We start from the raw sequence: 72,089 nt of genomic DNA, 5'->3' as shown, positions 1-72,089 counted from the left end.
AGAAGAGAAGAGAAGAGAAGAGAAGAGAAGAGAAGAGAAGAGAAGAGAAGGCATGAAACATACTGATGTCCAGGTGGTTTTCAGGTTCCTGTTTAACAGAAACACTCCAACTCATCTTCACCTTCAGGCTGGACTCTGCACACTGGTCTGCAATGAAGGAATATAAGGACTTTATTAAGATATGGAATTTGATATGACATAAGTAAGGACTTGCATATTTATATGAAAAGGTGGGTTGGCCATCTCTCGCAGTTAGTAGAGAGCAACAATGTCTTTTATTTATTTATAAAGGCCTTGTGTGTTAAGCTTCTGTTGTATGGTAAATGTATATAGCGCCTTTATCCAAGGCGCTTTACATAGATTGTGCATTGTTTTGCTTTCACCCATTCACACACAGATGGGGGAGGAAACCATGCCACCAACTTGCTCATCGGGAGCAGATAGGGGTTCAGCATCGAGAGGCAGTTGTGCGTTACAGGTAGGGCTGACCTTCGATTGCATTTTTTAGTGATGACCGTTAAGGAAATGTGCTCCCTATTTTCATTACATCAAAACACAGTAGGATTGACATAATCAAATCACGTCTGTAATGTAACACATCGCGGCTGCAACAGCCAACAGCAGCAGCGCGATCACGATCCCTATATAACAGATTAACTCCCAAGTCCCAATGTGTACTGTACACGCAAATGTAATAGTAGATTTTATAGTAAATAATTGCACTGCAGTCTGATTTAACGTTCCACTCATACAACTCAGACAAGTATGCGGGTGCGTCTAGTTTTGAGCTCGCAGATCCAATATAAACTTGTCTTCATCAATATCACGACGACATAACCCTAGCAAGTTGGTTTTAAGCTCTATTTTCCTCTTTAAAACGGGATCAACGCTGACGGGGTCCGTTTTGTAAAATCCAATTTTCGCTGTTTGTTCCCTGTTGAAGAACAAGCTTGTGTGTCTGTCAGCGTGCGTGTGGAACTTGGAATACAGCAACCGCATGCATGTTACACCGACACTGGCCCGGCACAGGCGACTGCATCGCATAGTCAGTGATGGGCAAGCTACTTGGAAAATGTAGTAAGCTAAGCTACAAGCTACTCTTGATGAAATATAGCTTAAGCTACAACGAAGCTACCCACAGAAAATGTAGCAAAGCAAGCTACAAGCTACATGGCAAAAGTAGCTAACTACAACAAAGCTACTTTTTTTTAAAAATCAACTTCATGACCAAGTGCAACTTTCCACCAAACAAATAGTCAGGCAAAAAATGCTCAGTTCAATTGATTATTATAAAACTGGAAAAAAGCCCTCATGTCTGGCTTTTTGTTTCATCCTTTCATTTACTTTTTAAATTAAATGTGTACCCTTTCAGGCTGTGACCCCCCCAAAAAATCCTATTTGAACTTGGGACCCCACTCTGACAAGCAATTGGAATTAGGAGTTGAGGCATTACATTTAGGCCTCTATTAGACGAAAACAGGCTTCACTATAAACGGCTAAGAGCCGTTTAGTTTTCATTTTTTATGTGGTCTTTAGATGAAAACGCAATTTGTCCCTAAACGCGGTAATTTGCATGCCAGGTCGCTAGGTGGCGCATGTCGCCATGACCGCACTGCCCAAGTTCCGTTCTCTGGTCCTCCTCAGTAGAGATGGGATTTATGGCTCTTTGAAGTGAGCCGAATCTCTGGGATCCGTTCCTTTCAAAGAGCCGTTCAAAAGACTGGCTCATTCTAGTCACTAGTTGTAGTTACTTTGTAGATTTTGATTATAATTATCACTTATACATTAACCCTATATACATTTATTTCGGACATAATAGGTAGCCTACATAGGCCTACCTGCCATTTGAAAATAGCCGATCTACAAGCTGTGAGCTTGTAGATCTGCTATTTTCAAATGTTTTTTTCTCCCTACATTTTATTCATTGGAAAAATTGTGAAATGGAACATTTTGCATAATGAGTACTTTCTAGCTACTATTAGTAGCCTACTTTAACTACATTTTGATACCAATACTTTGATATTTTTACTCAAGTAGCCTACATTTTTTATTCTAAACTTCAACTTGTGGCAGAGTATTTCTACATTGTTGTACCTTTCCCACCACTGTTGTTCATTAGAAAGGAACGGCTCCCTATACAGCAAACCGGATCCCATCGTTCATATCAAAGAGCCGTTCAAAAGACTCGATTCGTTCGCGAACATCCCGCCTCTACTCCTCAGTCAGTCAACACAACTCACTGCCGTCACACAGCACAGGCAGACAGACTGGCTGGCTGGCTAACTAAAAATGCTTAAAAAGTTTGTTCCAGACGGTCGGAACAGACACATGTACCATACACACTCCGGGACTATATTTATTCCTTATGATACGATACAGAAAAAGGCGTTCACTTCACGTTTCGTTTCAACACAGAGGACTGGAGTCAATGCCTTTACTGCAGCTTATGGAGGGGGTACATACAGACGGCGACGAGCTATAGATGTTGGATCGAGTCATGATAAACATTATAGGCCACTGTCGCTATTTTCAGCGTCGGCTATTTTTGCAGTTGTCTGCTATTTTCACAACTTGTGAGCTTGTAGGTCGGCTATTTTCACAACGCACCGCGACGCGTTGTGAGCTTGTAGATCGGCTATTATCACAACGCACCGCGACGCGCTGTGAGCTTGTAGATCGGCTATTTTCACAAGCACCGCGACGCGTTGTTGTGAGCTTGTAGATCGGCTATTTTCAAATAGCTACGGTATAAATTAGGGCTAACGTTAGCAAAAATGTACTTAATAGTTACTTTAGTTTACACCACTGGGACAGCCCTAGGACGTCCCACATCTTATCATTTTCAGTGGTTTGCTGCGTTTACGGTATTTAGATGAAAGCGGGAGATACAAAGCGTTTTTACCTATTCCACTTTCAGAGGGGGGTTCACTTTGTTACGGTTTCACCCCCCGAAGACGCCATTTTCGTCTAAATGACCCCCCACAAACGAATATAAACCATTACGTTTACAGTGAACCGCGTTTTCGTCTAATAGGGGCCTTAGTTTCACTCTGTTCCACCGATAAATATTGTGAAAATAGCAGATCTACAGACAGACAGGCAGGCAGGCAGGCAGGCAGGCAGGCAGGCAGGCAGGCAGACAGACAGACAGACAGACAGACAGACAGACAGACAGACAGACAGACAGACAGACAGACAGACAGTCAGTCAGTCAGTCAGTCAGTCAGTCAGTATTGTAACATTCTCATTTGAATTGATTCATGTTATACAATCATTTTGTACTGTAGTGCAGATAGATGGTGAGTTGAGTGTAACGTTCTACTTTGACTACTTCGGACCAGTGGTGTAAAGTAAAGTAGATTTACTGTAGGCCTACTTACACTAAGTACAATTTTGAGGTTTCTGTACATTACTTGAGTATTTCCAGAGTATTTCCAGTTTTCAGTACTTTTACTTCTACTCAAGTCACTACATCTCAAATCCAAATATTGTACTTTTACTCTACTACAATTATTTGAAAACTTAGTTACTAGTTACTTTACAGCTATGAAAGATTATATTATAAAATATAGACTACATTATTCCACTTTAGCCCTATTTTATACCTTCCTTGGTTATTTTCAAACATTTAGTAGCCTACTTTTACTTTTGGTACTTTAAGTAGACCTACATTTTGATGCCAATACTTTCATACTTTTACTCGAGTACATTTTGAATTCTGGACATTCGCTTGTAATGGGGTACATCTACAGCGACGTATTGATACTTTTACTAAGTACAAATTGTGAGTACTTTTTCCATCTCTGCTTTAGACAGAACAGAACCTTTAGCACTAATTTAGCAGGTCACACAATGGATCAGATATGCAATATGCATCCAGCTGATGGCTCATTCTTATGTTAATTCACGTCGTTGAGGCACGCTTTTTAAACGAGGTGCGAATGGTTGTTTTTGATCGATATGCGAGGTATGTCCAGTCCGAGTCCGACGTTCCGTGCACTCTACATGCGGTGCGGTGTCCACTGTTTCACCTGCATTTGGTTAAAGCTATACTGTGTAAGTTGCTCAACTAGTGGTCAGTAGCGGTATTGCTTTTTTCGGCCATTTTTCGGCCGGAGTCGTCGCGGACCACCGCCGCGGACCACCGGAGCGGCGCCAGCAAACCACCGCGACCGATAGTAATCCGTGGAGGGGTAGAACGCATGGTAGAACGTAATTTTCTGGCCAGGATTTGTGGATTAAGAGGTTAAAATCCTTCACCATGGTAAACACTGTAGCCAAGCGGAGGCGCTTCCTGGAGACCAGAGCAGATAAGCTGTGATTGGCCGGTAGTGTACCATGTGTGCATGATCGGCGATGTGATTGGGCAACGTATACACAACGTATACAGATGATGCAGATTACGTCATTTTGGCGCGAAATCCCGCCCCTGTCACTGCTAAGAAGAAAACATATAAAGAGAAGGCTTCAGAAGCTGAAAATAACGGAGTGGGTGTTCTAAAACTTTAGCGATTTAACAGTTAGGACAATTTTAAGATTTGTTTTATAAAAAAAGTTACATGGTACAACTTTAAAGTTATAACGAGTGAAGTTCTAACATTGCAAACGTTGCAAATAACTTTAGTTTCACTGTGTAGGTTTAGTTCCATATCCCCTCCGTCTCTCCGTGTCTCTCTCTGTGTGCAGTGAGTGCACGGGTGCAGACAGAGAGCAGTGACTTCTTGCTATTGGGGAGGAGCCATGGAAGCAAGGGTAGATCTTCAAGCGAACACCCTGCCGAGCCGAGACACGTTGATAGCTTGACCATGGCTTTTCTCCGGGGATTTTTTTGCGCACAACCTTTATTAGTAACGTGTAGCGTTTGGTGGACGCTACGTCACTACTGGGGTCTAAAAATAGCTCCGCTACGCTAAAAGCTATTTGGTTCAAAACGAGCGGCGCTACCGTGACGCTACTGAAGAATTTAGTTAAGCTATGTAGCGTCGCTACTTGTACTGCCCATCACTGCGCATAGTTACATTGGGTGATGTTGCTCAGACATTGGTGTCACACATTTCTCCGCCAAACAAAAGTCGGTGCAACACCCATGCACGCGGTTATATGTGACAGCGCGCTGTCTTTTCTTTTCTTCATCGGCGACCATTCTGATGGCTTCATGCTTGCTCTTGTTGTTGTTGGCTTGTTATTAATGTTAACACGTGTATGAGAAGGGGGTGCCGCTATCACGCTAGAGTGGAGCGAGGCGCAAGCTAAGGCACGCGCCCCCCCCCCCAAAGGACAAACGGACGATTTTTCGAATTTCTTTTTTAAATTCGAATACCGTGCCTTCGAACGAAGCTTCGAATATTCGATTCGAATACAAGTCTCTCTTCCAAATGGTCCCTTCCGGGTGTTTAACTCTGGGAGTGTACAAATGGAACCAGATCAACCCGTAAGGGTCCATTTGGTTACATTTGTACACTCTCATAATAATAATAATAATTGTCATAAGAATTAAGGGTAACCGGAAAGCTCAACCCAAAACATACTCCCATTTTTTCCACAGAAGGAATAGTTTTCAGAGGTTTAGGAAGAAGGTTAGGTTTAAGCATAGTTTTACTGAAGTTAGGTTTAAGAATAAGGTTTGGTTTAGACCTAGTTTTACTAAGGTTAAGTTTAGGAATAAGTTAAGACATAGAGGTTGCTTTTAGGAATACCTGGTGCAATATCGCCAGCATTTGACACGGGGCAAGCGTGTTTTGGGCTTGAATTCTTGTATTCATTAACACACTACAAACCTATCCTGTACAACATTACTACAGGATTAAACCACATTAAATAAAACAGTACATACCTATCCTGTATAACTTTACTACAGGTTGTAAAGTAAATAAAACACTACATACCTATCCTGTACAACTTCACTACAGGTTGCATCGTTGCATCCAACAGTCCACGTCCCTTGTCCATCTCTCGCTGTTCCTCTGACAACGTTGAATATGTTTGGGAGGCCGTCTCTCTAGACTCTGAAGACCTCTCCCTGTGGTGCTCTGTGGAAATCACCAGTAGAAAGAACTTTTGGTTACCATGCAGCAACCGTATATTATACCATGACATAATCAAATCTAACTAGAAGCAGTGCTCTTCCGAGCACAGGTCTCCACCAGGCCGTGCGTCCTGGTGGTGCTACTGTATAATAGGCCAATGTAAAAAGGGTGGCATATGTTCTTCACCTTAGATCTTTCATAGCAATTCTACCTGCTGGTGGCGCTATAACAGGCCAATGTGAAAAAGGTAGCATTTGCACCTTGACCTAGTGGGAATATGTGTGGCAAATTTTATGGTAATTGCAAGCTGCGTTGATGATTTGAGGCATTTTGTTCAAAAACGGAGCAATCCTGCAAACTTTGGAAGCTAATATTAGCCAATCAGGATGGAATATGAAATATCAGACGGATCGAACTTGATCACATGACTATAGAGTTACTGTGTACCGATTTGCGTGATTTTTGGATAAAATCTCAAGGAGTAATATCCAAAAATTTGGCAAAGGTTTATCCTTAGCCTCTAGGGAGTGCGCTTACAAAGTTTGAAACTGATCGGTGGAGTTATATGTAAAACCACAAATCGGCCTGTTATAGCGCCACGATGAGGCTGATTTAAAAATAAATAAGTGGCATTTCTTCCTCGGCCTAGTGGGAACATGTGTGTGCGATTTCATGATAATTGCACTTTGCATTTGTGATTTGAGGCATTTTGTTCAAAACGGCTCAATCCTACAAACTTTGTAAGCCAATCTTAGCCAATCAGGATGGAATATGCAAAATCGGACAGATCCGTGTCGATCACATGACTGTCGAGATACTGCCTACCGATTTGTAGGATTTTTGGACAAAATCTGTAAGAGTAGCGCACAGAAATGTTTTTTGTGAACATCGGCCACTAGGTGGCGCTAGAAAAGGCCCATTTGAAAAATGTGGGGCAGAGGTTCTAGATTGGCATCCAGGGAATGTGTGTGCTCACTTTGGCAGCGACCAGGCCAACGGACAAAGGGGAAAACATACTCTCCCCCATGCCTTCGGCTGGTGGAGACAACTATAGACGTTTAGTATGTTTTGTACTTTTGTTCAGTTAAAAGGATCAGTCACTACTTGTTCTAAGAGATACATTAATTGTCCCCATCCTGATGTAAGCTATTTTCGCTGCTATAGGTCAAGAGTTTGGGCCACAATGGAGCACTCACACCTCTGTCGCACCGCCAATCCAACTGATATGACCATACATATCTGTCAGTCCTTGTCCCTTTCATGCTCATATCTGGACAGCCCATATGGGCATGACTTCTTTTGTTGATGAATCAGTCTCGCCCGATATGTTTTGATTTTCATTTTGAGAAGTGTGCAGCTAAGCATGAACACAATGATGTATGTATGGGACTACTACAAACAAAACTCATGTCATGAGTTACAACTTACGACTGAGCGACTATCCTTCGATTAACTAACCATCGATTTCACTGTGCAAAGTGGTTTCGTTCGGTAGTTTCAGCTTTTTTATAGGTTGTTGGAAATATATGTCTGAAATTGATACTTTTAACCTGTCTGGTTGTAGTGGGACAAACGTGCCCACTATTGAGCCCTATGAACATTATGAGAGAGAGAGTAGGGATATAGGCTACCACAGCAAAAGCCTGATCTATAAATATAAATATATGAAATATAAAGTGCTTACTCGATGACCACTGATTCTACAATTCTCTTCAGGCCCGCAGAAGTACCCTTAAATGGTAAATGGTGCATTTATATAGCGACTTTATCCAAAGCGCTTTACATAGATTTACATTCACCCATTCAAGGCACCAACGTGCTCATCGGGAGCAACCTGGGGTTCTTGCTCAAGGACTCTTCAACACCAACTCTGAGGGAGTCCGGGATCAAACTGGGAATCCTTCGGGAACCCTCTGTGTTCTAATGACTCTGTGTTCTAATGACTGTTTCTCTACCCCTGAGCCCCTTGTTCTTAATATACGTAAACGACATGTCATCTGCTTGTGACTGCAATCTGTTTCTGTTCGCGGACGACTCGGCTCTCCTAGTCTCAGGCAGAGACATATCGCAGGTTGAAAAGGCCCTTAACTGTGAACTTAACAGGATCTGCACCTGGCTCAATGACAACAGACTCTCAATTCACCTAGGCAAAACTGAATGTATCCTCTTTGGATCTAGTCAGAAACTTAGCCTAGTTGAGAACTTCACAATTGAAGTAGGTGACACTGTGATAGAAAGAAAAAAAACTACATCTGCTACCTGGGTTGCATCCTGGAGGCTAACCTATCCAGTGAAAAAATGACCACCAAGGTAATCAATAAAGTCAACCAAAGAATTCGCTTCTTGCAAAGGGTTGCCCCGCTGATCAATATTAAATCCCGAAAGACACTAGGAGGTGCTCTTATTGGGCCCCTCATTGATTACGGAGTCCTTGTCTGGTATCGCGACGCCCCAGCTGCCTTAAAGTTAAAGCTCCAAACAGCCCAAAACAAACTAATTAGGGTTGTGCTTGGTCTCCCTCCTCAGACCCACCTTACCGATCATCACCACAAAAGCGTGGGATGGCTCAAAGTAGCTGACAGAGTACAGCATCTTGCAATGGGCCTGGTGTACAAGATACACTACACCTCCAAGATTCCCATGTACCTGACAAACTACTTCTTAAAGGTCAAGGATGTTCACGATCACAACACCAGAGGCAGCTCCACTAATCATCATCAACGTAGATTTAACACTAAACAAGGCTCTAACTCGTTCTCCTGCTACACCATCAACATGTGGAACGCCCTTCCACAAGCCCTAAAGGAGAGCAAATCCCTAGCCTCCTTCAAAATTGGTATGAAAAGTCACCTTCAGACAGCTGCTACCCGTGACTTGTAAAAATTTTTTTTTTTTTTTTTCTTCTCTTTTTCTGCCTTTGTATTTGATGTTATGCTTTTGAAACTGATATTATCCTAGATAAAGTACTATGTTCTATCCGTCTGTCTTTCAATGTTATATGAGATACTTAAAGTGTGATTCCTGTGGAAATAAGCCTCGGCTTTCTAGGATCTCCTTTTAGTTGACCTTGTACCAGTGATTTGTACTGTCATGAAACTGTACTTTTTTCTATTGCAAACTTCTAATAAATTCTTCAATCAATCAATCAAGCCACTGCCGCCCTTACCTTCCGTATCTTTCAATAAAGAGTGGCCATTTCAGAGTGCCGTACACCTGCCCAACCAAAGGCAGAATCTTGTTATTTCTATTGTTTCGAGGACCCAGTAGTCTGGTTAGGGTAAGGGTAGGGGTTAGGTTTAAGCTTAATGTTAGGGTTTAGGCTTTGGGTTAGCATTCACCTGCATGAGCAGGTTAGCATTCACTCGCGTCGGCAGGTTAGCCTCTGTCTACTGGGACCTCGAAACAACCCCCAACTGGGTTTTGTAGTTGAAACATATGGAGGAAATATGCCAAAAATGGCCACCATTCAGATTAAAATGCATTTTCATTGAACACTACTGAAGATACGGTTACTTGTACCCACCCGAAGAGAATTGCAACATCTATGGCCATGGAATAAGCACTTTATATTTGAAATTAAGCTTCCGAGACAGGTATGTTTAAGTGTAACAGACACTGCAGTGTGTAGTTGGGTGATGGGTGTGTAACAGACATACCTGCAGTGTGTAGTGTGGTGTTGTATGTGTAACAGACATACCTGCAGTGTGTAGTTGGGTGTTGTGTAGTGTCTCCATCTCTCTCTGGAAGAGGTTGCACATGACCTCTGCGGCCGCACGGAGGCGCTCCAACACAAACACTCTGACATCGAGCTTCACGCGACAAACATCAACACTTTGTTGCTTTTCCAAAACACACAATATCTCCTCTCCCACCGACGTCATGTGTTCATTTATCTTCAGCCGTACAGACTCCATTTGAAGCGTTTTAACTCCTTTTAATATGAGAAGCTTTTCACCACGCGCTGTGTCCCAACCACCATGAAACTAAACACCAACACTCAAGCGGACTTGATCCACGTGAGACACCGCAGCCGAGCTAAAGCTTGCGAGTCTCCGCGTCGAGCGTTGCAAAGTCCGTCCGAGTTATGTCCTGATAGGGATAGTGTGACCAGATGTCCCGTTTTACCCGGGACAGTCCCGTTTTCAAACTACGTGTCCCGGTGTCCCGACAAATATCTCTAAAACACTAATATGTCCCGGTTTTCAACATTCACTACAAAATTGTCCCGGTTTTCGCCAGAATTAAAATAATAGTAGCTGTTTTCAGTGGTTGCATAGACATTTATCATGTTCTTTTCATGAAAACATGCTCACCTAACCAATCAGAAAACATGAACAAATTCATTGCGTGTCTGAATTCAACACTGAGCCTGTTTGTCAATCACTCACTGCCGCGACCGAGTATTTCCCGGTGAATCTGTGCGCAAAGGTGGGGGCCGATGGGCAAGGAGGGTTGCCTCACTGCCTGTTTGCAACCCTGCGGTGCGTGTGTGCGCGTGCACGAACGTTAGAGAATGGGCATGCCGCATGCGCGTGCGCGGTAACGTGCGCATTGCTTTTAGGGTCCCAGTTTTAGGCAACAGTGTTTTGCGTCCCGGTTTGAGTGGCTGAAAATATGGTCACCCTAGATAGGGACAGAATAGTACATCTTCGACCCCCGACTTTCGGCACCTCCGCGCGGTCCAAGTGAACACAGCGGAGCTCCTTGCCCCCCGGCAACCACCTTTATGCTTAGGTTTGTTGGTCGCGTCCCAAAACCACCATGAAACACCAACAGTTCCTTTGTTGTGGAAACGCGTGTATGTGTCTCCCGTAGGAAGTGAGGCCGATCGCCCCCCGCTACCCCCGCCTCCCCGTTCTTTGCTCCCAGACCACGCCCCCGACCGTCGCGATTGGCCGGCTGTACTCTGCTGTACTTCCTGGCCATGTCCTGTTACTGTTGTTGTCGCGTCGCACAGTACAATTTATGTATTTAGCAGGGGTTGCAACGACGCGTTGTGAGCTTGTAGATCTGCTATTTTCGAACATTATGTACCTTTACCTTTTGAAGTATATTTGTCTGATCTAATGTAACGCCTCATCAAGCATCTCTACTAACAATGATGTCATGCAGACAATAGGCCTATAGAATAATGTAGGAGGAGGAGGAATGGATGGAATTCTGATGGCTCATATATCTACCTTTCAGGTGGTGTAGAATTAGCATCACTATAACACCTCATTATTATAATGATAATAATAACAAAATAACTCAAAATAGCCTGATTCCACGCTGGCTACTCCCCCCCCTCTCTTCCCAAACATAATAATAATAACAATAACAATAATAAAATGAACTCAAAATAGTCTGATTCCACGCTGGCTACTTTAGACTAAAGCATCAGTCTCCAGACGTTTTTCCCCCTCTCCCTCTCTTCCCAAACCTGCAGTCACACTGCTTTTCTGTGGGCAGTAATGCCACGCTATTCATGTGGTACAGTAATCGAACTTTACATCATTAGATGGTATTTAGCGACGGTCCAACAACAATATTGTCATCGGTCGGTCGGCAGCGTTGTAAATCACGCGCATTTTCATTTTTCCAAAAGTCCAAACGTCTCCGCGTATTCAAACGTCTCCACGTATGAGATGTGAAAATACTTTTCGCTGTACTGTACTGTACTTGTACTGTACACTGACAATAAATTGAATCTCATCTCTCTCAAACATCCTTCTACGCGTGACAGCACTAGTGCGACGCGACAACAACAGTAACAGGACATGGCCAGGAAGTACAGCAGAGTACAGCCGGCCAATCGCGACGGTCGGGGGCGTGGTCTGGGAGCAAAGAACGGGGAGGCGGGGGTAGCGGGGGGCGATCGGCCTCACTTCCTACGGGAGACACATACACGCTGTGGAAACGCCACGCCAGAAACATTCTACTTCCGGAAGATCCGGCTTCCGGATCAACGTGTTTAGCGCATGCGCAATAATGGATCCAGGCACTGTTGCCTTAATGCCTTTCGCCCCCTGGTGGAGGAGATGTGTAACTGTCACTGAATGACTAACAGACGGATAGAGACACACGGGCTCCTACAAATATACGCCCACAATTGAAACCGCGGCCCCACTTCGGGTAAGGGAGAATGGTGCACTGCAAACCAGCCCATATAAAGTCATTGCAATTCAGCTGTGGTTAGCCTAATATTAAAATAATCCTACACGAACTGCAGACTATCTTGATTTAAATAAAAATATGTTTCCAGATGTATGGCCTGACCCTGACAACATATCTTCTTGTTTGCTAAATACATGATGTGTGTCGTTTAATTTGCCACTTGAATGGGTTACCCATAATGTTAACAGAGAAGAGTGGAAACGGCAGACTCAGAACCTGTCGCTTTTCAGTGACATCACTGTCTTTACTGCTGTGCGTTTATGAGCGCCGACTTTGAAGATCCCGGACCTTTTCAACTTCAGAGTGGATTCTCCAGATTAGTATTAATCCAAAAATAACCTGCAAGACTCCGTTTGGAAGAAGCGAGATGCGATCATTTTCCAAAAATAAACAGCCTAATTATACATGAGAGACGAGCGTATCTGGGTATAGAAAACCTCAAGGGATGCGTCCATGACGTATGTAGTATGTACCATGCGACCACCTAAACTTAAGATTTCCAATGCTAGCACTTTTGACTCACAGATGAAGTATATTAAAGTATATTGTAGGTAGTGTGTCAAGATGACAGATATGCCACTTTAAAAAGGCAAAATTAAACTCATGTGACACTTTATTAGAACACAAAAAAACGCTATGGACTCAGTAGTCAACCACTGAAATTATGATATTTCACGATGCCTCTCATTGGGATTGCATTGGCAGCTGCAGTTCACCGTTCATCCTTACCCGAAGTGGGGTCGCTATCACAATAGGGCGGCCATATTTGTAGGCGCCCGTGTGTCTCTATTCACTAGTGCAAGGATTCCCAATTTTTTTTTGGCTCAGGGCACCCCTATAAATGTTCTTTTCATCCGAGGCACCCCTACATTATATTCATAATTTTCACTCCCAGCACCTTATGTTTATAGCATATTTTAGTGATTATGTTGTGAGATAGGCCTAATAGCCATTTTGGTTAAGACTTAGAACTCACTGAAAATTGCTCTGTACTTCAAGTTTAAAATTATACTAAATATATATTGTAATTAAGTAGCCGAATAATTGGAGTAAATTCCAAATATCATCAAATGATCTCGCGGCACCCCTGGACTGCTGTTGCGGCACCCCAGGGTGCCCCGTCACCCACTTTGAAAACCCCTGCACTAGTGAGTCAGTAGGATACAACAGCAGTGAAAAGAGAGAAATGAGTGTGGGGAAGAATCATTTGGCATAACTACTACATTGGGGAGAACAAGGGGTAAAAAGAAAAAGAAAGAACTGCATAACAACCGTCATGTTTTATTCTTTTGACACATTTTCTTTCACATCAGGATGTAATGATCATTAGACTCAGAGCAGAGTTTGATGTGGAATTATGTGCAGGATGTAATTTGCCCACAGATGTGAGGGGACTTCATTTAATTGACGACATTGTAAAAAAAAAGAAAAAAAAGCCAGGGCTCATTTCCATTGCATTCCTTTGTATTCAGTTCATCGACACATTCAATGACAAAAGACAATAGGGCTACAATAATATGCAAAACAACATATGAGTAGCAATAACATAACATAACAGTTATCACGCCCCAAACTTCCCAAAGTGAATCAAACAAGTTATATATGTATTTCGACGACGCGATCGTAATGCCAATAACATTTTTGTATGGAAATGTTTTTTTCCGGGAAGTTATTAAAATTTCAGCATAAATGCTATTCTTTCAATTTTTTTCGGTGGGGAATGTGCGATACCGGCCAAATGGTGCGTCTGGCGTCCGATTTATAGGCACCAAATTAATGCTTATTTACCTTTAGGCAACACAGATGTCTATGAAGTAATCAAGTCCCCTGACTAAGTGAATGGTAAAGTAGACCTACATCCTTTTTAAACAGACTTAAAATATAATTTCAAAGAAAAAACTGCTTAGTAATTTAATCCTCTGTAACAGATCAATAGAATTACAGCATCCATTCAAAATGTATATATGTGAGAGGGTAGAACGTTTTTTTCTGATAATTATATTTATTTTCTTTTATTTCCCTATGTTCCTGTATAAATGTATTTTGTTTTGTGTTTATTAACACTGTTTTTCCCTGAACTAACTCCTCCTTCTGTGTGCATGTGTGACTTGAAGAGAGAACTGATAGGGTAACTAGGCCCAGCAGCTCGGCCAATATGGGCGAACTGATGTCATCACTAACCAATGAGAGCTTGGTGGAACAGAGAGGCGGCCTTTATGAGTAGACTCTGGATCACTCTGATGGTAAACGGCGAGGGAGACAGACGTGTGAGCAGAGCGGACCAAATGATGTGAGCGCAGCCGAAGGGCGAGACAAGCAGCCGGCTAGAAGTGCGAGACAAGCAGCTGGCTAGAAGTGCGAGCGTGTGAACCGATTGAACTGAACTGAACTTGAAGTGTGCGAACGAGTACTTTGTACAGAGCGACACGATTGTATCCAGACAACGGAGTATCGGCGAGACCGGGCGGCGATCCGGGCCAACTCCAGTGAACCGAATCCAGTGAGCGGCGACGGGGTCCAGTCCAGGCCGTTCCAGTCAGACGAAAGAGAGGGGTCCGCCGTGACTTCAGTGGTGCGCGCGCGTAATCCACGCAGCGGCAGCCACTCGGCTGCCCGGGTGTGAGTAGAACTTCTGTGCACCACTGTCATCTAGTCACCGACCTATAGTTTGGCAATACTTAGGAGAAAACGAAGATACTGGCCATTTGTTCTGTGTCCGCAGATTGGGGCCAGACGACGTAGCTGTTACCGAAGATTGACCGGGTCCCTCTGCACGCACCGCACTGCTGTCTCTGTATATATACCTGCTTAGAATATAGAATCATTTTGCTCTGCTTATCTCATTATTAATTCCATACCGCTTTAGATAAATATTGTGCCTTGCTCTGCTATCGCTATATAGAACTGTGTAATTAATTAATCCCTATTACCGTATATATATCTTCTAAGCCGTTATTCTGTATTTTAAGAGGCTTATTATAACGGCTTAACCACCCAGTGCTGCTGCACTTAAAATTAGTGTTAACGTTAAGGGAGGAGAACTGCTATTTGGTTTTATTGTTGATTTTGTAGGTTTTTAGATTAGAGGCGCCGTAAGAGGGATAGGTTTCTTTTATTTTTATTTTGAATATTGTATTTTTATGGCGTATAGAAGCCCCCTGTAATTAGCTAATAAAACGTTGTTATACTTTTCTATTGATGTGTCCTGGTCCAGTCTCTCAAGGGTTATATTGCTCTGGTATTTGCCCGTATACGAACCTGTGGTCCTTGGTTACAAAAGGCACTGTTTCTCCAGTGAGCCTTTTCCTCTTTTACAGAGGTGGCGTTGTCGGAAAGTTCTATGATTATATGGGGTATGCTAATGATAATATCTAAATAATACACTTTGACAAAAAGGTATAACTTCATTATTTATTGGCAGAAACTCAGTAATTACATTTGAAGGTTTGACAAGGGTACCAGTTTTAATACTGGCTGTTAATGTGAGTCGGGCCAGCCTTACATATATCAACATGTTTTGTTGATATTTTTACATTAATTTTGAATTGATTAACGGAAACAATGAATTCTTTAATTCAGTCAAGTTTTAAATTGCCATTTATTTTGAGAAGCAAATTGTTTAAATCGGATCCAGAGAGAGGTGTCATTTCAGGGGGAAAAACTAGAAGTGGCAAAAATAATTGCCATTGGGATCTTAGTATAATCTTTCTTTTCAAATATGTGTATTACATTTTCAAATAGAAGTAGCACAGAGGCTCACATGTAGATTACAATGTACATTATTATGAGTAAAAAAAAAAAAACATCCCCTATCCCGTATCCCCCCTCCCCCCTCGCCTGGCGGGGCCTGACGTCATACTGCGTTCACTCACTCATTCCTTCCAGCTGAGAATGGCAATGGCAATGGCTATCTCCTGAAACCCCCACATGATCCTGTTTACACCTATAGGAGGGAGATTTTTTAAATAGTTCAAAAAGCTGAGCTAGCTGATCTACAGCTATATAAACCATTTGTCATTTTTATATAATCTTCACATGAACAAAATGATGTAATGTAAAATTGGAGAATAAAATGGTAACACTGATAAGTTGCATCAGGAGTCCACAATCAATTATATTTTGAGACTAAGGGCCCCATTTTCTTCCATGCTAAATCCTAAACCCCTAAACTTCTTTGCATTGTTACTATTTTGATTATATCGTTTTTAATACTCAAAATAGCCGATCTACATCGACATGTTGTGAGCGCTTGTAGATCATGCTCTGGTCCGCTTCTCCTGTGCATGCCGCTTGCTGCTCATGCACCGTCAAATCCTGATTGTTTGTTTCTATACGGTAGCTGTAGATCAGCTAGTTGTAGATCAGCTATTTGAACTATTTAAAAAAAATCTAAATGGTAAAGAAGTTTAGGGATTTAGGGTTTAGGATGGTCAAAAATAGGGCCCCAAGTGTTTGTTGAGAGAATTATAACTGACCAGAGATACTTGGGATGTTTTGAGATGAAAGCTGAACTTAATGAATATACAAACTGAATGAGCTACATGTGAATACATTTATTCACAGTCAACACTCAAGGAATCATACTACGTTTTATACTGCATGTTTAATGACACAGTATCCGGTTTAAAATATTAACTGTAACTCTGTTTCATTTCCTTTTCTACAGCTGTGTAGGAATACCCCACACCGCACATGTGGATCTATACCGACATAGAGTAACATACATGCAAATGGATCATCACCAATGAATGTGGGGTAACATTTATGTGTATAACCATACAAGGACCATGTAACATGCAAACACGCACACACACACACACAATAATAATTGTATTTGATTATATCATCTATATTTCAAAACATACCTCCAGTCTTTCATCTTAGAATGGCCCCTGGTGATATTAAGGATCCGTGGTTCTCAAACATAATTAACGTCAAGGACCCCCAAATTAATGTGTAGGCCTATATTATTTGGCCACGGAAATCACTGGTAACTGGGATGAAAAAACGCCTTCCTCAGCGTTTCAAAACTCGAAGGCCGCCGGGCCGAAACGCATCCGTTTATCTGGTGAGACTATACTGCTGTGCATAATATGAAATGAATCTTCATGACAATTTTGGTGTAATTTTTATGCTATTTTGATAAATATAATCGCCTATAACAGCTGTTCCAAACTTTGTAGCTCAAGACCCAAAAGACAAAGTAGACGTTTGCCCCTTAAATCGGCAATTCTTTTATTAATTTTTTATGTAGGAAAATAAAATGGGATTTTTACGTCGTGAAGTCGTGACCCGTATAAATTGGTCCATGACCCACAAATGGGTCCAGACCCACTGTTTGGGAAACAGCGGCCTATATCAGTGGTTCTCAACCTTTTCAGGCCGCGACCCCAAAATAATCATATTTTAACTGGGGACCCCCCACCCTGACGAGCACTAATAGATGAGGCATTACATTTTATATAATAAGGTTCTATTGTGAAAATAGCAGATCTACATGCTCACAACGCCTCGCAACATGAGGCGTTGTGAGCATGTAAATCGGCTATGTTCACAATTTCTGCCTTTAATGTTTGACAATTTGACCAATGTTTATCATTTGCATATACCTTTACACTTTATGTTGGTTTGTTTACTTTTGAGTGAGAAAAAGATGTTGCACATTAAGTTAATCATCCCCCCCCCCCAAAAAAAAAAAAATTCAAGTTCACTGGGCTTTTTTGTGTGATCCTTTGAGACTAAGTGTATGACTGTACTCCTGCTGATTGCTTTTGTGTTTAAAGGTCTCATGAAATGCTGGTCTTACAAACATAAAAGTCTTTATCGAGGTCCTTCAAACGTGTATTAAAAAGGCTTTAACTGAAAAATTCTCTCCATTGAGTCATGGCAGGTTTTTTTCTGTTTGTGTCCTAAGGCCTTTTCAGCTGCAATGATCAGTGATGGGCAAGCTACTTGGAAAATGTAGTTACCTAAGCTACAAGTTACACTCGATTAAACATAGCTAAACAACAAAGTTACACAACTACAGCAAAGTTATCCCCAAAGAAATGTAGTTACCTAAGCTACAAGCTACATGGCTAAAGTAGCCAGCCATATCGACACTACTTTTTTAATTATTTTCTGTATGAAAATGTCTTAAAGGGATATTCCACTTTCAACAGGGAACAGTGGTAGGGCTTCTCTCCACATACACACCCATTGTAACTTCAAACTCCATTTTAACCATGATAGATAGAAAACACCCATTATTTTTTCTGGAGACTCATTTTACCTTCCTAATATGTGAGCAGGCCGTGTTCTTTCGATAACTCTTTTCATTTATTTTTAATAATTATTTGGAAAAATGGAAAAAATGAAATACAAAAAAATAATTATTAAAAATAAATGAAAAATGTTATCGAAAAACACGGCCTGCTCACATATTAGGAGGGTAGTATGAGTCACCAGAAAAAATAATGTGTGTTTTTAATGAATAATGAACAAAGAACAAAGAAATAATTATTAAAAATAAATGAAAAATGTTATCGAAAAACACGGCCTGCTCACATATTAGGAGGGTAGTATGAGTCACCAGAAAAAATAATGTGTGTTTTTAATGAATCTATCATGGTTAAAATGGAGTTTGAAGTTACAATGGGTGTGTGTGGGGAGAGGCCCTGGGCCTTGAGGGCCTGGTAACATTTACATCAAATATCTAAATATTCAATCAAGCTAATTAAAAACTGTTCAGGGTGTTCATAAAAGCCTGATTAGATGATAAAATTACCAAAAGTTTTTTTGAAAGTGAAATACCCCTTTAAGTCCTTAAATTGTCACTTCGCTGTCATCTGAGGAGGGGGGTCTTGAATGTCCCCTCACTATTGCAATTGACTGGTTTATTTATTTATTAATTTTTCCCAACCGTGATGGGTAAGCTATTTGGAAATATATAAATATAAAATATAAACTATACTATTTTGGTCTCGCCGCTTAACGCATGTCTTGCACTGATCTTAAAGGGAATGGCAGCTGATACTCTCTCCGATTGGTTTGATTAAAGTAACACCCAACACCCATGACTAATTCAGGTCCGTTTTACCGTGAACTGCTTTGATGCAGTGTGCAGAATTCCGCACCCACAATAGCAAAATGGCATTGGTCACACCTCCACAAGACCTGGCGTTAATTAAGACATCCATAATACAGTTATTTGAATCCTCCTTATCTTGACCAAGCATTTGCCACAAACCGCAGCTAAAGGGTTTTCCTGCCTGTATGAAGCCAGGGTGCCAGCCTGCTACGTGCTACACTACGTTTCGTGGATCAGTTTTATCATTTCGCTTCTCAGTCTGGCCACGATTCAGTTGACTCGTATATCAGTTTTGACGGAGGCGACGTTGTTGCTGATTGGATGTTGTTCCAACAAATCAGAGTAGATTAGGGTAGCTACGTCATCAGCCAGCCAATACACACTGGTGTATTTGTCCCACCCCTACCACAGACCAATAAGAAGCCACTTTTCGATTCCACTCACATTCTATGTCTCACCTCCCCTTGGAGAAAGGAAGCTGTCCAGACTGAGAAGCCAAGTGACAAAATAAATCCATGGAGTGTACCACAAATTGCACAAGTAAAGGAGTTTTAACCTGTATGCTTTTCCCCTATGTGAGTCCTCATGTGTGCTTTTAAATTACCACTCTGACCACAGCCTTTACCACAAACTGTACAAGTAAATGGTTTTTCCCCTGTATGAGTCCTCATGTGTGCTTTTAAATTACCACTGGTACCACAGCCTTTACCACAAACTGTACAAGTAAAGGGTTTTTCCCCTGTATGAGTTCTCATGTGTACTTTTAACTTACCACTATGACCACAGCCTTTACCACAAACTGTACAAGTAAAGGGTTTTTCCCCTGTATGAGTTCTCATGTGTACTTTTAACTCACCACTTTGACCACAGCCTTTACCACATATTGTGCAAGTAAAAGGCTTTTCCCCTGTGTGAGTCCTCATGTGTGTTTTTAACTCACCACTTTGACCACAGCCTTTACCACATATTGTGCAAGTAAAAGGCTTTTCCCCTGTATGAGTCCTCATGTGTGTTTTTAAAAGACCACTTGTAACACATCCTTTACCACAAACTGTACAAGTAAAGGGTTTTTCCCCTGTATGAGTCATCATGTGTGTTTTTAAATGATTACTTTGACCAAAGCCTTTACCACAAACTGTACAAGCAAAGGGTTTTTCCCCTGTATGAGTCATCATGTGTTTTTTTAAATGAACACTTTGACCGTAGCCTTTACCACAAACTGTACAAGTAAAGGGCTTTTCCCCTGTATGAACAACAGTGTGCCTCTTCAGATGTTCATTGCGATTAAACATTTTGCCACACACCGTACAACTAAAACTTTTCTTCCCTGTGTGGCTGTTCTTGGAGTGAGTTTGTTTTGACAATGGCAGATCCTGGGACAGCTTGTGGCTTAAAGACAATGTTTGTCCTTCCACATTGTGTGTCTTGTGTGAATCCAGTGTGTTTACAACCGACTGACCTTCCCTGGTCTCCTCCCACTCATCACTGTCTTCAGTGGTGTCAGATTGAGAACAGTGTGGAGAGAGGAGCTGGTCACCACTAGTTGGTTGTGATGTTCCACAGTCCTCTACATCAGCTTGTGTTTTCATGTGTTCAGTTGAGGCGCTGGCTACAGCCTCTGTCTCTCTGTTTTCATCATCACCTTCACTTTTCACTGCTAGTAATGTCAACGTTGATCCATCAGCCTCCTCTTGTAGAAGCTCCTCCTGTTCCTCTTTAATCTGTGGAGGTTGTGGTTCCTCCAGACTGGGACTCCTCTCCTGATGTTCAGGGAAAAGCTCCTCTTTACACACAGGGAGGGAAACGAAGTCTAAGGGAGAATAAAAAGATAAAATGAGAGAAAAAACATTAAAGGTTTGTACTTTGTTATTTTATGCAGTGTTTCCTCTGTGTTATAGCTTTGGTAGTTCCAAATCATGAGTCTATTCTCATGCATTAAAAAAAGCCATTTCCTGCAAACATTCTCTCTAAGAGAGACAGCGAGAGAAGAGAAGAGAAGAGAAGAGAAGAGAAGAGAAGAGAAGAGAAGAGAAGAGAAGGCATGAAACGTACTGATGTCCAGGTGGTTTTCAGGTTCCTGTTTAACAGAAACACTCCAACTCATCTTCACCTTCAGGCTGGACTCTGCACACTGGTCTGCAATGAAGGAATATAATAAGGACTTTATTAAGATATGGAATTTGATATGACATGAGTAAGGACTTGCATATTTATATGAAAAAGTGGTGTAAAAGCCATTGAACTGCTTTTGTATGCTAGATTATTGTTATTATTATCGTTATTATAGTTGTGATTATTTTGTATTATTTGGCATTATAGTAGTTCATTATGGGTTAATTTGTTAGTTAATTGATTGATTAATCAGTCACATGATTTCATGGGCACCTAGGGCACGCCTCTCCCAGGCCTGGCTGATTGGCAGCAAGTGCATAAATAGGCCTGGTGATGAGGGGTTGGGTATGCACCTGGGTGGACAAAATGTTTTTTACCAGAGTCAGAGAGAACAATAGCAGGGAAAAAGTTGTCTGTATCAATGCACTGTCTACATGAAGCTAAGTAAAATATGCAAACCAAGTTCAACCTGTGGACATTGTTCTTCATGCCTGCGTATAACCAAGTCTGGTTGCATCAGTGAGTTTTGTTGTTTGAGGTTTGGTTGGAGCCAACATAACTGCACTTACAGGTGGATTGGCCATCTCTCGCAGTTAGTAGAGAGCAACATTGTCTTATATTTATTTATAAAGGCCTTGTGTGTTAAGCTTCTGTTGTATGGTAAATGTAAATAGCGCCTTTATCCAAGGCGCTTTACATAGATTGTGCATTGCTTTCACCCATTCACACACAAATGGGGGAGGAAACCATGCCACCAACTTGCTCATCGGGAGCAGATAGGGGTTCAGCATCGAGAGGCAGTTGTGTGTTACAGGTAGGGCTGACCTTCGATTGCATTTTTAAAAATCGAAGCTCGTTGGCCAAAATCGGTTACATAAGTGATGACCGTTAAGGAAATGTGTATAAAAATTACCCAATTTAAAAAGGGAAAACACACCAGTTTTTTCCTCATAATAAAGCTCCCTATTTTCATTACATCAAAAACAACAATACAGCGACGAAGAAGAAGAAGAATAGGCTATTATACAAATGTTTTCTATATTAAAGAAAATTGTTTTTTTTTTGCAGTACAGTAGGATTGACATAATCAAATCATGTCTGTAATGTAACACATCGCGACTGCAACAGCCAACAGCAGCAGTGCGATCACAAGCCCTATATAACAGATTAACTCCCAAGTCCCAATGTGTACTGTATGTACACGCAAATGTAATAGTAGATTTTATAGTAAATAATTGCACTGCAGTATGTCTGATTTAACGTTCCACTCATACAACTCAGACAACTATGCGGGTGCGACTAGTTTTGAGCTCGCAGATCAGATATAAACTTGTCTTCATCAACATCACGACAACATAACCCTAGCAAGTTGGTGTTAAGCTCTTTTTTCCTCTTTAAAACGGGATCGACGCTGACGGGGTCCGTTTTGTAAAATCCAATTTTCGCTTTTTGTTCCAGGTTGAAGAACAAGCTTGTGTGTCTGTGAGTGTGCGTGTGGAACTTGGAAGACAGCAACCGCATGCATGTTACAAAGACACTGGCCCGGCACAGAAACGCGCGACTAGGCCTGGGGCGGTATGGACATTTTGTTACCGCGATTACCGTCTTCCCATTTACCGCCGGTACTGCGGTAATTACCGCACCCCCATATCTATTAATTAAGCTTTGGCGATAAGCCAAAATATTGCAATCATCTTCCCAAAAGTCGCCTCTCCACAGTGGAGAGGAGACACAGCCTGACTGCCCGAGTTATACTTCTCTGTACAGCACAGCGGGTCTGGCTTTCAAAGGAGCAGATCTACAAGCTCACAACACATCGCATCCATCGCGACGCGTTCTGAGCTTTTAGTTCTGCACTGTCGGGTTACCATAGTAACGTAGGCTAGCTACTTGGGCTTTTCAGACACGAACAGCTGTGTGAACAAACCAGAAGAGGAAGGGTAGTCAGATCGTGTACAGTGATTCTGTAAACTCACGTCACGTCTCAACTCTCAAATCGCAGTGATTGAGTGCTGCTATATACAGGTTTTAGTTACAAGACTTGACAGAAAAGGTTATAAAATCGCCGACGCGCCGTACGGGGCACAACGTGCGACGCGGTGGAGAAAGTAAAATAGTTTCATTTTCGGTTTTACTCCACGCGGCCCGCGCTCCGCCAGTAATCCGTATGAATAAAAAAAGATATGCCACAACACAAGGTATGTATTAACATCCTTGTGTCGAGTGGATTACAGAGAAAGTGTATGCTATGCTGCTCTGTCATAGAGTTGTGCTCCGTACCCTGCTCTGTGCACTGTGTGCAGGGCGTGATTCCTAAACCCACGAGGATTGAGTTAAGACCCGCCTCACTCCTGGAAGTTTTCGCGTTTCCACGAGGCGGGTCTTAACTCAAGCCTGGTGGGTTTAGGAATCACGCGTGTGCAGGTCTGTGTCTGAGTGACGTATGTGGCTTCCAACGTGTGGTACACGGCCCAGAGCAGAACGGCATGGAGCGCATGCGGTCCTCGCTTCTCCCCCGTTTTAAAACTCGCTTGTTTTCCAATAAAAAATAGACCTTTTTTTTTGTCTTTTTACCGCGGTAAGCACAATGACACCGCGGTAGACCTCGGTATACCGCGGTACGGCGGTACGGCGGTTACCGCCTCCAACCCTACGCGCGACTGCATCGCATAGTTGCATTGGGTGATGTTACTCAGACATTGGTGTCACACATTTCTCCGCCAAACCAATGTCGGTGCAACACCCATGCATGCGGTTATATGTGACAACGTCACAGCGCGTTGTCTTTTCTTTTCTTCATCAGCGACCATTCTGATGGCTTCATGCTTGCTCTTGTTGTTGTTGGCTTGTCATTAATGTTAACACGTGTATGAGAAGGGGGTGACGTTATCACTCTGGAGTGGAGCGAGGCGCAAGCTAAGGCACGCTCCCCCCCAAAGGACAAACGGACGATTATTCGAATTTCTTTTTTAAATTTGAATACCGTGCCTTCGAACGAACCTTCGAATATTCGATTTTTTGGGGTCAGCCCTAGTTACAGGACAAGTATGCATTGACTATTTAGAATATAGCGGTACTAGCACCACTCGCCAGCCCATTAGGCTCCATGCAAGCCATAATAGAAAACCTAAGTAAAATATGCAAACCAAGTTCAACCTGTGGACATTGTTCTTCATGCCTGCGTATAACCAAGTCTGGTTGCATCAGTGAGTTTTGTTGTTTGAGGTTTGGTTGGAGCCAACATAACTGCACTTACAGGTGGATTGGCCATCTCTCGCAGTTAGTAGAGAGCAACATTGTCTTATATTTATTTATAAAGGCCTTGTGTGTTAAGCTTCTGTTGTATGGTAAATGTAAATAGCGCCTTTATCCAAGGCGCTTTACATAGATTGTGCATTGCTTTCACCCATTCACACACAAATGGGGGAGGAAACCATGCCACCAACTTGCTCATCGGGAGCAGATAGGGGTTCAGCATCGAGAGGCAGTTGTGTGTTACAGGTAGGGCTGACCTTCGATTGCATTTTTAAAAATCGAAGCTCGTTGGCCAAAATCGGTTACATAAGTGATGACCGTTAAGGAAATGTGTATAAAAATTACCCAATTTAAAAAGGGAAAACACACCAGTTTTTTCCTCATAATAAAGCTCCCTATTTTCATTACATCAAAAACAACAATACAGCGACGAAGAAGAAGAAGAATAGGCTATTATACAAATGTTTTCTATATTAAAGAAAATTGTTTTTTTTTTGCAGTACAGTAGGATTGACATAATCAAATCATGTCTGTAATGTAACACATCGCGACTGCAACAGCCAACAGCAGCAGTGCGATCACAAGCCCTATATAACAGATTAACTCCCAAGTCCCAATGTGTACTGTATGTACACGCAAATGTAATAGTAGATTTTATAGTAAATAATTGCACTGCAGTATGTCTGATTTAACGTTCCACTCATACAACTCAGACAACTATGCGGGTGCGACTAGTTTTGAGCTCGCAGATCAGATATAAACTTGTCTTCATCAACATCACGACAACATAACCCTAGCAAGTTGGTGTTAAGCTCTTTTTTCCTCTTTAAAACGGGATCGACGCTGACGGGGTCCGTTTTGTAAAATCCAATTTTCGCTTTTTGTTCCAGGTTGAAGAACAAGCTTGTGTGTCTGTGAGTGTGCGTGTGGAACTTGGAAGACAGCAACCGCATGCATGTTACAAAGACACTGGCCCGGCACAGAAACGCGCGACTAGGCCTGGGGCGGTATGGACATTTTGTTACCGCGATTACCGTCTTCCCATTTACCGCCGGTACTGCGGTAATTACCGCACCCCCATATCTATTAATTAAGCTTTGGCGATAAGCCAAAATATTGCAATCATCTTCCCAAAAGTCGCCTCTCCACAGTGGAGAGGAGACACAGCCTGACTGCCCGAGTTATACTTCTCTGTACAGCACAGCGGGTCTGGCTTTCAAAGGAGCAGATCTACAAGCTCACAACACATCGCATCCATCGCGACGCGTTCTGAGCTTTTAGTTCTGCACTGTCGGGTTACCATAGTAACGTAGGCTAGCTACTTGGGCTTTTCAGACACGAACAGCTGTGTGAACAAACCAGAAGAGGAAGGGTAGTCAGATCGTGTACAGTGATTCTGTAAACTCACGTCACGTCTCAACTCTCAAATCGCAGTGATTGAGTGCTGCTATATACAGGTTTTAGTTACAAGACTTGACAGAAAAGGTTATAAAATCGCCGACGCGCCGTACGGGGCACAACGTGCGACGCGGTGGAGAAAGTAAAATAGTTTCATTTTCGGTTTTACTCCACGCGGCCCGCGCTCCGCCAGTAATCCGTATGAATAAAAAAAGATATGCCACAACACAAGGTATGTATTAACATCCTTGTGTCGAGTGGATTACAGAGAAAGTGTATGCTATGCTGCTCTGTCATAGAGTTGTGCTCCGTACCCTGCTCTGTGCACTGTGTGCAGGGCGTGATTCCTAAACCCACGAGGATTGAGTTAAGACCCGCCTCACTCCTGGAAGTTTTCGCGTTTCCACGAGGCGGGTCTTAACTCAAGCCTGGTGGGTTTAGGAATCACGCGTGTGCAGGTCTGTGTCTGAGTGACGTATGTGGCTTCCAACGTGTGGTACACGGCCCAGAGCAGAGCGGCATGGAGCGCATGCGGTCCTCGCTTCTCCCCCGTTTTAAAACTCGCTTGTTTTCCAATAAAAAATAGACCTTTTTTTTTGTCTTTTTACCGCGGTAAGCACAATGACACCGCGGTAGACCTCGGTATACCGCGGTACGGCGGTTACCGCCTCCAACCCTACGCGCGACTGCATCGCATAGTTGCATTGGGTGATGTTACTCAGACATTGGTGTCACACATTTCTCCGCCAAACCAATGTCGGTGCAACACCCATGCATGCGGTTATATGTGACAACGTCACAGCGCGTTGTCTTTTCTTTTCTTCATCAGCGACCATTCTGATGGCTTCATGCTTGCTCTTGTTGTTGTTGGCTTGTCATTAATGTTAACACGTGTATGAGAAGGGGGTGACGTTATCACTCTGGAGTGGAGCGAGGCGCAAGCTAAGGCACGCTCCCCCCCAAAGGACAAACGGACGATTATTCGAATTTCTTTTTTAAATTTGAATACCGTGCCTTCGAACGAACCTTCGAATATTCGATTTTTTGGGGTCAGCCCTAGTTACAGGACAAGTATGCATTGACTATTTAGAATATAGCGGTACTAGCACCACTCGCCAGCCCATTAGGCTCCATGCAAGCCATAATAGAAAACCTTGGGCCTCTTCCTTACTTTCTTCACAGGTGTAGCTAATGATACTAATGAAGGCTCAGTTCCATTCTGATCAAACATTGTGCATCTTGTCTCGCTGGAAACACTCTGCTACACCAGAGGACCTCAAGGTGTGGTTAAGGGACCCTGGTTCCTTGGGGGGGTTCCAAATGGTCCCTTACGGGTGTTTAACTCTGGGAGTGTACAAATGGAACCAGATCAACCCGTAAGGGTCCATTTGGTTCCATTTGTACACTCTCATAATAATAATAATTGTCATAAGAATTAAGGGTAACCGGAAAGCTCAACCCAAAACACACTCCCATTTTTTCCACAGAAGGAATAGTTTTCAGAGGTTTATGAAGAAGGTTAGGTTTAAGCATAGTTTTACTGAAGTTACGTTTAAGAATAAGGTTTGGTTTAGACCTAGTTTTACTAAGGTTAAGTTTAGGAATAAGTTTAGACGTAGACATAGAGGTTGCTTTTAGGAATACCTGGTGCCGCACGTTGCAATATCGCCAGCATTTGACACGGGGCAAGCGTGTTTTGGGCTTGAATTCTTGTATTCATTAAGACACTACAAACCTATCCTGTACAACATTACTACAGGATTAAACCACATTAAATAAAACAGTACATACCTATCCTGTACAACTTTATTACAGGTTGTAAAGTAAATAAAACAGTACATACCTATCCTGTACAACTTCACTACAGGTTGTAAAGTAAAACAAGTTGTAAAGTAAATAAAACACTACATACCCATCCTGTACAACTTCACTACAGGTTGCATCGTTGCATCCAACAGTCCACGTCCCTTGTCCATCTCTCGCTGTTCCTCTGACAACGTTGAATATGTTTGGGAGGCCATCTCTCTAGACTCTGTAGACCTCTCCCTGTGGTGCTCTGTGGAAATCACCAGTAGAAAGAACTTTTGGTTACCATGCAGCAACCGTATATTATACCATGACGTAATCAAATCAAACTATAGACGTTTAGTATGTTTTGTTCAGTTGAAAGGATCAGTCACTACTTGTTCTAAGAGATAAATTAATTGTCCCCATCCTGATGTAAGCTATTTTCGCTGCTATAGGTCAAGAGTTTGGGCCACAATGGAGCACTCACACCTCTGTCGCACCGCCAATCCAACTGATATGACCATACATATCTGTCAGTCCTTGTCTCTTTCATGCCCATATCTGGACAGCCCATATGGGCATGACTTCTTTTGTTGATGAATCAGTCTCGCCCGATATGTTTTGATTTTCATTTTGAGAAGTGTACAGCTAAGCAGGAACACAATGATGTATGTATGGGACTACTACAAACAAAACTCATGTCATGAGTTACAACTTACGACTGAGCGACTATCCTTCGATTAACTAACCATCAATGACACTGTGCAAAGTGGTTTCGTTCGGTAGTTTCAGCTTTTTTTTATTTTTTATTCAAGAGCTTGTTGGAAATATACGTCTGAAATTTATACTTTTAACCTGTCTGGTTGTAGTGGGACAAACGTGCCCACTATTGAGCCCTATGAACATTATGAGAGAGAGTAGGGATATAGGTAGCTCTGGTCCATCGCGTCACCTCCCGGTGACGCTCTGACAGACCCGTCGGGAAATGGCTAGACCCCAGTATCTCAGCCCCTCCGAGCGCTCAACATCAGTCAAAATAAACAAAACTATTTCACTACTCACCAAAGCAAAGGTAGTTTTGCGTTGTTGAAACTCTATTCTCCGCGGTGGTGAACCCCTCAGCACCCCACCCGCTCTGCAAAATACACTATTTTTGGCATGAAATAAAGTGCATCCAACTCGACCGCCGCTTATTTCCGGGTTGAGGTGGGTGCGTTTTATTTCATGACAAAAATAATGTATTTTACAGAGTAGGTGGGGTGCTGAGGGGTTCACCACCGCAGAGAATAGAGTTTCAACAACGCAAAACTAGCTTTGGTTTGGTGAGTAGTGAAATAGTTTTGTTTATTTTGACTGATGTTGAGCGCTCGGAGGGGCTCAGATACTGGGGTCTAGCCATTTCCCGACGGGTCTGTCAGAGCGTCACCGGGAGGTGACGCGATGGACCAGAGCTAGCATATAGGCTACCACAGCAAAAGCCTGATCTATAAAAATAAATATATGAAATATAAAGTCGATGACCACTGATTCTACAATTCTCCTCAGGCCCGCAGAAGTACCCTTAACTCTTATTTGGACCGTCCTGGGTGCTCCCGAACTAGTTCGGCTTTAAAAAAAATAAAAATGTTTTTGTAAAAAAATATATATATATATATATATATATATATAGGAGCCGGGCCGCCGGCCGTCATCTGTTTACACGGCCCGCGAGAGCGTTGCGCCGCCGATATTTACCATCCACTCCAATGCAATCCAGGATCTTTAGAGCTCATTTTCTCTGTTCCATTCATATCCATGAGGTGTGCAAGGTTTAATCATGGCTAAATCGCCGAAAATAGGGCTTCTAAAATGCTTGTTAGCCAATAGCTAACTTCAAGCTAACTTCATCCTGTCCCTGTTCATGCAACAAAGGAAAGTGTTCAGGCGCGTCATGGCTGTGCACTAGATTTTTTTTATAATCGGATCAATCTAGGGTTGCAATACCTCCCATAGGCAGCCAATGCATCAAACAGTTTTTTGCTATCTGATTGTATTAAACGACTTCAAACTATGGAAAGCTTGGAATTTACTCTTTCTATCTGCAAAGTGTTTGTTTCAGAAAAATCCACAGTAGACATGTTATGAGTTACTTTCTATCCAAGAAATTTGGTTCAGGTGATAATTTTTTCTAAGTCCTGGAGTTTGGAAGCGCTCGTGGAAAATCCCTCAACGGTCCTGTGACCACATGGTTCTAAATGTCACATTATGCAGTAGGCAGTGGGAAGACAAGAAGACTAGAAGACAAGCGCTTCCGAAGTTCAACACTCAAAATAAACCATGTTTGCTCGGATTTCTTGACAGAAAATAAATCATAACAATTATACGGTGGATTTTTCAGAAACAAACACTTTGCAGATAGCAAGAGTAAATTCCAAGCTTTCCATAGAGCCACAATATTGGTGAGTTTGAAGTCGTTTAATACAATCAGAAGAAAGCAAAAAAAAAAAACTGTTTTGATGCATTGGCTGCCTATGGGAGGTATTGCAACCCTAGATTCATCCGATCAAAATAAAATCTAGTGTTGCAATTTGCGGCTAGGTGTGTAACTAGCTCCTTTCGGAACCTCTCACTTCACTGCTACGCAGCACCGGAGCTGCGTAGCAGTGGAGTGAGGGGTTCCGAAAGGAGCTAGTTGTGTGTAACAAACAGACATACCTGCAGTGTGTTAGCCATAAATTATAACTACCAGGAGATGTCGCTAATATTCGGACGTTATGTCTCTCCTGGAGTTATAAGGCAGAGTCATATGGCTCTCGCTGGTTGAGTCCTAACATCCACATTCGGCTCAAAACATGTACAATTCAATAAGTTGCTCACCGCATCGTCGAAACAGCTTTATATCTACCGGCCGGCACACTCGTTGGCATGTGATAGTCCATATGTTTCTAATAAATTAATGTTTACTCAAACTTCTCCGAGACTCGCGTTTCCTCGTCGGAAGGCTTCCGCCTTCAGAACGCTTCAGAACTACAGAACGTTGGAAAACTTCCGCATACAAAAACGTCATGTCCTAGTATGAGCAAATCGCAATGGCGATCAACGTCACGTGATATGTTCGGACATTTTTACCCAAGCAGTTCAAAAACAAGGAAAGCGATGAGACTCTGAGAAGTTTTAGTAAACATTAATTTATTAGAAACATATGGACTAACACATGCCAACGAGTGTGCTCACTGGTAGATATAAAGCTGTTTCGACGATGCGGTGAGCAACTTATTGATTTGTACATGTTTTGACTCGAATGTGGACGTTAGGACTCAACCAGCGAGAGCCATATGACTCTGCCTTATAACTCCAGGAGAGACATAACGTCCGAATATTAGCGACATCTCCTGGTAGTTATAATTTATGGCTAGCAGTGTGTAGTGTGGTGTTGTGTGTGTAAAAGACATACCTGCAGTGTGTAATGTGGTGATGGGTGTGTAACAGACATACCTGCAGTGTGTAGTGTGTGTGTGTAACAGACATACCTGCAGTGTGTAGCTGGGTGGTGTTGTGTAGTGTCTCCATCTCTCTCTGGAAGAGGTTGCACATGACCTCTGCGGCCGCACGGAGGCGCTCCAACACAAACACTCTGACATCGAGCTTCACTCGACAAACATCAACACTTTGTTGCTTTTCCAAAACACACAATATCTCCTCTCCCACCGACGTCATGTGTTCATTTATCTTCAGCCGTACAGACTCCATTTGAAGCGTTTTAACTCCTTTTAATATGAGAAGCTTTTCACCACGCGCTGTGTCCCAACCACCATGAAACTAAACACCAACACTCAAACTGACTTGATCCACGTGAGACACCGCCGCCGAGCTAGAGCGAGTATCCGTGTGGAGCGTTGCAAAGTCCGTCCGAGTTATGTCCTGATAGGGACAGAATAGTACATCTTCGACCCACGACTTTCGCACCTCCGCGCGGTCCAAGTGAACACAGCGGAGCTCCTTGCCCCCCGGCAACCACCTTTATGCTTAGGTTTGTTGGTCGCGTCCCAAAACCACCATGAAACACCAACAGTTCCTTTGTTGTGGAAACGCCACGCCAGAAACATTCTACTTCCGGAAGATCCGGCTTCCGGATCAACGTGTTTAGCGCATGCGCAATAATGGATCCAGGCACTGTTGCTTTAATGCCTTTCGCCCCCTGGTGGAGGAGATGTGTAACTGTCACTGAATGACTGACAGACTGATTCACTAGTGCAGGGATTCCCAAACTGTTTTGGCTCAGGGCACCCCTATAAATATTCTTTTCATCCGAGGCACCCCTACATTAAATTCATAATTTTCACTCCCAGCACCGTATGTTTATAGCATATTTTAGTGATTATGTTGTGAGATAGGCCTAATCATAGATATATATAAAGGCTAGATAGCTCACGCCCGCTGTTGGCCAATGGGGACTGACGACGCTACAGGTCGGCCATCTTGGGACAGGACCGATCGCCCAGTTTAACATTCATTTCTATAGTGCATGAACTATTTAAATGACCAGAGCTTGCTCAATTTTCAACCTATTTTGAAACGGATTGGTTTGTTATAAACCTAAGAAACGTAGCTACGTTACTGTATACTTAGAATAATTATAACCATGGATTTCCATATGAAATAACATTAAGTATATAGGTAAAGTAAAGCAATTAGCTATACACACTGTATTTATATTGTAAATATAACATGTAATAGTTCCATTATTAGTAATATTTATATTATTTAATACATTATGTATTAAATGTATCAATGTATTTATTTAATATAAAAAACTGTCTCATTTGGCTTATATTTATTTCATATAAAATAGTCTCATGTTGCCATTCTGTAAAATATGAGATTAGAGATGGGGCTTCAAGGTTATTTTATTAAGGACATAACAAAACCAAATAAACCTCTTTTTTAACTAAAATAATACATTTTATTTCAGCACTGCAACTGCAAGTCATTTCCCAATCAGTAACATGACCAATCCTCCCCTCCCTCTGAAATCAGACCACTAACAGCTAGACGAGTACATACATAATATATACCAACTATAGTCATAACAGCAATAATCATGATATATAATAATCTTTTTTTTTTTTTGTTAAACCCCATGCTGCACAGGTAGCTTTTGGTGGCCCTTGATATTGAAGTAGGCTACATGCAGTACACCTGTTTGAAGGTTCAATGGACCAATATTGTATTGAACAGCTCAACAATGATCAATGAGGTTGGGGGTTAGACTGGAACTGTTGGGGGCTGTTGAGAGGGCGGTGGTGTGGCAGTGTAGAGAGACAGACAGGATTTACCATCATCAAGTATACCTGTAGCATTAACTGAATAGCAAAATCACAGTGGGTTCCTTTTCTCAGATGGCATTCAGTGCACTACTCATGGGCTCATACGTTCTTGCTTGGAGTCAACTTTAAATGTAAAGCCTAAAAAGGAGGTAAACCAGACTCAAATACATTCATTGGGGGAAAAATGACCCATTATTTAACATCTGCATTACTTACAAGAAGACTACACAATTATAGAATGTAGAAGAATGTTTTATTTGATCATTGTTTGCCTGTTATCTCTCCTATGGTACCAGATCAATACAGCATGGAATTGTGGATGAAATGTTTCCATACATATATATACACATATATATATATATATATATATATATATATATATATACACATATATATATATATATATGTGTGCTGAGTTTAGCAACTGAAGCACTGTAGGGTTAGTACCCTAGATATACTCTGAGTGGGGGGCGGAATATAATACTCCGCCCACCTGGGGGCGCGCCGCCAACCTCTTAGATCTCCCCCCTGAACTGGCTACGTCATTCTTCCTGCGCCTAATTTCAGGGGGCAAATCATTAAGGTTGAATGGACTTTATTGACAAGAATGGAAGCATACAATATAGCAGGCAGCAGAGACATATGAGCAATATATATATAGCAATACGGTAGCATCCTATAGCCTAAGCAGCAGCATCCTATAGCCTAAGCAGCAGCATGAATATGTAGCGTAACCAGACTACATGCGGATGGATTGGCGATGGATTCGGCTAACGGATCATGTGCCGCGTCCACGATAAATGATTAAGCTATAATCATCTATACGTGACTGAAGCTCTCCGCGTCACATGATCCGAGACCCCCAAAGAAGGAAGGACGGCGTCCTGCCAGGACGGCGTCCTAACCCCCCAAAACACGCAATGCTTCCGAATCCATGATCAATCCTAAACAATTACAGCAGCATAGGACATGAGCCGCAGGCAGCATAATAAAATGAGCAGCACGCATGGATAAATGCAGCATAATCTATACTACAAGCGGAACCTAAGAGTGGCTTATGGATTCTAAAAGGAAGGACCCACGCGGGTCCCCCCCCAACACACGCAACGCTTAGAATCCATAGACTCCTAATCACCGGTGAGGATGATTTGTTTCCGCGGACCTAACAGCTTGGACACTGCTGTGACCAGAAGCGCGAAATAACTAAACTGACACTATAGCGTACATTTACTATGCCCCCATACTCAGAATACAGCACCTTTAATTACCTGAATTATGCAGCAACCTATACATTTTATTAAACTCTCCCCCTTCCCAACACACCTTGCTTTTGCAGAAGAGAACACCATTATACGAAGGGCTCCGTCCCTCCGCGTGACGTTCTTTCTTTTAGCGGTTACTGCTGAGCTGAAGCAATTAAAATATCTACTGCTAACTCCAGAACTCTAGAGCGCTATTGAATACTAGAATGAGCAGGCAAGGAATACTCGTTAGTACCAAAGTATTAGATATTAGCAGCTTGCCTAAAGCCAACCAATGATAAGAAAGGTAGCTCTAGTGTACTTTTGGCAATGCTGTAGTGGGCATGAGCAACTAGATATAACACTATATCGTAGGACGGAACTAAGAACCCTTCTCACCAGGCGGATCAGCCGTTCCCAGACACCACCATGATGTGACCCTGCTGGTGGATTAAAGCTCCAGTGAACTCCAACCTGTGACAGCACTCCGTGAATCTTGTCCTGATTCAAAGCTGCCAGAGCCTCCCTCAGTTCCCTTTCTGTCCCAACGAAATTGGTACCATTATCAGACCGCAAATGGGCCACTTGTCCTCTCCGGCTGATAAAACGCCTCAAAGCGTTGATGCATGCGTCTGTGTCCAATGACACTGCTACCTCCAGATGGATGGCTCTGCTTGCCATACAGGTAAATATAACTCCGTACCTCTTACAGGTTGATCTTCCTTTCTTCACTTCAACTGGTCCAAAGTAATCTACCCCTGTGTTGGTAAAAGGTGGTAGGTCCGGAAGGATTCTGTCAGCTGGAAGATCTGCCATCTTTTGCTCCACTGCTCTGCCATTGTAGCGTTTGCAAAAGCTGCATTCGGCGATGACCTTCCTGACTGCTGCATGAGCGTTGGTGATCCAAAATCTCTTCCTCACTTTGGACAGTGTGTGAGTCCTTCCACCATGTCCCAGATTCTGGTGTACATGCTTGAGAATGAGCATAGAAACGTGCTGGTCCTTGGAGAGAATGAGTGGATGCTTAGCCTCCTCTGGCATTGATCCTCTGCTCAACCTTCCTCCAACCCTTAAGAGTCCGTCTTCCAACACTGGATCCAGACGATATATGGGACTCTGTCGACTCACAGCTTCCTTCCCCGTTGTTAAAGTAGCAATCTCCTTGCTGAATCTCTGTCGCTGACAGTAGCGAACAATGGCGACCTCTGCTCCCTGCAGGTCGTCCAGCGTCAAGGTACAGCTCCTAGATGTTGCTGTGAGCCTTTGACTTTCAGCCTGCTTTCTTAGACGGCTCCGCTCCAACAACATTACCTTCAGCCGGAGGAACCAGGCAGCTGCCGTCTTGAGCCTCTTCCAGTCTGAGTAGTAAGCAATGAGCTGATGTGTCGGGCTAGACATGTCGCATACATTAATGGCATTTACCAATGCCTCCCTTTTGACCTCCTGGTCAGTAGCGTCCACTGAGACGTCCAACACAGTTTTGGGCCAATGCTCCTCTGGCTTCCAGAGAAATGCAGGACCTTCGAGCCACCTGCTGCCACTCAGGAAGTCTGAGACCCTCATTCCTCTTGACGCGTCATCAGCTGGATTGTCTTTCGAACAGACATGTCTCCACTGTGAGGGTTTAGATGTTTCTCTGATGGTCGAGATTCTATTGGCCACAAATGTGTGGAAACGCCTGTCCTCATTGTTCAGATACTTCAACACTGAAGTACTGTCAGTCCAAAATACTGACTCCTCCAACTGGAACTTCAGCTCCGCCTTCAACATCAAGTCCACTTTGACGGCAAGGACAGCAGCCGTTAGCTCCAACCGAGGAATAGTAACTGCTTTCAATGGCGTTACCCTGGCCTTGCCGAGTAGAAAGGTAACCTGGATGTGGTTTTCCTGATTAAACATCCTGATGTATGATGCGGTTCCATATCCAGCTTCACTGGCATCGGCAAAGTGATGTAGTTGGGCATGTTTGAACTTGCCAAAGGCCACTGGCTTGATGCACCTACTTGCACGGAACGTAGCCAGCTGCTCCAACTCCTCCAACCACCCTTTCCATTGGTGTACGATGTCCTGAGGCAAGTCATCGTCCCACCCACATCTTCTTCTGCAGAGTTCCTGCTGCATTATCTTTGCACACAATGTGACTGGTGCTAGGAAACCTATTGGATCGTACACAGAGCTGGTGATGGACAACATACCACGTCTGGTGAGAGACTGTTGTTTCAACTCCAACTTGAATCTGAAAGTGTCCGTCTCCACACACCATAGTAGGCCCAGAGCCCTTTCCATTGGGAGTTTGTCTCTATCCAGATCCAACTCCTTTAAATCCTTGGCCCATTGCTCTGCCATGATGGACTGTAGAACGCCACGACTGTTGCTGATCCACTTCTCCAGGATGAAGCCCCCCTTGCCACACAGAGTGATCAGATCAGATATCATCTGAATAGCTTCTCCTTCAGTGGCTGCACTTTTTAAACAGTCGTCCACGTAGAAGTTCTGCTTGACAGCTAGAACGACTTCAGATGAAAACTCAGATTGGTTATCATCAGCAGTTTTCCTCAGGGCGTAGCTTGCGCAACTAGGAGATGATGCAGCACCGAACAGGTGCACAGTCATCCTGTACTCCACAAGGTCCTTAGTGACATCTCCTTCAGGCCACCAGAGAAAGCGCAGAAAATCTCTATCTTCCTCAGCAACTTTCACCTGGTGGAACATGGCTTGAACATCACCCATGAATGCCACCGGTTCCTCTCTGAAGCGAGTGAGAACTCCAAGAAGTACGCTGGTAAGGTTAGGACCCTGCAGAAGCTCACTGTTCAGAGATGCTCCTTGAAATGTGGCCGCACAGTCAAACACCACGCGAAGGTTTCCTTTCCTCGGATGGTGAACACCGTGGTGCGGGATATACCACACTTTCCCCTTCTGACCCTGCAGCTGTTGCTGAGGTACTCGTTCTGCATAGTTGTTCCTTATGAGCTTGTTCATGTACGCTGCATACTCTTGGTGCAGGCTTTCGTTGTTGAGGAACCTTTTCCTCAAACCCTGGATCCTTTGCCTTGCAACTGAAACATTGTTGGGCAGACAGACCTCCTTCTTAAAGGGCAATTTCAAACAGTACCTCCCTTCCTTGAGCACTGCTGAACTTTCCGCAATATCCAGGAACCTCATGTCTTCTCTGGACATTTCCTCCGCCTTTACGGGTACTTCATTGAAATCATGATTGTACTGGTTAGCCAGCATTTCTTCCAGCCTACACACTGCAATCCTGTTCACTGAGGCAGAGGGAAACTCCGCCTCCACACCACCACTGTTTCCACTTAGTGGTCCATTGACGACCCAACCAAGCACTGTCCTTATGGCATACGGTCCATTACTGTGGCTGTTGCGGACCTCCCAAGGTTCCAATATCTTGGGCGCGTTGGTTCCTATTAGCAGGTCGACATTTGCCTTCAATTGTGGGATGTGTACACCGGACAAGTACGGCCACTCAGCCAGCTCCTCAGGTGTTACCATGTTTTCAGCAGTGACTGGCATTTTCTTCTGGGTAAGAACTTCTGGCAGAAGATAGAATTCATTGCTGTCCAGCTCAGCTACCTCCAACCCAGTCAAAGTGTACGCTGGAACAACAGCCTCCTGCCCCATGGTGCTAAGCAAGAAGTTAGTTTTTCTGCCTGTAAGGTTCAATCTCTGCATTAGCTGTTCTGAGCAGAACGTGGCTGAGCTACCGGGGTCCAGGAAGGCATACGTTTGAACGATGTTATCTCCTTTCGCTGCCTTCACGCTGACAGGGAGGATAGACAACACGCAGCGGTCCTTACCGGCCCCTGTATGTCCACATGTTTCCTGTGAGACTGGCTTATTGTCGACTGATTCCTTGTGTTCTGTAGGTAGTGGTTGCCTTTTAGTGTGAAGTGCAGTTGGATGAGTCCGACCACAGACCTTGCATATCAAACGCTCTTTGCAATCACGGCTTAGGTGACCAACACACAGGCAAGCGAAGCAAACTCCCATTTCCCTCAGAAGTTGTATTTTTTCCTTGTGCTCTCTCTCTTTGAACTGTTTACAGTCCTCCAACGCATGACTGCGATCACAGCACAAACATCCACTTTTCCTAGAAGTTGCTGAATCTGATGTTGGTGATGTCAGCTCTTGCCCTCCGTCAGGCAACTCCATTGACGTTACGGTGGTGGCAACAATATTTCCCTTCAGTCTGTTGGCTGGATATGATGGATATGATTTAAATCTGGTGAGGGTCTTTGCTCCAACCCCACCGGATGCTGGTTCTTGTATGTCACCAAACAGAGGATCGGAAAGGATACTGACACGTCGCTCCACAAACGTTACAATATCCCAAAAGTGGGCCCTTTCCTGTGTGTTTTCCATAATGCTATGAGCTGTGGACCTCCATTGCTCCCTCATTTTATATGGCAGTTTTGATATGATAGCCCGCATGTTGACCGGCATATCCAATTCCTGCATGTACTGCAGCTCCTCCATTGCATTACAGCAACCACGCAAGAACAGCGAGTAGGCTTGGAGAGAGTCCACGTCTTCAGATTTTATAGACTGCCATAGCAAGGCCCTTTGCATGTATGCGTTTGCAATTTTGTATTGGTTTCCAAAATGTTCTTGGATAAGGCCCTTTGCCATTGCGTAGCCACGCTCAGGGGCCATATGCTGGCAGCTACGAACCAACTCCTGTGGCTGTCCTCTTGTAAACTGTTCCAAATAGTACAAAGCATCCGCTTCTGTTGCCTTTTCCTCCACACCTTGTTCAAATGCCTTAATGAATGCCCTATATTGGAGAGGGTCACCTGTGAATATGGGAATCTCCCTTGGTGGTAGAGATCTCAACTGTTGCTGATGTACCAGAGCAGCAGTGATTTCGTTTTGTTTCTCCATGATGGAAAGTAGGGTTATGGATTCATTTTGATTGAGCTGGACCTTTGCGGATGGTTTCTCAAGTGGTGGTGCTTCCATTTTGTTTGTCTGTTGTTCCTTTTGGGTATGGTTAGATGGATGATTGAAGGACGGTTTATGGTCACATGCCTTTGGTTTCGCATGTATTGGTTTCATTGTTGGGATTGACGGTGGTGTTAATTTATTTTGGTGGCTTAAGTTTCCAGGTTTATATGGTTTTGCCATTGGATTTAATGCATCGATATTGATGCCCTTTTTCCTCTTTTCCCTTTCCAAATATGAGTTCATTGCATTTGAAGGTGCTTTGGGTGTACTTTTATTCTCAGAGTGTAACGCATTGATCTTTGCAGCAGTTGCAGCCAACTCCGCATCCAACTCCAGTTGCTCTCTTTTCCTCCTGAGAATTTGCTCCTGGTCCTCCAAAGCATGTTTCTCTTTTAGAACTGTTGCACGAGCAATGAGTGCTGCTCTCTCCGCTTCAGCAATTCTCCTTGCGGAGGCCGTACTTGACCTGCCACTTTTGCAACTTGCTTTTGAGTGTTTACTGGCAACATTGGAAATGCTGTCGTCCGGAGAAATACCGTCATCAATTAAATTGACCCCACCTGTACCATCATTGCCATTAATTGCATTTACAATACCACCAATATTATTGCCTTCATTTGAACCACCACACGGAATTCTACCATTGATTTCATTTTTCTTTGTATCATTGCAATCAGCAGCATCATCATCATCATCATCATCATCATCATCATCATCATCATCACCATCATCATCATTTTGGGAAACCCACAAATTTGCAGTTGACATGCAATCATTGATTGACAACATTTTTGCTTTAAACCATATGTCTTGTTTTTCCTTTTCGTCACATGGCATAAACCCCAACATTTTGTCATGCATGCTTTTTGCCTCATGGCACACCTGACCCAGCTCGGTAAGAGCGTTTAGTACCTTGTTTTTCTCATTCATTTTCATGAAACCTTGAATGGAATCTCTTATTTTGGCTGCCATATTCAGCCTAGCCTTTCTCCCTGCTTGCAACCTGTCATATTTATCAGCAAGCCCCTTAGCCGTCATTTTTCCCACCCGCTTTTCAGCTAGAATTGGAACCTTGTCCGTGACATCACCAATAGACGCAGAGCGCACGGAGCGCACACGGGTATCCATGGCTACCTCCGACGCCGCTCGGCGCGCGTCCATAATAAATAGTCAGTGAGCAAATGAGGACAGTTCGCGCGACGCAACAAAGTCAGTGGGAGAACACAAAAGTCACACGAAACGATAAAAGTCAGTTCTCCTCTTCAGCAACCATGGATTTACGCTCACCCCCAGTTTAATGTGCGCGCACAATATGAATGGCCATTTTTACCAGTAGCGCTACGTTTTGCATACCTCGGTGCAGCCGTTGGGCGCCGTGCGGTGATGATGTAGCCGTCCAGTGCGTTTCCCAGCCGTCCTCCGGATCTCCGCCGCTCCTCCGTTCACTGCGGATCTCCGCCGCTCCTCCGTTCACCGCGGATGGCTGGCGACGTTCCCGTTCTCCCGACGCAGCAACAAACACAGTGGAATCCTCTTCAATCCCTGGCAACAGCAGCTCCCTCCGTTCGTCCTGTTGCCGCCGCCTCCGCCACGTCCAAACGCAGCGCAGCTCCCGCAGCATACAAAGCCACAAAGGTCCAACTGGTGCTTCGGGTTTTGACTAATATTAAGGGAGTGCAGTCTACTACTGCGCTACCGAGGAGATGAACCCGTCGTTGGACTTGGTTGACGCGCCGTGGTGTAATACTATAATGTTCGCTGGTTGTAGTGCTCAAAAGATAGGATGCTGGCAAGTTCTTCATGCAAAAAGTGTATTTATTAATTCACCGTGCCAAAGCAAAAAGGTACTGGGCTCTTTAAACAGCTCAGGCGAATATAATCAAACATTTAATACAAACACTCGCGCCACATCATGTTTAAACAACCAGCGTAACCTGCGGTCAAAACCGTTCGCCTTTCCGGGTCAAAGCCTCCCAAAGGTGCCCGTGAACTTGACCCATTTATAAAGTACAGCGCCACCCCATGGTCACACCACTTCATTGCACATGTTTTCACTTCATCATTTCAGGCTCTTACAAGTAGAGATGGACTGATTGCAAAATTCTTGGCCGGTACCGATCCACCGGTTTTATGAAGGTCTGACCTGCCAAAACGATTTTCCGATACAGATTTCTTTAGCTATGACCTAGAAAATAGGGTTGCTCCAATACCCTTTTTTCAGGCCAAGTAGGCCTACAAGACATACTTCAATTTGAGTACCAATAAGCTAGAAGAACACTAATGCCAAATCAATCACAAAAGTACAATATCCATAATCACAGACAATATCCAGTCTAATATGATATGGATATAATATTGATGCCAGCTGATCATTCACTGTAAGGCCTAAAGTTAAAAATACATACTACTGTATATATTGTATAATTGCTGTGCCATTGCTTCTGTCTGTGTCACTGTTAGAGCTGCATGATTAAGGCAAAACCTTTATTTTAAAATTATTGGTATACATATTGAGATCATTTATTTCAAATATTATTAATAATATTATTATTGAATACATATTTTTTAACAAGCAAAACGATTGTCTTAAAAGCTAAAATAAATAAGGTTGCATTCATTGTCTTCAAGGTGAGAAATTTACCTTGTGTCACAGTAGTCTGACTCTAGTCTATTCCTTCCTTTCAAATATTTAAGGGCAAAATATTACCTCATGACCCTGGCTGTTCCTGTTGTTTTGGGTTGTAAAACCTCTGTAAGGGACTTAAAATGTTACATAATACATTTCTGTTGCTTAATGTACTTTGTGAAACTATCGGAGGATACTATAACGACCTTTAACAGGCTTCACCTGGACATGCATTAATTAATCCAGCGTGTGGACAGACACACATGACACCACGCAAAGTGAACTGACTTTTTTTTTTCCAACAACAGAGAAACGGGAGGTGGTTTTCCTTTGAAACTGGCTAAAGTAAAGGGACATTTATAGGATGGCTTTTTCTGTCGCTTGCAACAGCTTTTGCAATGCTGTTGCTTTCTGTTAAATGAAAGTGAAAGTAAACTCCTTCTGCATGGACCGTCTGGACTGGAGGCAGGAAAGCCTTGCGATGCTTTTTTTTTTCTTCTTCTTTGAGACTACATTGACACAGGATTATGGAATATATCCTTACATTGCAAAGGTAATCAGCATCATCTGTATTCTGTTGTAGGCTGCCACTAAGTAGACTGGCTGCTATTTGCTAATGTTTAAATTAGTCCAGAGCATCATGCTGTGCACCGGAATTTATGTCAGTGATTTTTGATTTTTGCATGCCATCATGTTTGGTGGGGCAGACAGGGCATTTAGGGGGGCATTGCCCCCCCTTGCCTATGCCTAGATCCGGCCCCGGTGCCTACACTTTAAAGGGAATGGCAGCTGATACTCTCTCCGATTGGTTTGATTAAAGTAACACCCAATTGTGACTAATTCAGGGCCGTTTTACCGTGAACCGATTTGATGCAGTGTGCAGAATTCCGCAACCACAATAGCAAAATGGCATTGGTCACACCTCCACAATGAGAAAGAAGTGGTAGCCAGCACTCACGGAATATCCCTTTTAGATGATTTTATTTACCTCAATGCATGGACAGTATACGGACGCGTTTCGGCCCTTCGGCCTTCCTCAGCGTTGCATCAACGCACCTCCACAAGACTAGGGATGGGTATCGTTAAGATTTTAGCGATTCCGATTCCGGTTCTGCTTATCGATTCTCTTATCGATTCTCAGCTGGTCAGAAATAGTGGCCAATAGTCTTTTCTACCTCCTCCTCTCTTTTTCTTGAGAGGTTTTGGGTTATTTGTATTACTGTTTTGGGTGCTTATTTCCCACACAACGGTGTAACAAGTAACTGTTTATTAGTTATTTTAGCACACAGTGCAACACACAGCACGCATGCACACACACACACACACACAGTCACTCACTCACACACACACACACACTACAACATTGGGTATTATTTTTGTAATGGTTTTCTACAGTTTTTTATTCCCCATACACAACAGTGTTAGTTTGCAACAATGAGCCTACTAGACAGCTTATAGTTCTCAAATAAATAGACTTTGTTGTGCCATCAAAGCGGGATTTATTTGAAAACTAAATTTTAATTCAACTTCCCTTCCAACCGGAGGTGGCAAGGTAAACATGTGATAATCAAACACCTCGTTTCAACATAGTGTATTCCCCAAAGTCAAATACATTATTGTTTTAATATAGCTCTGTGTGTATATATGTTACAGTATGTTTGGGTAACTCAGGACGGTAAGAGTAAGAGCGCTTGTTTTGTCGTTCACCACACACTAATCACCACCAGATGGCGACGACAGCACATAGACAGCCATTCACTAGTGCAGGCGCTGACGTCACTCGTTTGCGACTCTCTTTCTTTATTTACTAGCCTAGCTGGGCGGTGTTTAGCCATTAGCTTAGCCATTAGCTTAGCCATTAGCTTACTATGAGCGTTTATCGTGGGCTTAAATATAACGATTGCATTCACCACGGCTTCGTAACTCGCGCGGCCGGCCCTGGGCCACTCGCGCCTGCGGCGCTCGGGGGCGAAGAGCAGGACCAAGGTCCGCTGGCCTTCGCGCCGCTTGCAATGTCGTGGACAATCGAGCGGCTCCGCCTGGAGGACGTTGTTGTGGCGACCGCTTGCTCCGCCCCGTGCGGCACCACGAGTGCTCCGTTTCTCGACCGTCCTGTTTCTCTAACAAACCGTGACATATATATCTTAAAAAAAAAAAAAAAAAAAAAGTACCAGGAGGGCTGTAGCACCCTCAGCACCCCCCACCCCCAGAGCATACCCAGTTATTTGAATCCTCCTTATCTTGACCAAGCATTTGACACAAACCGCAGCTAAAGGGTTTGCCTGCTTGTATGAAGCCAGGGTGCCAGCCTGCTACACTACGTTTCGTGGATCAGTTTTATCATTGCGCTTCTCAGTCTGGCCATGATTCAATTGACTCGGATATCAGTTTTGACGGAGGCGACGTTGTTGCTGATTGGACGTTGTTCCAACAAATCAGAGTAGATTAGGGTAGCTACGTTATCAGCCAGCCAAACACACTGGTGTATTTGTCCCACCCCCACCACAGACCAATAAGAAGCCACATTTGGATTCCGCTCGCAGTCTATGTCTCACCTCCCCTTGGAGAAAGGAAACTGTCCAGACTGAGAAGCCAAGTGACAAAATAAATCCATGGAGCTTATAATAGAAAATATTAATGTTCCACAAGGATGAAGGATTTGAAGAATTGACAAAGATTTATTCCAAAGAGGCAAATAGTTGAACATAGTGTCAGCATTCACAGGATCAGGGGAGAAGGCCTCCTGGCCTCTCCTCTCAGCCCCTCCGGGCACAAGCCTCCCTAGTACCATTACCATACAGCTCTTATAGTCCAAGATGCTCTTCTAACATGTTAACATGGTCTTATAAGGATATGTTCTAAACATAAAGACAACATACAAATAGTTATACAGGGTACAGATTTGCTGACGGAGTGAGAGAGCAAGCATAGGTGGGGGAGAGAATTCAGCTGTTAGATTGACAGCTGCAGGTACAGCTAAATGAGTAGCCTTGTGAGATTTAGACTTTAGATTTAGACTGTATACTTGTTACTCTATAAATATTTCTACCACATTCCATCCTTTTTTTGTGAATGAATAATCTAATCATTTACATACAACAGGATATTTATAGAGTGCCAAATCAATAGACATTTCAGACAATTACATGTTGATATAGCAATTTAAATAATTAATTCACAATTCCCGACCTACGTTAATAGTTAATACTTGCATGACTTTTACATGGTCAATCACAGTTCAAACTTGACTTGTACTTGGTATCTTATGTTTTATATAACATTACCAACTGGCTTGCTTGTTTGCACTGAAATATGCGAAAATTAGAATTTTAGTAAATGTGAATCTATATTTGTTTGTACTTTGAAACTCTGTTTTACAAAATCAAGAGCCCGCATGCACTCCCGTCCTAGAGAATATCTTTCGTCTGGTTACGGTAATATTCTATATTTATCATAGTCCGGAGCTGCCCGACAACTCTGCAATTGTTGGAATACCAGAGTTTAGACCATAAAACCAAATATTCTCACATTAGTGGCAAATGCCTTGTTGACTCATATTTTAGATATCAACTTTTAGCTAATTACATTACTCAGCTTAATATCAAACACATAGTTGTTGTAGTCTTCATGGCTTCTCTCCGTTCCTCCCATCTTCATCGGGCTTATGGCATGTGGCGGTTAATGTCTTTGCTTCAGCGATCTCCACTGGGCTGGTGGGGACCAGTTCAGTGGCTCTCTGACGTGCCAGCATGTGTCTCCTTGGCTTGGTCCCCTCCTACTGTGGCAAAAGTCTGTTGGTGTTTGACGTGGTGTCGATTCCGTCACCTCCGCTGTCAATCTGTGTGATTTGGTGGTAGGCTTGCTTTCCTTGTTAGCAAAGCTTCCCTTTGTCCATGATGTTGGAGCTGTCTTCACAGGAAAAATCGATCCGCGAGGTTCCATTCTTGTAGATCTGCTTGAAAGTCAGTTCTTGTTGAGTTTGCATATAGCTTGCAAGTTGCTTCTGTAGTAGTCTCCTCTTTGTCCTTCATGGTGGTGGACCTGCTTTAGGTCTGCTATCAAAAATCTCCTTTTCAAAAAAGTTCCTTCACCCCAGAGTTCTTTTGACCAAGTATCCATCTATGGTAAAGATGAAATATTGGCCCACCCAGGGACGCCAATTATAATAGAAAATATTAATGTTCCACAAGGATGAAGGATTTGAAGAATTGACAAAGATTTATTCCAAAGAGGCAAATAGTTGAACATAGTGTCAGCATTCACAGGATCAGGGGAGAAGGCCTCCTGGCCTCTCCTCTCAGCCCCTCCGGGCACAAGCCTCCCTAGTACCATTACCATACAGCTCTTATAGTCCAAGATGCTCTTATAACATGTTAACATGGTCTTATAAGGATATGTTCTAAACATAAAGACAACATACAAATAGTTATACAGGGTACAGATTTGCTGACAGAGTGAGAGAGCAAGCATAGGTGGGGGAGAGAATTCAGCTGTTAGATTGACAGCTGCAGGTACAGCTAAATGAGTAGCCTTGTGAGATTTAGACTTTAGATTTAGACTGTATACTTGTTACTCTATAAATATTTCTACCACAAGCGTACCACAAACTGCACAGGTAAAGGTGTTTTAACCTGTATGAGTCCTCAAGTGTACTTTTAGATTATTATTTAGACTAAAAGCTTTACCACAAACTGTGCAAGTAAAGGGCTTTTCCCCTGTATGAGTCCTCATGTGTGTTTTTAAATCACTACTGGTACCACAGCCTTTACCACAAACTGTACAAGTAAAGGGTTTTTCCCCTGTATGAGTTCTCATGTGTACTTTTAACTCACCACTCTGACCACATCCTTTACCACAAACTGTACAAGTAAAGGGTTTTTCCCCTGTATGAGTTCTCATGTGTACTTTTAACTCACCACCATGAACACAGCCTTTACCACATATTGTGCAAGTAAAAGGCTTTTCCCCTGTGTGAGTCCTCGTGTGTACTTTTAACTTACCACTTTCACTAAAAGCTTTACCACAAACTGTACAAGCAAAGGGTTTTTCCCCTGTATGAGTCCTCATGTGTACTTTTAAATTACCACTTTGACCACAGCCTTTACCACAAACTGTACAAGTAAAGGGTTTTTCCCCTGTATGAGTCATCATGTGTGCTTTTAAATTACCACTTTGACCACAGCCTTTACCACAAACTGTACAAGTAAAGGGTTTTTCCCCTGTATGAGTCATCATGTGTGTTTTTAAACTAACACTTTGACCGTAGCCTTTACCACAAACTGTACAAGTAAAGGGTTTTTCCCCTGTATGAGTCATCATGTGTGCTTTTAAATTACCACTTTGACCACAGCCTTTACCACAAACTGTACAAGTAAAGGGTTTTTCCCCTGTATGAGTCATCATGTGTGCTTTTAAATTACCACTTTGACCACAGCCTTTACCACAAACTGTACAAGTAAAGGGTTTTTCCCCTGTATGAGTCCTCATGTGTGTTTTTAAATGAACACTTTGACCGTAGCCTTTACCACAAACAGTACAAGTAAAGGGCTTTTCCCCTGTATGAACAACAGTGTGACTCTTCAGATGTTGATTGCGATTAAACATTTTGCCACACACCGTACAACTAAAACTTTTCTTCCCTGTGTGGCTGTTCTTGGAGTGAGTTTGTTTTGACAATGGCAGATCCTGGGACAGCTTGTGGCTTAAAGACAATGTTTGTCCTTCCACATTGTGTGTCTTGTGTGAATCCAGTGTGTTTACAACCGACTGACCTTCCCTGGTCTCCTCCCACTCATCACTGTCTTCAGTGACGCCAGATTGAGAACAGTGTGGAGAGAGGAGCTGGTCACCACTAGTTGGTTGTGATGTTCCACAGTCCTCTACATCAGCTTGTGTTTTCATGTGTTCAGTTGAGGTGCTGGCTACAGCCTCTGTCTCTCTGTTTTCATCATCACCTTCACTTTTCACTGCTGTCAACGTTGATCCATCAGCCTCCTCTTGTAGTCGCTCCTCCTGTTCCTCTTTAATCTGTGGAGGTTGTGGTTCCTCCAGACTGGGACTCCTCTCCTGATGTTCAGGGAAAGGCTCCTCTTTACACACAGGGAGGGAAAGAAAGTCTAGGGGAGAATAAAAAGATAAAATGAGAGAAAAAACATTAAAGGTTTGTACTTTGTTATTTTATGCAGTGTTTCCTCTGTGTTATAGCTTTGGTAGTTCCAAATCATGAGTCTATTCTCATGCATTAAAAAAAAGACATTTCCTGCAAACATTCTCTCTAAGAGAGACAGCGAGAGAAGAGAAGAGAAGAGAAGAGAAGAGAAGAGAAGAGAAGAGAAGAGAAGAGAAGAGAAGAGAAGGCATGAAACGTACTGATGTCCAGGTGGTTTTCAGGTTCCTGTTTAACACAAACACTCCAACTCATCTTCACCTTCAGGCTGGACTCTGCACACTGGTCTGCAATGAAGGAATATAATAAGGACTTTATTAAGATATGGAATTTGATATGACATGAGTAAGGACTTGCATATTTATATGAAAAAGTGGGTTGGCCATCTCTCGCAGTTAGTAGAGAGCAACATTGTCTTTTATTTATTTATAAAGGCCTTGTGTGTTAAGCTTCTGTTGTATGGTAAATGTATATAGCGCCTTTATCCAAGGCGCTTTACATAGATTGTGCATTGCTGTGCATTGCTTTGCTTTCACCCATTCACACACAGATGGGGGAGGAAACCATGCCACCAACTTGCTCATCGGGAGCAGATAGGGGTTCAGCATCGAGAGGCAGTTGTGTGTTACAGGTAGGGCTGACCTTCGATTGCATTTTTTAGTGATGAGTGATGACCGTTAAGGAAATGTGCTCCCTATTTTCATTACATCAAAACACAGTAGGATTGACATAATCAAATCACGTCTGTAATGTAACACATCGCGGCTGCAACAGCCAACAGCAGCAGCGCGATCACGAGCCCTATATAACAGATTAACTCCCAAGTCCCACTGTACACGCAAATGTAATAGTAGATTTTATAGTAAATAATTGCACTGCAGTATGTCTGATTTAACGTTCCACTCATACAACTCAGACAAGTATGCGGGTGCGTCTAGTTTTGAGCTTGCAGATCCGATATAAACTTGTCTTCATCAACATCACGACGACATAAGCCTAGCAAGTTGGTTTTAAGCTCTATTTTCCTCTTTAAAACGGGATCAACGCTGACGGAGTCCGTTTTGTAAAATCCAATTTTCGCTGTTTGTTCCCTGTTGAAGAACAAGCTTGTGTGTCTGTCAGCGTGCGTGTGGAACTTGGAATACAGCAACCGCATGCATGTTACACCGACACTGGCCCGGCACAGGCGACTGCATCGCATAGTCAGTGATGGGCAAGCTACTTGGAAAATGTAGTAAGCTAAGCTACAAGCTACTCTTGATGAAATATAGCTTAAGCTACAACGAAGCTACCCACAGAAAATGTAGCAAGCTACAAGCTACATGGCAAAAGTAGCTAACTACAACAAAGCTATTTTTTTTTTTTTTTTAATCAACTTCATGACCAAGTGCAACTTTCCACCAAACAAATAGTCAGGCAAAAAATGCTCAGTTCAATTGATTATTATAAAACTGGAAAAAAGCCCTCATGTCTGGCTTTTTGTTTCATCCTTTCATTTACTTTTTAAATTAAATGTGTACCTTTTCAGGCTGTGACCCCCCCAAAAAATCCTATTTGAACTTGGGACCCCACCCTGACAAGCAATTGGAATTAGGAGTTGAGGCATTACATTTAGTTTCACTCTGTTCCACCGATAAATATTGTGAAAATAGCAGATCTATAGACAGACAGACAGACAGACAGACAGACAGACAGACAGACAGTCAGTCAGTCAGTCAGTCAGTCAGTATTGTAACATTCTCATTTGAATTGATTCATGTTATACAATCATTTTGTACTGTAGTGCAGATAGATGGTGAGTTGAGTGTAACGTTCTACTTTGACTACTTCGGACCAGTGGTGTAAAGTAAAGTAGATTTACTGTAGGCCTACTTACACTAAGTACAATTTTGAGGTTTCTGTACATTACTTGAGTATTTCCAGAGTATTTCCAGTTTTCAGTACTTTTACTTCTACTCACTACATCTCAAATCCAAATATTGTACTTTTACTCTACTACAATTATTTGAAAACTTAGTTACTAGTTACTTTACAGCTATGAAAGATTATATTATAAAATATAGACTACATTATTCCACTTTAGCCCTATTTTATACCTTCCTTGGTTATTTTCAAACATTTAGTAGCCTACTTTTACTTTTGGTACTTTAAGTAGACCTACATTTTGATGCCAATACTTTCATACTTTTACTCGAGTACATTTTGAATTCTGGACATTCGCTTGTAATGGGGTACATCTACAGCGACGTATTGATACTTTTACTAAGTACAAATTGTGAGTACTTTTTCCATCTCTGCTTTAGACAGAACAGAACCTTTAGCACTAATTTAGCAGGTCACACAATGGATCAGATATGCAATATGCATCCAGCTGATGGCTCATTCTTATGTTAATTCACGTCGTTGAGGCACGCTTTTTAAACGAGGTGCGAATGGTTGTTTTTGATCGATATGCGAGGTATGTCCAGTCCGAGTCCGACGTTCCGTGCACTCTACATGCGGTGCGGTGTCCCCTTCACTGTTTCACCCGCATTTGGTTAAAGTTATAACGAGTGAAGTTCTAACATTGCAAACGTTGCAAATAACTTTAGTTTCACTGTGTAGGTTTAGTTCCATATCCCCTCCGTCTCTCCGTGTCTCTCTCTGTGTGCAGTGAGTGCACCGGTGCAGACAGAGAGCAGTGACTTCTTGCTATTGGGGAGGAGCCATGGAAGCAAGGGTAGATCTTCAAGCGAACACCCTGCCGAGCCGAGACACGTTGATAGCTTGATAGTCCTTTTTTGCAAATGACACCGCTGTACTATAGAAGTATAAAACGAGCTGTGATTCATGTGCACAGGCTGTACCATGGCTTTTCTCCGGGGATTTTTTTGCGCACAACCTTTATTAGTAACGTGTAGCGTTTGGTGGACGCTACGTCACTACTGGGGTCTAAAAATAGCTCCGCTACGCTAAAAGCTATTTGGTTCAAAACGAGCGGCGCTACCGTGACGCTACTGAAGAATTTAGTTAAGCTATGTAGCGTCGCTACTTGTACTGCCCATCACTGCGCATAGTTACATTGGGTGATGTTGCTCAGACATTGGTGTCACACATTTCTCCGCCAAACCAAAGTCGGTGCAACACCCATGCACGCGGTTATATGTGACAGCGCGCTGTCTTTTCTTTTCTTCATCGGCGACCATTCTGATGGCTTCATGCTTGCTCTTGTTGTTGTTGGCTTGTTATTAATGTTAACACGTGTATGAGAAGGGGGTGCCGCTATCACGCTAGAGTGGAGCGAGGCGCAAGCTAAGGCACGCGCCCCCCCAAAGGACAAACGGACGATTATTCGAATTTCTTTTTTAAATTCGAATACCGTGCCTTCGAACGAAGCTTCGAATATTCGATTCGAATACAAGTCTCTCTTCCAAATGGTCCCTTCCGGGTGTTTAACTCTGGGAGTGTACAAATCGAACCAGATCAACACGTAAGGGTCCATTTGGTTACATTTGTACACTCTCATAATAATAATAATAATTGTCATAAGAATTAAGGGTAACCGGAAAGCTCAACCCAAAACATACTCCCATTTTTTCCACAGAAGGAATAGTTTTCAGAGGTTTAGGAAGAAGGTTAGGTTTAAGCATAGTTTTACTGAAGTTAGGTTTAAGAATAAGGTTTGGTTTAGACCTAGTTTTACTAAGGTTAAGTTTAGGAATAAGTTAAGACATAGAGGTTGCTTTTAGGAATACCTGGTGCCGCACGTTGCAATATCGCCAGCATTTGACACGGGGCAAGCGTGTTTTGGGCTTGAATTCTTGTATTCATTAACACACTACAAACCTATCCTGTACAACATTACTACAGGATTAAACCACATTAAATAAAACAGTACATACCTATCCTGTACAACTTTACTACAGGTTGTAAAGTAAATAAAACACTACATACCTATCCTGTACAACTTCACTACAGGTTGCATCGTTGCATCCAACAGTCCACGTCCCTTGTCCATCTCTCGCTGTTCCTCTGACAACGTTGAATATGTTTGGGAGGCCATCTCTCTAGACTCTGAAGACCTCTCCCTGTGGTGCTCTGTGGAAATCACCAGTAGAAAGAACTTTTGGTTACCATGCAGCAACCGTATATTATACCATGACATAATCAAATCTAACTAGAAGCAGTGCTCTTCCGAGCACAGGTCTCCACCAGGCCGTGCGTCCTGGTGGTGCTACTGTATAATAGGCCAATGTAAAAAGGGTGGCATATGTTCTTCACCTTAGATCTTTCATAGCAATTCTACCTGCTGGTGGCGCTATAACAGGCCAATGTGAAAAAGGTAGCATTTGCACCTTGACCTAGTGGGAATATGTGTGGCAAATTTTATGGTAATTGCAAGCTGCGTTGATGATTTGAGGCATTTTGTTCAAAAACGGAGCAATCCTGCAAACTTTGGAAGCTAATATTAGCCAATCAGGATGGAATATGAAATATCAGACGGATCGAACTTGATCACATGACTATAGAGTTACTGTGTACCGATTTGCGTGATTTTTGGATAAAATCTCAAGGAGTAATATCCAAAAATTTGGCAAAGGTTTATCCTTAGCCTCTAGGGAGTGCGCTTACAAAGTTTGAAACTGATCGGTGGAGTTATATGTAAAACCACAAATCGGCCTGTTATAGCGCCACGATGAGGCTGATTTAAAAATAAATAAGTGGCATTTCTTCCTCGGCCTAGTGGGAACATGTGTGCGCGATTTCATGATAATTGCACTTTCCATTTGTGATTTGAGGCATTTTGTTCAAAACGGCTCAATCCTACAAACTTTGTAAGCCAATCTTAGCCAATCAGGATGGAATATGCAAAATCGGACAGATCCGTGTCGATCACATGACTGTCGAGATACTGCCTACCGATTTGTAGGATTTTTGGACAAAATCTGTAAGAGTAGCGCACAGAAATGTTTTTTGTGAACATCGGCCACTAGGTGGCGCTAGAAAAGGCCCATTTGAAAAATGTGGGGCAGAGGTTCTAGATTGGCATCCAGGGAATGTGTGTGCTCACTTTGGCAGCGACCAGGCCAACGGACAAAGGGGAAAACATACTCTCCCCCATGCCTTCGGCTGGTGGAGACAACTATAGACGTTTAGTATGTTTTGTACTTTTGTTCAGTTAAAAGGATCAGTCACTACTTGTTCTAAGAGATAAATTAATTGTCCCCATCCTGATGTAAGCTATTTTCGTTGCTATAGGTCAAGAGTTTGGGCCACAATGGAGCACTCACACCTCTGTCGCACCGCCAATCCAACTGATATGACCATACATATCTGTCAGTCCTTGTCCCTTTCATGCCCATATCTGGACAGCCCATATGGGCATGACTTCTTTTGTTGATGAATCAGTCTCGCCCGATATGTTTTGATTTTCATTTTGAGAAGTGTGCAGCTAAGCATGAACACAATGATGTATGTATGGGACTACTACAAACAAAACTCATGTCATGAGTTACAACTTAGGACTGAGCGACTATCCTTCGATTAACTAACCATCGATTTCACTGTGCAAAGTGGTTTCGTTCGGTAGTTTCAGCTTTTTTATAGGTTGTTGGAAATATATGTCTGAAATTGATACTTTTAACCTGTCTGGTTGTAGTGGGACAAACGTGCCCACTATTGAGCCCTATGAGAGAGAGAGTAGGGATATAGGCTACCACAGCAAAAGCCTGATCTATAAATATAAATATATGAAATATAAAGTGCTTACTCGATGACCACTGATTCTACAATTCTCTTCAGCCCCGCAGAAGTACCCTTAAATGGTAAATGGTGCATTTATATAGCGACTTTATCCAAAGCGCTTTACATAGATTTACATTCACCCATTCAAGGCACCAACCTGCTCATCGGGAGCAACCTGGGGTTCTTGCTCAAGGACTCTTCAACACCAACTCTGAGGGAGTCCGGGATCAAACTGGGAATCCTTCGGGAACCCTCTGTGTTCTAATGACTCTGTGTTCTAATGACTGTTTCTCTACCCCTGAGCCCCTTGTTCTTAATATACGTAAACGACATGTCATCTGCTTGTGACTGCAATCTGTTTCTGTTCGCGGACGACTCGGCTCTCCTAGTCTCAGGCAGAGACATATCGCAGGTTGAAAAGGCCCTTAACTGTGAACTTAACAGGATCTGCACCTGGCTCAATGACAACAGACTCTCAATTCACCTAGGCAAAACTGAATGTATCCTCTTTGGATCTAGTCAGAAACTTAGCCTAGTTGAGAACTTCACAATTGAAGTAGGTGACACTGTGATAGAAAGAAAAAAACTACATCTGCTACCTGGGTTGCATCCTGGAGGCTAACCTATCCAGTGAAAAAATGACCACCAAGGTAATCAATAAAGTCAACCAAAGAATTCGCTTCTTGCAAAGGGTTGCCCCGCTGATCAATATTAAATCCCGAAAGACACTAGGAGGTGCTCTTATTGGGCCCCTCATTGATTACGGAGTCCTTGTCTGGTATCGCGACGCCCCAGCTGCCTTAAAGTTAAAGCTCCAAACAGCCCAAAACAAACTAATTAGGGTTGTGCTTGGTCTCCCTCCTCAGACCCACCTTACCGATCATCACCACGAAAGCGTGGGATGGCTCAAAGTAGCTGACAGAGTACAGCATCTTGCAATGGGCCTGGTGTACAAGATACACTACACCTCCAAGATTCCCATGTACCTGACAAACTACTTCTTAAAGGTCAAGGATGTTCACGATCACAACACCAGAGGCAGCTCCACTAATCATCATCAACGTAGATTTAACACTAAACAAGGCTCTAACTCGTTCTCCTGCTACACCATCAACATGTGGAACGCCCTTCCACAAGCCCTAAAGGAGAGCAAATCCCTAGCCTCCTTCAAAATTGGTATGAAAAGTCACCTTCAGACAGCTGCTACCCGTGACTTGTAAATAGACTAAGCCCCCGTGCTCCCCCGCCCCCCCTTTTTTTTTTTTTTTTCTTCTCTTTTTCTGCCTTTGTATTTGATGTTATGCTTTTGAAACTGATATTATCCTAGATAAAGTACTATGTTCTATCCGTCTGTCTTTCAATGTTATATGAGATACTTAAAGTGTGATTCCTGTGGAAATAAGCCTCGGCTTTCTAGGATCTCCTTTTAGTTGACCTTGTACCAGTGATTTGTACTGTCATGAAACTGTACTTTTTTCTATTGCAAACTTCTAATACATTCTTCAATCAATCAATCAAGCCACTGCCGCCCTTACCTTCCGTATCTTTCAATAAAGAGTGGCCATTTCAGAGTGCCGTACACCTGCCCAACCAAAGGCAGAATCTTGTTATTTCTATTGTTTCGAGGACCCAGTAGTCTGGTTAGGGTAAGGGTAGGGGTTAGGTTTAAGCTTAATGTTAGGGTTTAGGCTTTGGGTTAGCATTCACCTGCATGAGCAGGTTAGCATTCACTCGCGTCGGCAGGTTAGCCTCTGTCTACTGGGACCTCGAAACAACCCCCAACTGGGTTTTGTAGTTGAAACATATGGAGGAAATATGCCAAAAATGGCCACCATTCAGATTAAAATGCATTTTCATTGAACACTACTGAAGATAAGGTTACTTGTACCCACCCGAAGAGAATTGCAACATCTATGGCCATGGAATAAGCACTTTATATTTGAAATTAAGCTTCCGAGACAGGTATGTTTAAGTGTAACAGACACTGCAGTGTGTAGTTGGGTGATGGGTGTGTAACAGACATACCTGCAGTGTGTAGTGTGGTGTTGTGTGTGTAACAGACATACCTGCAGTGTGTAGTTGGGTGTTGTGTAGTGTCTCCATCTCTCTCTGGAAGAGGTTGCACATGACCTCTGTGGCCGCACGGAGGCGCTCCAACACAAACACTCTGACATCGAGCTTCACACGACAAACATCAACACTTTGTTGCTTTTCCAAAACACACAATATCTCCTCTCCCACCGACGTCATGTGTTCATTTATCTTCAGCCGTACAGACTCCATTTGAAGCGTTTTAACTCCTTTTAATATGAGAAGCTTTTCACCACGCGCTTTGTCCCAACCACCATGAAACTAAACACCAACACTCAAGCGGACTTGATCCACGTGAGACACCGCAGCCGAGCTAAAGCTTGCGAGTCTCCGCGTCGAGCGTTGCAAAGTCCATCCGAGTTATGTCCTGAATGATAGGGACAGAATAGTACATCTTCGACCCCCGACTTTCGGCACCTCCGCGCGGTCCAAGTGAACACAGCGGAGCTCCTTGCCCCCCGGCAACCACCTTTATGCTTAGGTTTGTTGGTCGCGTCCCAAAACCACCATGAAACACCAACGGTTCCTTTGTTGTGGAAACGCCACGCCAGAAACATTCTACTTCCGGAAGATCCGGCTTCCGGATCAACGTGTTTAGCGCATGCGCAATAAGGCACTGTTGCCGTAATGCCTTTCGCCCCCTGGTGGAGGAGATGTGTAACTGTCACTGAATGACTAACAGACGGATAGAGACACACGGGCTCCTACAAATATACGCCCACAATTGAAACAGCGGCCCCACTTCGGGTAAGGGAGAATGGTGCACTGCAAACCAGCCCATAGAAAGTCATTGCAATTCAGCTGTGGTTAGCCTAATATTAAAATAATCCTACACGAACTGCAGACTATCTTGATTTAAATAAAAATATGTTTCCAGATGTATGGCCTGACCCTGACAACATATCTTCTTGTTTGCTAAATACATGATGTGTGTCGTTTAATTTGCCACTTGAATGGGTTACCCATAATGTTAACAGAGAAGAGTGGAAACGGCAGACACAGAACCTGTCGCTTTTCAGTGACATCACTGTCTTTACTGCTGTGCGTTTATGAGCGCCGACTTTGAAGATCCCGGACCTTTTCAACTTCAGAGTGGATTCTCCAGATTAGTATTAATCCAAAAATAACCTGCAAGACTCCGTTTGGAAGAAGCGAGATGCGATCATTTTCCAAAAATAAACAGCCTAATTATACATGAGAGACGAGCGTATCTGGGTATAGAAAACCTCAAGGGATGCGTCCATGACGTATGTAGTATGTACCATGCGACCACCTAAACTTAAGATTTCCAATGCTAGCACTTTTGACTCACAGATGAAGTATATTAAAGTATATTGTAGGTAGTGTGTCAAGATGACAGATATGCCACTTTAAAAAGGCAAAATTAAACTCATGTGACACTATTAGAACACAAAAAAAATCGCTATGGACTCAGTAGTCAACCACTGAAATTATGATATTTCACGATACCTCTCATTGGGATTCCATTGGCAGCTGCAGTTCACCGTTCATCCTTACCCGAAGTGGGGTCGCTATCACAATAGGGCGGCCATATTTGTAGGCGCCCGTGTGTCTCTATTCACTAGTGCAAGGATTCCCAATTTTTTTTTGGCTCAGGGCACCCCTATAAATGTTCTTTTCATCCGAGGCACCCCTACATTATATTCATAATTTTCACTCCCAGCACCGTATGTTTATAGCATATTTTAGTGATTATGTTGTGAGATAGGCCTAATAGCCATTTTGGTTAAGACTTAGAACTCACTGAAAATTGCTCTGTACTTCAAGTTTAAAATTATACTAAATATATATTGTAATTAAGTAGCCGAATAATTGGAGTAAATTCCAAATATCATCAAATGATCTCGCGGCACCCCTGGACTGCTGTCGCGGCACCCCAGGGTGCCCCGTCACCCACTTTGAAAACCCCTGCACTAGTGAGTCAGTAGGATACAACAGCAGTGAAAAGAGAGAAATGAGTGTGGGGAAGAATCATTTGGCATAACTACTACATTGGGGAGAACAAGGGGTAAAAAGAAAAAGAAAGAACTGCATAACAACCGTCATGTTTTATTCTTTTGACACATTTTCTTTCACATCAGGATGTAATGATCATTAGACTCAGAGCAGAGTTTGATGTGAAATTATGTGCAGGATGTAATTTGCCCACAGATGTGAGGGGACTTCATTTAATTGACGACATTGTAAAAAAAAAGAAAAAAAAGCCAGGGCTCATTTCCATTGCATTCCTTTGTATTCAGTTCATCGACACATTCAATGACAAAAGACAATAGGGCTACAATAATATGCAAAACAACATATGTGTCCCAGGCTGGTGAAACCGTCCTAATGTCGCCAATTTTAAAACGGCAGAAAAGTGAGAAAATGAAGTCAAAGTCGTTTTTTGTATTTTTCGTTTTTTTCAAATTCACACAAGTTCGAATTTATAACAAGGGTTTCGTGTCAAAAGATAGTTGTTTTGAGGTATTACAATGGCTAGTTTTATTTGTTAAACTAGGCTGCTTTTGGAAGAAACTGTAGGCTACGTGGTTTTTGGGGGAGGAGAGATAGCGCTCTGAAAAGTAATTGTCTCGTATTTCACGCTTTGAGCACTGCCCATACAGTGGTGCATCTGGTTATCTAGTGTGTAAACACATCTCAGTGACTAACTTCATCTCGCTAATGTTATTGGTTTGCAGAAGACAGTATTCTGGAAGGATTTATTTTTTGATTTATACGTTGTGATCTGACTCTCCGAGTCGCTATCGGGCACACAGAGACGCAGCGATGATGTCTTCTCGTAATGGAACAGCCGGCGCTAATGGGAAGCTAACGTTAGCTACACGCTAACGCTGGCTGTTTATTATGAGAAGCAGTGGCTAACGGCAAACGCTAACGTTAGCTAGCGCTAACTGCAGGCATGAAGGCATCGTATACACAACTGGAATTGTTGCTCTTCTACAAGCTCACAACGCGAGGAGTTTAAGTCTGTCAGAACCATCAGATGATCGTTCTGACTGAAGTTACACAAACACTGATTATGCTACATTTGGCACAGTTAGCCCGACCAATTTAGATAGGGCTCGAGCCTGGTGTGGAGCAGTTAATCCTATTTGCTACGTACGTCTACAAAAACGTTCATATTTCAAAGATAAAGTGCTTACTGAAGTCTCACAGATGTCACAGTATGGTACGCTCAAGCAGAATTACCCGTATCTTTCGTATTGTTTAATAAACAGCATTTTAATCCGATCAGATGCCATTTTCTGTTGTTTTTCAGCCATGCGACCCCATCGGTTGCGAGGTGTACTGCACTTAGATACATTAATACCTTTTTAAGGAAACGCCGACCGATCGGATTAAAATGCTCCTCGTTAAATAATACGATCATTACGGGACATTCTGCTGGAGCGTACCCTATGGTGACATCCGTGAGCCTTCACTAAGCAATTTATCTTTGTAATCTGACCGTTTGTGTAGACGTACGTAGCAAATTGGTTAAACTGCTCAACAGCAGATTGTGTTGAATTCACGGTTGGCGCAGCGTAGCGTCTTTACATTTAGCCCAATAATGCTAAATCACAATAACTAAAGTTTAAAACATACATGAACCACTTTAGCCCTATGTTATACCAAGGCTATTTGAAAATAGCCAATCTACAAGCTCACAACGCATTGCGGTGCGACGCGTTGTGAGCTTGTAGATCTGCTATTTTCAAACATTTTTGTACTTTTACTTTTGGTACTTTAAGTACATTTGGATACCAATACTTTTGTACTTTTACTCAAGTACATTTTTTAATTCTGGACTTTTACTTGTAACAGAGTGATTCTACATTGCAGTATTGATACTTTTACTTAATTATAAAATGTAGGTACTTTTGTAATACACTATTTTAGTGAAAAATAAAAACTACAAAAAGAAGAAAATGACAGGATGAGCATATAAGGAGGGGAGGAGGTAGAAAAGACCACTGGCCACTATTTCTGACATGGCTGCAAGCACTATAGCACAATATATTACCACAGGTCTACTACTAAATAGTAGTTTTAAATAATTGTAGTGGAATAAAAGTACATTTGAAGTTGACAGCTATACCACTGTGGGTGTGGTTTGACTTGGGGGGAGTGATTTAGGGGTGTAGGTAAGTACCTATTGTCCCTCCCATTGTCACACCCACTTCTGGCTACTTAGAGGTGTAAAAATGTTCCTTGGATTCAAATGGCCTTTTAAGCACTTTGGGGTTTATGGTGCAACAAGTTTAAAATGTCCATAACTTCTTCAAATATGCTCCAATTTCAACAAATGATACATCATATGAAAGCTTAGACTCTGTACTTGGATACTCTGTACAAAAAAGAAAAATGACCAATGCAGACATAAGGAACAAAGTACCAGACCTAGTCACATATGAGTAGCAATAACATAACATAACAGTTATCACGCCCCAAACTTCCCAAAGTGAATCAAACAAGTTATATATGTATTTCGACGACGCGATCGTAATGCCAATAACATTTTTGTATGGAAATGTTTTTTTCCGGGAAGTTATTAAAATTTCAGCATAAATGCTATTCTTTCAATTTTTTTCGGTGGGGAATGTGCGATACCGGCCAAATGGTGCGTCTGGCGTCCGATTTATAGGCACCAAATTAATGCTTATTTACCTTTAGGCAACACAGATGTCTATGAAGTAATCAAGTCCCCTGACTAAGTGAATGGTAAAGTAAACAGACTTAAAATATAATTTCAAAGAAAAAACTGCTTAGTAATTTAATCCTCTGTAACAGATCAATAGAATTACAGCATCCATTCAAAATGTATATATGTGAGGGGGTAGAAAGTTTTTTTCTGATAATTATATTTATTTTCTTTTATTTCCCTATGTTCCTGTATAAATGTATTTTGTTTTGTGTTTATTAACGCTGTTTTCCCTGAACTAACTCCTCCTTCTGTGTGCATGTGTGACTTGAAGAGAGAACTGATAGGGTAACTAGGCCCAGCAGCTCGGCCAATATGGGCGAACTGATGTCATCACTAACCAATGAGAGCTTGGTGGAACAGAGAGGCGGCCTTTATGAGTAGACTCTGGATCACTCTGATGGTAAACGGCGAGGGAGACAGACGTGTGAGCAGAGCGGACCAAATGATGTGAGCGCAGCCGAAGGGCGAGACAAGCAGCTGGCTAGAAGTGCGAGCATGTGAACCGATTGAACTGAACTGAACTTGAAGTGTGCGAACGAGTACTTTGTACAGAGCGACACGATTGTATCCAGACAACGGAGTATCGGCGAGACCGGGCGGCGATCCGGGCCAACTCCAGTGAACCGAATCCAGTGAGCGGCGACGGGGTCCAGTCCAGGCCGTTCCAGTCAGACGAAAGAGAGGGGTCCGCCGTGACTTCAGTGGTGCGCGCGCGTAATCCACGCAGCGGCAGCCACTCGGCTGCCCGGGTGTGAGTAGAACTTCTGTGCACCACTGTCATCTAGTCACCGACCTATAGTTTGGCAATACTTAGGAGAAAACGAAGATACTGGCCATTTGTTCTGTGTCCGCAGATTGGGGCCAGACGACGTAGCTGTTACCGAAGATTGACCGGGTCCCTCTGCACGCACCGCACTGCTGTCTCTGTATATATACCTGCTTAGAATATAGAATCATTTTGCTCTGCTTATCTCATTATTAATTCCATACCGCTTTAGATAAATATTGTGCCTTGCTCTGCTATCGCTATATAGAACTGTGTAATTAATTAATCCCTATTACCGTATATATATCTTTTAAGCCGTTATTCTGTATTTTAAGAGGCTTATTATAACGGCTTAACCACCCAGCGCTGCTGCACTTAAAATTAGTGTTAACGTTAAGGGAGGAGAACTGCTATTTGGTTTTATTGTTGATTTTGTAGGTTTTTAGATTAGAGGCGCCATAGGAGGGATAGGTTTCTTTTATTTTTATTTTGAATATTGTATTTTTATGGCGTATAGAAGCCCCCTGTAATTAGCTAATAAAACTTTGTTATACTTTTCTATTGATGTGTCCTGGTCCAGTCTCTCAAGGGTTATATTGCTCTGGTATTTGCCCGTATACGAACCTGTGGTCCTTGGTTACAAAAGGCACTGTTTCTCCAGTGAGCCTTTTCCTCTTTTACAGAGGTGGCGTTGTCGGAAAGTTCTATGATTATGGGGTATGCTAATGATAATATCTAAATAATACACTATGACAAAAAGGTATAACTTCATTATTTATTGGCAGAAACTCAGTAATTACATTTGAAGGTTTGACAAGGGTACCAGTTTTAATACTGGCTGTTAATGTGAGTCGGGCCAGCCTTACATATATCAACATGTTTTGTTGATATTTTTACATTAATTTTGAATTGATTAACGGAAACAATGAATTCTTTAATTCAGTCAAGTTTTAAATTGCCATTTATTTTGAGAAGCAAATTGTTTAAATCGGATCCAGAGAGTGGTGTCATTTCAGGGGGAAAAACTAGAAGTGGCAAAAATAATTGCCATTGGGATCTTAGTATAATCTTTCTTTTCAAATATTTTTATTACATTTTCAAATAGAAGTGAAAAAATCTACATCGACATGTTGTGAGCTTGTAGATCATGCTCTGGTCCGCTTCACCTGCGCATGCCTCTTGCTGCTCAGGCACCGTCAAATCCTGATTGTTTGTTTATATGCGGTAGCTGTAGATCAGCTAGTTGTAGATCAGCTATTTGAACTATTTAAAAAATGTTTTACAAAATGCGCACACGCACACACGCACGCACGCACGCACGCACGCACGCACGCACGCACGCACACACACACACACACACACACACACACACACACACACACACACACACACACACACACACACTATAAAAATAAATACAATAATTGTATTTGATTATATATCATCTATATTTCAAAACATACCTCCAGTCCTTCATCTTAGAATGGCCCCTGGTGATATTAAGGATCCGTGGTTCTCAAACATATTCACGTCAAGGACCCCCAAATTAATGTGTAGGCCTATATTATTTGGCCACGGAAATCACTGGGTAACTGGGATGAAAAAACGCCTTCCTCAGCGTTTCAAAACTCGAAGTCCGCCGGGCCGAAACGCATCCAATGTTTATCATTTGCATATACATTTAAACTTTATGTTGGTTTACTGTTGAGTGAGAAAACAATGTTGCACATTAAGTTAATCATCTGGGGACTCTTGAATGTCCCCTCACTATTGCAATTGACTGGTTTATTTATTTATTCATTTTTCCCAACCGTGATGGGTAAGCTATTTGGAAAATGTAGCAAGCTACATTACTAGTTACTCTGATTAAATATAGCTGAACTACACTATAAGCTATCCCCAAAGAAAGTTAGCAAATTTCCGTTATGCTACTTAGAAGTGTAGTTAAGCTATGTAGCTTAGCTACCTGTGGCTAGCTACTGCCCATCAGTGCCAATGATTAATAATAATAATAATAAAGGTAAAATAATAATAATAATACGAAAAATTCAACATTTTTATTTCACAAAAACTAATTGTGTTTAATCAAGTAGCGGGAGCCACATACGGCATTGATTGATTAAAATGATACTTTATTAACAGTTGCAATGGTACAGATTTATACAAAAGGATGCTTAAAGGATGACCCCCAGGGCTCATTTCCATTGAGGTCCTTCATATTCAATTCACCCTTTGTCAAGTCCTGCCCATTGTCCCATCCCTCTTCACACCCATTGGTTGCAGTGTCTTGGTGGGACATTCGGTGGGACACTCCATCCACTACCATTCTAATTCAGTTGCTTCGTATTGTTATTCTGTGTGTTCAATTCTAATTTAAAACTTGGTTTCAGTCAAATGGAGCTGCTCAGTGGCAATATAGTGACTCAGCATGTTTTTATTTCTACAACAATTATGTTTTAGCAAATTCAACATCAAAAAGGCGGAACCAGGGTGGGACAAGGCAGATAGAGCCTGCTGGTTGGTCAGTCAGGGACCAACCAAAAGGCTGACAAAGGGTGAATTCAACAAGACATTTAATGACAAAAACAACGTAGGCCTATACACGAGTAGTCAAAACATGAACTAAAATGTACAGTAAGCAGACTTATTGCAGAGGCCAGGTACACATTGACGATATAAACTCAGCACAAAAAGAAAGGAAACATATTAATAATTAATTATATCCCCTTTAATAATACCAGATTGTATTGTGTTTTATATCATTTATATCGTAGATTCGTTACCTTTACAACGAGGTACAGCTTGTAAGCATCGGTCATTCGAGGCATGAGCTACACAGCCAAGCGTGTGGGTAGCACAGACCAGAATTTTGTAAAAATGGCTTGCAATACACTGTTCTTCTGGCATTTACTCTCGTTTTGGGCTTCCCTGACACTGAGCTTAACATTAACAAAGTGTAAAAATGGCCAATATATGTTGTTTTTTTCTTTCCTTATTACTGTGGTAGAGTGCAGTCATTCAATTCTCCAAATGCACCAAAAGAACAGTATTGCAGGCCTGCCAGGCCATTTTGACCATTTTTGGAGGGGCGCTACCCACAGCCCACGTTTGGCTGTGTTGCTCATTCCACGAATGCCCGATGCTAACAAGCTGTGCCTCGTTGTAAAGGTGACGAATCAATGATAACAATGATATCAAACACAATACCATTTGGCATAATTAAAGGGGAAATATAATGGACCAAATTTTGGCAAATTCTGGCCGGCACCACACACACGTTTGGCTGTGTAGCTCATGCCTCGAATGCCCGATGCTTACAAGCTGTACCTCGTTGTAAAGGTGACGAATCAACGATAACAATGATATAAAACCCAATACAATTTGGTATTATTAGAGGGGAGATATAATTAATTATGAATATGTTTCCTTTCTTTTTGTGCTGAGTTTATTTAGGTGCTCTTTTAGAGCTCTTTTTCAAACCCGTGACACGCTCTCATGCATCAGAGCCTATGTGGTATATGCACCTGGACCGCTAGGTCAGCGGGCGCCCCAGGATACAATAATAGATTTAACTTCTTTCCATTAATCATCACCGTGATTGGCTGGATTATGGGTGTTTTAAATCTTCTCTGCTGTAAACACATAAAGCAGAATAATTATGGAATTAATTATCTCTTGTGTTAATTTAGAGGCAAGGTGCAAATACAGAGCTTACTTCCTCTTCTGCACTGAATTCTGTTCTGTGGGTCAGGACAGTAACGTTTTTTAAAGAAGGAAAGAAAAGAAAAAAAGTCTGTTAATACTGCATCAAATGCAGTCAACAAACTACGCTATAAAAACTGGTAAGCTGATGAAAGAAATCTGCATTTTCACAATTTCTATCTGTGATAATAATAATTGTCATAAGAATTAAGGGTAAACTGAGCGCTCGACACAAAACACACTCGGCCGGATTCTTTCCACAGGAGGAATAGGTTTCCGAGGTTTAGGAATTAGATAGAAAAAGCCAAAACATCTCAAAATATAAAGAAAGATTGAAAGTATAGAAAATTATATTATCATATTGAACATTTCTGTTGTTATATATAACAAAAATAAAACATCTGTAGCAGTGAAAACCGTTTTTTATATATTTTTATTAGTAGTTCACAGAAGAAGAAAAAAATAAAGCACAGGAAAGTAAAGGTGAAAAGAGGATTTTAACCCAACAAAGCACTATGGCTGGCTTCCATTGGGGTCCTTTGTACTCAATTCATTGAAACATTAGATGACAATACTATGCAAAACACAGTCAGATATCAGAAACCAAACATAATGTACAGCAAACAAATCATAAATAATAATGACAATCATCAGAGAAATGGTTGGAGGCTCCAACTCTCTTAATTCTCAACAAATCTCTATGATTCAGATTTTACTATAATGAGAAGACGTGAGTTTCAATGTCTTGTGTCAATTGTGTTTACCGCTGATATGTTAGTCTGTATAAATACAATGATTTGAGAACCTAAGTGCAGCTGAATAGTTAACACTGCTCGGCAGCACTAATTAATAGTTTGTGAATGTCATGACATTCTCTAGAATCAGTAACATGTGGATGATAATAATCAAAGCTACAGCTTATAAAGCAAGCATCGGGATTGCAACCATATATGATTATGGCGATGCATTCACTTGGACATTTCTCCTTTCAATATGACGTTTCTTATTCTTTTGGTCTCGCCACTTAACGCATGTCTTGCACTGATCTTAAAGGGAATGGCAGCTGATACTCTCTCTGATTAGTTGCATCGGAGTCCACAATCAATTATATTTTGAGACCAAGGGCCCCATTTTCGTCCATGCTAAATCCTAAACCCCTAAACTTCTTTGCATTGTTACTATTTTGATTATATCGTTTTTAAATACGGTAGCTGTAGATCAGCTAGTTGTAGATCAGCTATTTGAACTATTTAGAAAGAAAGAAAAAATCTAAATGGTAAAGAAGTTTAGGGATTTAGGCTTTAGGATGGTCAAAAATAGGGCCTTATGTGTTTGTTGAGAGAATTATAACTGACCAGAGATACTTGGGGTGTTTTGAGATGAAAGCTGAACTTGAATATACAAACTGAATGAGCTACATGTGAATACATTCACAGTCAACACTCAAGGAATTATACTACGTTTTATACTGCATGTTTAATGACACAGTATCCTGTTTAAAATATTAACTGTAACTCTGTTTCATTTCCTTTGATACAGCTGTGTAGGAATACGGACACCGCACAATTGGATAAAGACAAATGGATCTATACCGACATAGAGTAACATACATGCAAATGGATCATCACCAATGAATGTGGGGTAACATTTATGTGCTTAACCATACAAGGACCATGTAACACGCAAAATAATAATTGTATTTGATTATATCATCTATATTTCAAAACATGCCTCTTAGAATGGCCCCTGGTGATATTTAGGATCCATGGTTCTCAAACATAATTAACGTCAAGGACCCCCAAATTAATGTGTAGGCCTATATTATTTGGCCACGGAAATCACTGGGTAACTGGGATGAAAAAACGCCTTCCTCAGCGTTTCAAAACTCGAAGGCCGCCGGGCCGAAACGCATCCGTTTCTCTGGTGAGACTATACTGCTGTGCATAATATGAAATGAATCTTCATGACGATTTTGGTGTAATTTTTATGCTATTTTGATGAATATAATAGCCTATTGCAGCTGTTCCAAACTTTGTAGCCCAAGACCCAAAAGACAAAGTAGACGTTTGCCCCTTAACTCAGTGGTTGCCAGATTTTACATTTTTCAATGGGCCTTGATGCCAGCCATTTTGTTTAATCTTGGCTAAAGGGTTAACGTGCACGAGCGTGCACGGCCGGGCTATAAACGGCATGGTTGGGTCGGCGATTTCTTTCTGTCTACATAGCAAAAAAAAGTAAGACAATCCGATAAACGGTTATGGAGATATAGGCCAAAACGTTTATAATGTAATCTGGTGTAAAAGGAAAATAGGGGAAATATGTCATATTTGAAATACGTGCAAAATTGATATGATAAAAAAAAAAAAAAAGTTTTCACTCATTTCCAGTATATATAGACCTACATGTGAGGAGAAAAAAAAAAAAGTTTATTTTTTTAAAGGGTTAAAAAAAGACGTTTTAGACGTTTATGGCACCAGGAACCCTATTAAAAAAGACGTTTTAGACGTTTATGGCAACCACTGAGTTAAATCGGCTATTATCAGTTTTAAACTGGATCAGTTTTATCATTTCGCTTCTCAGTCTGGCCATGATTCGGTTGACTTGTATATCAGTTTGGACGGAGGCGACGTTGTAGCTGATTGGATGTTGTTTCAACAAATCAGAGTAGATTAGGGTAGCTACGTCATCAGCCAGCCAATACACACTGGTGTATTTGTCCCACCCCCACCACAGACCAATAAGAAGCCATGTCTGGATTCCACTCGCATTCTATGTCTCACCTCCCCTTGGAGAAAGGAAGCTGTACAGACTGAGAAGCCAAGTGACAAAATAAATCCATGGAGCGTACCACAAACTGCACAAGTAAAGGTGTTTTAACCTGTATGAGTCCTCAAGTGTACTTTTAGATTATTATTTAGACTAAAAGCTTTACCACAAACTGCACACGTAAAGTTGTTTTAACCTGTATGAGTCCTCATGTGTACTTTTAAATTGCCACTGGTACCACAGCCTTTACCACATATTGTGCAAGTAAAAGGCTTTTCCCCTGTGTGAATCCTCATGTGTACTTTTACACTACCACTTTTACTATAGGCTTTACCACAAACTATACAAGCAAAGGGTTTTTCCCCTGTATGAGTCCTCATGTGTGCTTTTAATTCACTACTGGTACCACAGCCTTTACCACAAACTATACAAGTAAAGGGCTTTTCCCCTGTATGAGTCCTCAAGTGTACTTTTAAATTATCACTGTGACCGCAGCCTTTACCACAAACTGTACAAGTAAAAGGCTTTTCCCCTGTATGAGTCCTCATGTGTACTTTTAACTCACCACTCTGACCACATCCTTTACCACACACTGTACAAGTAAATGTTTTTTCCCCTGTATGAGTCATCATGTGTGTTTTTAAATTAACACTTTGACCGTAGCCTTTACCACAAACTGTACAAGTAAAGGGTTTTTCCCCTGTATGAGTCCTCATGTGTGTTTTTAAATTACCACTGGTAACACAGCCTTTACCACAAACTGTACAAGTAAACGGTTTTTCCCCTGTATGAGTCCTCATGTGTACTTTTACACTACCACTTTCACTAAAGGCTTTACCACAAACAGTACAAGTAAAGGGCTTTTCCCCTGTATGAACAACAGTGTGCCTCTTCAGATGTACCTTGCCATTAAACATTTTGCCACACACCGTACAACTAAAACTTTTCTTCCCTGTGTGGCTGTTCTTGGAGTGAGTTCGTTTTGACAATGGCAGATCCTGGGACAGCTTGTGGCTTAAAGACAATGTTTGTCCTTCCACATTGTGTGTCTTGTGTGAATCCAGTGTGTTTACAACAGACTGACCTTCCCTGGTCTCCTCCCACTCATCACTGTCTTCAGTGATGCCAGATTGAGAACAGTGTGAAGAGAGAAGCTGGTCACCACTAGTTGGTTGTGATGTTCCACAGTCCTCTACATCAGCTTGTGTTTTCATGTGTTCAGTTGAGGTGCTGGCTACAGCCTCTGTCTCTCTGTTTTCATCGTCACCTTCACTTTTCACTGCTAGTAATGTCAACGTTGATCCATCAGCCTCCTCTTGTAGAAGCTCCTCCTGTTCCTCTTTAATCTGTGGAGGTTGTGGTTCCTCCAGACTGGGACTCCTCTCCTGATGTTCAGGGAAAAGCTCCTCTTTACACACAGGGAGGGAAACGAAGTCTAGGGGAGAATAAAAAGATAAAATGAGAGAAAAAACATTAAAGGTTTGCACTTTGTTATTTTATGCAGTGTTTCCTCTGTGTTATAGCTTTGGTAGTTCCAAATCATGAGTCTATTCTCATGCATTAAAAAAAAGCCATTTCCTGCAAAAATTCTCTCTAACGGCCGGACTACACCAAAAAATGCGTGCATACGCGCGTACTGTCCGTGAAGACGCTCACCTATGCGTGAACGCTCCAGGCTACACCAAGGAGGGAGTATATGTGGAATTGCTATGTGGAAGACCAGATAGTCTGTGTACAAAACGCATAGGCGTGCTTAAAAAATAGAACCGATCCTATTTTTAGGGAATGCGTATCCGTGGTTCGCGCTATCCGTACGCCTGGTGTAGCCGGCTGAATTGATATACAGTGGGTGATACAAATTTACGTCGCCAACTCTAAAATGACGGCAGTAGAGACCTCGCGGCACCTAGAGGTACCTCTGTCAAACACGCCTCCAAAGTCGCCCCCTAGAAATTTTATATTTTATTTCAACGTGTAGTGTGGCTGTTCAGCCACGGGGTGGCGATTCTTCAATTTGAGTCGACTATTCGAGTCTATTACTTGTTGGTTACTTTAACTTGCATTGTGAGCTTGTAAATAGTTTCTTTTCTTTTCTGTGAGTTGCCTTGCTTAAATGGAGATTGTTTGTATATATTGTTGAAATCAGAGCCAAATGAATCCACAACCCTCAAAATCAACTGAACTTAAAACTTAAAAGTATTTCTATTTCCACAGACCACAAATATAAAATAAACAACACCAGGGCTTTACACATAAATGATGTTGCATTATACTTAAAGTACCAAAAGTAAAATTACTCATTAGGCAGAATGTCCCATTTCAAGTTTTCAAATATATGGAAATCATTTGAAAATAGCCGATCTACAAGTTCCTCATTCGTGGGTTTGCATCTCACTGCAGGCAGTGATTATGTGTGACTGAGGCTACATTAGTTAAAATACATTATAAACTGTTCCAGTAGTCTCGAGTAAGTATTTCCATTTCCACAGACCACTAATATAAAATAAAGAACACCAGGGCTTTACCTATAAATGATGTTGCATTATACTTAAAGTACCAAAAGTAAAATTACTCATTAGGCAGAATGTCCCACCGTCTGTCATTGTTTTGTTATGTAAGAAGCCTCTGCAATACGTCCACCTCAGTGGCTCACTATGCTAGGTGTTAGACTAGTGATCCATTTAGTTCCTCATTCGTGGGTTCAAATCTCACCACAGGCAGTGATTTTGTGTGACTGAGGCTAAATTAGTTCAAATACATTATAAACTGTTACAACTAAAGTTGTACAAATCCACTAGGCCACAGAGTCCACAGTATCACACCACATGTATTGATAATCCTATGATACTTTTTGTGGTCAAAACATTACTTTTACTGAGGCTCTTAAAATCAGTGGTGGAAAAAGTAGTCAAATGTATTACTTAACCCTTAAGTGCTGTTCGGGTCATTTTGACCCGTTTTACATTTTCATTTGGAAAAAAAAGGTAGAAGTTAAAAATGTTTCCACCTGAAACTCACTGGCCTTAAAGATTCTTCTGAGATGAACATGTAAAAAAAATATTTTTGCACTACACCCATGCTACACCCCCCTCATATTTTTTGAACCTTAAGTGCTGTTCGGGTCATTTTGACCCGGAAGCACAGAAATACACAGTATTATGCCAAAACACAGACACACAGTCACCCCCACTTCTAACACCCCCCTTCCGAAGCCCCATTCCGAACTCTCCCCCCCTTCCTATAAGCATGAGCAATATTGCCCAGTATTAAATGAAGTCGTTTTTTTTACATGGATTTCAGCTAAATCAGTAAAAACGCCTAGCTCTTTCAGTGTTTAATGTGATATAGCAAAGCAGAAATGCAAACATTTACCAAATATATCATATGAATTGTTTGGTATTGAGTCAAAGTCAATGTATCATGATGATTTGTTAAGTTAAAATTTATATTAGTGTTGTTTTTTTTAAACCAAATATCCACCGGGTCAAAATGACCCGAACAGAACGAAGGTGTAGTGAATCTGAACAGAACTTAAGGGTTAAATAAAAGTATCAATACCACAATGAAACAGAAACACTAGCAGTCCGGACATCAAGTAGAAGTCCGGAATTAAAAATGTAGGCCTACTTGAGTAAAAGTACAATTAAACATGTGTCTCTTAAAGTCTCAAGTTTGAGAGAGAGAGAGAGAAAGAGAGAGAGAGAGAGAGAGAGAGAGAGAGATATTTGTAGTTTACTCTTATGTTATCATGTGTCTTTGTCTGCTTAGTTTGACAGAAAAGGAGAGAAGAGAGTTGGGGGGAGGGGATTGCAGTGGAACACCTTTGTATATCAGATGGCCAAGCCAAAAACAGGTTATGCTAATGTCTGTCCCACATCCTGTGTGGCTGCGGCTACTTTTTGTTATTTGTATTTTCTATTTTGTATTTTATTTCTTACCTACCTGACATTGTGGTCACGTCACTTCCGGCTACGGCCTTATATGGAAAACGCCAGTTCAGGCACGGTTAGCTTCCACAGTCTAGTCATGCCGTCTGTGTGAGAGGAGGCATGAACTTGTTGGGTGTCTGTAGCCGGTTGGCAAGGTTTGTGTTACTTTAATGTCATGTTTATACTTTGGTTGTTAATATTTAAGTTGTTTGTTTCTTTTTGTTATGAGTTTCACTGATGCGTTTTTGTGTTTATTGTTTCAGTTTGTCTAGTTTGTTTGGGATTGGATTCCCTGCCCCCC

This window comes from Nannobrachium achirus, assembly GCF_963921795.1.
Source record: "Nannobrachium achirus genome assembly, chromosome: 4".
Classification (NCBI taxonomy): Eukaryota; Metazoa; Chordata; class Actinopteri; order Myctophiformes; family Myctophidae; genus Nannobrachium; species Nannobrachium achirus.
Note: the sequence above shows the minus strand (reverse complement) of the source record.